The sequence below is a fragment of the Chlorocebus sabaeus genome, chromosome 28, assembly GCF_047675955.1.
Source record: "Chlorocebus sabaeus isolate Y175 chromosome 28, mChlSab1.0.hap1, whole genome shotgun sequence".
NCBI classification, from domain to species: domain Eukaryota; kingdom Metazoa; phylum Chordata; class Mammalia; order Primates; family Cercopithecidae; genus Chlorocebus; species Chlorocebus sabaeus.
In genome coordinates this window covers 7049565-7121653 of record NC_132931.1, presented here as the reverse complement: position 1 = coordinate 7121653, position 72089 = coordinate 7049565, and positions in this window count along the sequence as shown.

Here is a 72089-nt window from a genome sequence, read left to right as displayed (position 1 = left end):
CTGCCTAATCTTGCCTAGAACTGGCTGCACCTGCCATTCTTTTGCTTATACCTTTACCCTTGGTTACTGTAATTCCTTATTTTCCTATCTATCATCTATCTATCTATCTATCTATCTATCTATCTATCTATCTATCTATCTATCTAATCTTTCTTTCTTCTATCTATCATCTGTCTATGTATCTATCATCTGTCATCTATCTATCATCTATCTAATAATCTATCTATCTTATCTATCTATTATCTATCTATATCTCCTATTAATTGTGGGTTTTTTGTTGAGGACTCTAACAAAAAGATAAACTTTTACATGACAGTTTATCTGATTTTGAGTATTTTTTTCCCAAAGGTATTCAACCTGAAGATTCAACCAGAGGAGACCTCAGAGGTTCTTTTCTCGTCCTTCCTCTTCCCTCTCCCAGGGCTCCAATGTTCTCTCTTTATCAAGCAGAACAAAAATGATGACATCCATGAAAGAAAAAAAAAAAGGAAAATGTCAGGGGAGAGGAGGGACAGGAGGGAAAGCAGGAGGGCTCTGGAGCACAGAGGGTCGACTCTGCCGGTCTGCGTGGCCATTGGAGGCACCCTGAGAGTCTGCAGACGAGGGGCCCTGGGAACAGGTTAACTGGAGTGGTGACTCCCTTACATGTTTGATTCCTCATTGCACAAAGACTTGGTGTGAATTGGAGTTCATTGCTTGAAACTCCAGTGGAGAAGAGCTGAACCTGATTTATCTTTCTTTCATATCCATACCCATTTATTTGCCAGCGAGGGAGGATCCCTTCCCTCCTCCACATCCTCAACGCTGCCCTTCAGTCCAGATCATGAACAGATGCTGGGAACCAGACACCTGATTCTTCCAGTGTCAAACATAAGCGAGTGGACAGAGCCACCACAAAGCCAGTGGCCAGCTGACAGGCATCCCGTGTTCCAGTGTTCCATCCACATGCTCACCAATGGAGTCGCCTGTGGTTTAGGGGTGACATTTGCTGTGTGTGAGCACTGTCTTAAGTTCCTTATATATTTAGTACAGCTCTGGACCTAGAATAAATATTTGATAAATGGCGAGAACCTGCGACCACTTGTATTAGCCAGGGTTCTCTAGAGGGACGGATAGATGTACATATGAAGGGGAGTGTATTAAGGAGTATTGCCTCACATGATCCCAAGGAGAAGTCCCACAATAGGCCATCTGCAAGCTGAGGAGCAAGGAAGCAATTCCGAGTACAGTCCCAAAACCTCACAAACAGGGGAGCTGACAGCGCAGCCTTCAGTCTGTGGCCAAAGACCCGAGAGTCCCTGGTGAACCACTGGTGTAAGTCCAAGAGTCCAAAAGAGGAAGAACTTGGAGTCTGATGTTCGAAGGTAGGAAGCATCCAGCATGGGAGAAAGATGAAGGCTGGAAGACTCAGCAACTCTGGTCCTTCCATGTTCCTCTGCCTGCTTTTATTCTAGCCACACTGGCAGCTGATTGGATGGTGCTCACACAGATTGAGGGTGGGTCTGCCTCTCCCAGTCCACTGACTCAAATGTTCATCTCATTTGGCATCACCCTCACAGACACACCCAGGAACCATCCCTTGCATCCTTCAATCCAATCAAGTTGACATTCAGTATTAACCATCACACCAGCCTATCAGCCTTTTTGCTGAGGTTATGAAAAAGCATTATCGGACAGATTCAGTATGGGATGTTGTTGCAAGCTCTGGGCCAAGGAAATATATTTGAATGAATACAGTAGAAGCTACTGGCATATTTTCATTGTCATATTCTCATAGCGTCTACCAGTCATTGGGGGTTACCCTAGCTCCAAAGGCAACGTGTAATACTCCTTCTTGGAACGTCAAAGGCCTTTAAGATGTAGTTAGTGCTGCACTCAACACAGGTAATAGCTATTAGCCTGAAGTATTTCAAGGGTTTAGAGTCATCTTAGAGAAAACCTCAAAGATGAGTTGCACAAAGGAAATCTTTCATGAGGCCTGATGGATCCTCAGGGCTTTCAATGGGATTCAAGAGGCTGAGTGATGGACTGTGTGTGTGTGTGTGTGCGTGCGCGCATGTGTGTGTATGTGTGCATGTGCCTGTGTGTGTATGAGAAAGAGAGAGAGAGAGACAGAGAGAGAGACAGACAGAGCCATGCTGGCTGCTCTTGATATTGTTGGTGTTGTTAATTGAAGCATTTAAAAAAAAAAAGCAAAAGCAAAACAAAACAAATCTAGAACTCTTCTTCCCTTTTTAGACAAATCCAGATCCAAATGAAGACTTTAATGAATGCACAGTAGAGGTCTCTAGCAAAGATCTCTTTTAAATACCATAGTTTTTGAAAATGACAGATGCAGATGAAACGCTTCAATGTTTAATGTCAAAGTTAATGAAAAATATAATTTGAGGGCAAGAGTGCTACTGGATAATTTCTGCAGTAGTGAGGAGTTTTAATTCTAGATGAATTCCAACATTTCAGGGGCTAAGGTGAAAGGGTCAGTTGAGTCCAGGAGTTGAAGACCAGCCCAGGCAATATAGTGAGACCCCATCTGCACACACACACACATACACACACACACACACGTACATGCACACACACACACACAATTCTAAGTGACTGTTCTTCCACTTTGCTGAATTTACTCATTCATCGATTTATTTATTTCACTGAGAGGTATTGAGTGGCTTTTGTCTGTTAGCATCTATTGGTCTCTAATGGCTTGAGAATGTGTAAAAATCAAGCGCTGCCCTCCAGGAAAAATGAGTCCAGTAGACAATTCAAATAAATAAATGCTGTATTAACTTGAGGCTAATATTCAACTTCTTTTTTGGTAGCCCAAGGGCCTTGGGGTCAGAAAGCAAGTATATAGAGAGCATCTTCTCTGTGTGGTCCTAACCTGGGCACAGAGAGGGGATGCACGCATAAATAAGACTTAGGACATAGTGCTTGTCTTCTGAAAGGTAACTGGTTGGAAAGAGGAGTTGGATGAGGATATCATGTTGGCAGAGTCTGGTATGAAGGGACCATTTGAGAAATGGCACCAGAGGAGGATAAGCGTTGGGATATGGAACTTCAGTGGGACCTGGCAGTTGAACACATAACCATAGGTGAAAAGTCACCCTAAACCAGTTTGTCAGGAGAAAGATGGTGGATCGGAGACTTCTGGAAGAGAAGGTGTTAATACACCACCTGGAAATAAATATATTAAGTTGGTACAAAAGTAATTGCAATTTCTGCCATTAAAAAGTAATAACAAGACCAGGTGCAGTAGCTCACGCCTGTAATCCCAGCACTTTGGGAGGCCAGGCAGGTGGATCATGAGGTCAGGAGTTCAAGACCAGTCTGGCCAACATGGTGAAACCCGGTCTCTATTAAAAATACAAAAATTAGCCAGACGGACGTGTTGGTGCACACTGGTAGTCCCAGCTACTCGGTAGGCTGAGGCGGGAGAATCGCTTGAACCTGGGAGGTGGAGGCTGCAGTGAGCTGAGATCAAGCCACCCACTCCAGCCTGGGCGACAGAGTGAGACTCCGTCTTAAAAAAAAAAAAAAAAAAAAAGGCAAAAACCACAATTTTGCACCAACCACCAACCTAATATGATTTTACTTTTATTATAAAAGTAATACAGTTTTTAAAAAAGTGTTTCCAGAGGATATAAAAGGAAGAGTGCTCAGAAATGAAAAATGAAAGTTTTTCCCACCTTCATCCTTAGGCTCACAGTGTAGACTCAACTGAATTTCACTTTTTAGCTCTTCTCTCAGTTACCACCATAAACCTGAATGAAAAACTCTACAACTAACTTTTGATCCATAAATTTTGATGATTAATATTGCTGCCTCCCCTCCCATCTCTGTTGTATATGTGGATTTATAATACTTACGTTCTCTTCTTAAACCATAAAAATAGGTCTTCTAGGCTTTGATTATTGGTTGGTGGAAAAAGACTTAGAACTAACAGACAGCATTTACAATTGTATGATTATGTAAATATTATTCATTATAAAACTTTGAGTAGTGTGATTAGACCCAAAGAAGCATACGTAACCCTGTCATTAGGGTTGGTAGTTGCTATGCTAAAAAGCAAAAATCAATGTGAAACAGGACATGAGGATGGCAGGGTCCAATCTGATTCCAAGGTTTGAGCGTCCAACAGGGCACACATCTCACTAGCAAGAAACTGTGTTACTCAAGAATAATACAAAAATATTTTTTCTTCCAATGTATGCATATTATTTTTTCAAATGGCTGCTAAATCGTTAAGACAAAAATACATATTAAGCTGTGTAGACCTGAGCAAAAAGGACTGTTAGATATTCCTTTTGAATGCTGTAAAAAAAAAAATTGCAGGCTGGGTGTGGTGGCTCAAGCCTGTAATCCCAGCACTTTGGGAGGCAGAGGCAGGCTGATCATGAGGTCAGGAGTTTAAGACCAGCCTGGTCAACATGGTGAAACCCCATCTCTACCAATAATACAAAAATTAGCTGGGGCGTGGTGGCACGTGCCTGTAGTCCCAGCTACTCAGGAGGCTGAGGCAGGAGAATCACTTGAACCTGGGAGGTAGAGGTTGTAGTGAGCTGAGATCGCACCACTGCATTCTGGCCTGGGCAACAGAGTGAGACTCCATCTCAAAAAAAAAAAAAAAAAAAAAAAAAAAAAATTGCTAAGTTACTAAAAATGACGTGAACTGAGAAAGTCTGGGAACTTCTGACATAACTTTTATTCCAGAAAATTCCTTCTGACCCCTGTGTGGACAATGGCTAGGAGGGATATAAGAGCAGAAGCAGGGAGATGAGTCAGGAGATTATTGAAGTACACTTTTTCTTTTTCTTTTTCTTTTTTGTGGAGGAGGACAGAGTCTTGCTTTATCTCCCAGGCTGGAGTTCAGTGGTGTGATCTTGGCTCACTGCAATCGCCGCCTCCTGGGTTCAAGCCATTCTCCCACTTCGGCCTCCCAAGTGGCTGGGACTACAGATGCATACCACCATGGTCAGCTAATTTTTTAAAATTTTCTGTAGAGACAGAGTCTTGCTATGTTGCCCAGACTGGATTTGAACTCCCGGCCTCAGGTGATCCTCCCTCCTTGGCCTCCCAAAGTACTGGAATTACAGGCATGAACCATTGTGCCCAGCCTGGACCTCAAGTTTATATGCTGTGTTAGCTTTGTCTTTCTTGGTAACAAATTACCCTGATACTTAGCGGCTTAAAATAACAAACATTTATTGTCTCTTGGTTTCTGTGGGCCAGAAATTCAGCAGCAGCTTAGCTGAGTAATCTGGCTCAGCATCCCCCGTGCGGTTGCAGTCAAGGTATAGAATGGGGCTATGCTCATCTGAAGGCTTAACTGAAGGGTCATGTTTAAACATGGACATCTGAAGGGTCCATGTTTAAACAAACTCACATGGCTATTAGCAGGAGGCCGAGCCCCTGGCTGTTTGTCGGATTGAGGTCTTGGTTCCTAGCCACATGTACCTCTGCATAGGGCTGCTTGAGTCTCTTTGTGACGTGCAGTTGGCTTCTTCCAGAGCAACTGATTCAAGAGAGAGCAATGCACGAGAAGCCAGCATGTCTTTTAGCACCTGGCCTTGGTAGTGAAATACCATCAGGTCTGCCTTATGCTATTGGTCACACAGATCAGCCTGATACAGTGTCAGAAGAGACTACACAAGGGTATGAACATCAGGAAGGAAGAATTGTCTTGAGCTACCTTGGAAGTTGCATTCCACACAGCAAAATAATAATAATCATCATCATATTTATTATGATTATAATATAATGATTATAAATGAATGTAATACATGATTATAAAAATAATCATTATTATTATTATTTTCAGACAGGGTCTTGTTACCTAGGCTGGAATGCAGTGGTGCCATTATGGCTTACTCCAGCCTCCGGCTCCTGGGCTCAAGCGATCCTCCCACCTCAGCATCTTGAGTAGCTGGGACTACAGGCACGTGACCAAGTCCAGCTAATTATTTAAGTTTTTGTAGAGATGGGGCCTTTCTAGGTTGCCCAGGCTGGTTTTGAACTCCTGGCCTCAAGTAATCCTCCTGCTTCAGCCAACAAATAAGCAATGCATTTCACGCATTGCTAGTTATGTCACTGGTTCTGGGGAGGGTTGCAGTTTCTAGGGAGGTAAGTACTTGGGGGTAGCAGCTGTCAGGAGCACACATACCAAAGTGAATTTTGCTCTCAGCACAAGGGCTGTTCACCTCTCATGCTACAATTTTCTTGCTGGATGTATTCCTCCAGGGTCGTCTGGGGTGTCAGTGCAAATGTAAAGACAACCTACCCACTGATTTTGTTTTTCAGGGCATTGAGGCTGAAAACTGGAAGAGTTGTGTTCTTAATGTTCTTAAGCAATTTTTTCACTACCTGACTGGAGCTTATAGATGTCTCAGGGATCACCCCTAACAGTGGCTCTCAACTTTGGGTGCACAGAGGAATCTCTTGGGGGACTTTAAAAAATATGGAAGCTAGTGTTCCAGAACCAGTAATTCTGAACTGATTGGTCTGGGGAGTAGTTTGGGCAATGAAATTTAAAAAGCTTCCAAAAAGCTTGAGAATCACTGAACTGAGAGAGAACGACTTAGAACCTCTTGCTTCTGCGGGCAAGAGGCTGTGAAGATGGAGCATTTCCCATCTCCCAGGTACACAAAAGTGCAGAGGGCTACCGCTCTCTGAAGGATGGGGTCTGTGCGTCTCAGCTCTCAGCAGTGGCTCATTCAACGGTTTCCGTCTTTTAGCTGTTGAATTGCATTTTGGAAATCCAGCCAGTCGAGTCAAAAACATCAATTAGAATCTGTTCTTCCTTGTATTAAAGTTTTATTTTTTTTTTTTCTCTTTGTGGCTAAAGAAATTGGTTCCACATCGCTTTTAGATGATACTGACTCAGTTAAATGCAATTTCAGTGAATGCTATATTGCTTAATTAGACAATAATATCAAAGAAATTGACCATTATATCTGGTTATTGACTTTTCAGATGGCCTGTATTACCATTTATATTCTTTCCAGTTGGGTTTTTAAGCATGAAAATAATTTATTGAGGGATTGTTCTTAGAAGCCATTTTTAATAGCCTAATGGCTTTTTAATTTTCAAATCATTTATATTCATCAGCTGCAGCCAAGTAAGGGCTCAGATTGCCTCTCCCTGCATGGCCGTTCCTTCCTCTTCAGTTATTAATTGGTTTTACTTGGATGTAAAGCTGTGGGAAGCAGGATTTCCACCCTATTTATGATGTCAGAAGGGGCACACCATCAAGGAAATGAACTTTGGGCTGGAAGCCACAAAAATAACTAAGAAAACCCAATGTTTATTGAATAACTGCTCTATGCCAGGCAATTTATGTAGATTGGATTGCTTTTAATCCTTTCAGTCATTCTATAACGTCAGCGGTATTATCTTTTCTTAGTAGAATGGGAAATGAAGACTCAGGTAAGTAGAATGTCATCGTAATCATCATTACTGTCATCGTCATCATCATTATCATCATAATAATTATCTTCCTCCTCCTCATCATCATCAAGGCTGACGCACATTGACAGAAGGCCATGCATCCTAGTTTACGTTGTGTCTCTGTGTAATTTTTAGTAGTGTTTCTTTTTGCTTTTGAAATTACCCCAATTAGGACAAGAGAGTAAATGATCACTCTGCTTCTTGGACCCTTGACAGCTGCCAGGCCCTGTGTCAAGCACTTCATGTGGATGACCATGCTCAAACCTCCCAACAGTCAATGGGTACTTTTATTACCCTTTCTTTATAGATGGCGAAACTGAGGCACTGTAAGTCAAGGTCAAGGTGAAGACACTTGCAAAAGTCACAGAGCTGATTCATGATGGAGCCCAGCTCTAAGCCTAGACAGCCTCATTTACTCTCCATTCTCTTTCTGGTACACCAAGCTGAATATCAATCAATATTACAGTTTCAAAAATCTGGACCAGGGTGAAAGTTCCATGAGAGTACTTATTGGGCGAAAATAGCAAAAACACTATTATAACCACAGGAACATTGAGTTGTTTTGATGTGGTGGAACTCTATTATGAATAAGCGGCAGGAAATCACATTTTCTGGTGTTAGGCTCTGTAGAGGAAACACAGACTCTTTATATCAAATTAACTAGAAGAACTTGTGCTTTGAAAGCCGTGGGGCAGCTGGACAGGATGCACACAATCCTCTCAATTCCTACGAGCTTAATTAGACAAACTCATTGACTGTCAACAACCATGATTATTTTCCTGGGACCTCAGACTGCCTTAAGACAAATATAGCATCCAAAAAAGGGTGGCTGAGGCTCCTGGGTCCTGTATGTAGCCACTTATAACTGGAGTGCTATGTCCAATTCAGAGTATCATGCTGCAGAGGAACCAGGAATGAAGTGGGGTGTTTTTGGATGAGGGTGACTAGCTGGTGAGGGGGAATGAAAGCCAAATCCTCAGAAAAGCTTGGGAATGATTTGCTGCTATTTGGTCAGGGGAGAAGAAGGCTCAGAACAGGGAACCGAGAATAGGCACTTAGAATTCAGAGGGGATATCCTATCAGACATATTTTGTACCATCTCAGAGCTATCACTGATGGGGAGATGGTAGCTGCAGGAAATGGCATCATCTCCCTCTCTGCATTTGTTTCTAGCTCCCGGGAGAGAAGATAGTGGTATAACTGGCTGGACTGGGTGACATGTCAGTCTGTCTTTGTAACCTAATTGTGACACTCTTCACCATAAGGCAGTGTGAACATTTACAGAAGACGGTGATGTTGGCTGGGGTCTCCAATCCCTTGAGACCTAGAGAAGATGGACTTGAATCCCCATCTGCCCCTCTGACCATACGAAGTCCTTGCTGAGACTTTTGCAAATTCCTAGAGGCTTTCTGTGTTTTGCTCTCTACTGGCTGTGAGGCCCTCTTCCTTCACAAAGTGGTTGGACCATCTTCTAGGCTGTCTTGCTGTCTTCATTCCACACATAATTTAGCTTGAATCTATGGTAATGTTGCTTGAACAGACAAATTACATTCTTTGCAGAATGAGTTTATGCTGTGTGTTTTGGTCAAGGAAGGGCAGAGTTTTTGTTAGTAGACTATAGCGGTCTTTCTTGTCTCTGCAAAACTGCCTTTAATTAAACATTAAGTATCTTACAATTCTTAAAATGACTTTGGCGATCCATCACTAGGGGACTTTTGCTAACCTTTGATTATAGATTACTTGCTATTTTAATTTTTTTTGCCCCTTTCTTTTTCATTCTTTTCAGGATCAAAATGCTTATATAAGGTATTTTGGCTATTTCTCTTATTGCCCATTCCCTACTGACTTCCAAGTTCTAACACAGTAGTTTTGGCCATGACCTATGGTAAGAATCACAGCATACCATGATTCAAAACATTTATACAATACTTACTCTTGCTACCTCTGATGCACTAGGCCTATTTTCTATTCTATGCAATGCAATGCAATGCTATGTTAGCCTATCTTGTCCTATCCCATCACATTTCCATTCCATTTCGTTTAAAAATTTTAGTCATGATTCACCAAACTGATTGCAACCCACTGATGTAATAGGACTTGAAATTTTCAAACCACTGCTCCTAGTTTTCTTTTTTTTAAAACTCAAGTGATTTTCCAAGTACTTTTCTGTCACTGTTTTGCTTATGTGAGTCCTAGAATGCAAATCTTTCAAAGACAAGGCCTTGCTTTTGAATTCCCCACACTAACTAACTAGTCTGATTCTAAGCACATAGCAGGGTAAAGTAGATATGGCGCTTATTGATCAGTGGAATGATGTGGGTCCTCTAAACTTCACTGAAACCAGAAAGGGATGCTTAGGACTGGAAACACAAGGATAGGTGCCCTCTGCAACTATAATACATTAGAGATTGGGTGGAGAAGCCCTTTGTAAGTCATAAGGTGCTCCTCAAAGCACAGTTTACTTAAAGGTATTTGTTCAGTGGATTTACATTGAACCTCATTCCTGCAGGATTTCCTGCAGAAATTAGAAACACAAGACATACTCCTGACCTTGAGGAGTTCAGGAACTGACAAAGAATTAATTCATAACACAGTAGAATGAATTTACAACAGCATTGCCTTAGTCTGTGTTCTATTGCTATAAAGCATCCCTCTATAGCAACACAACACAGACTAAGGCAACACTTAGTTGTCTTAGTGACAACTGGGTAACTTATAAAGAAAAGAGGTTTATTTAGCTCATGGTAACTCAGACTATACAAGAGGTATGGCACTAGCATCTGCATCTGAGGGCCTCAGGCTGCTTCCACTATGGTGGAAGGCAAATGGGAGCCAGTACGTCCAGAGATCACATGGCTAGAGAGAAAGCAAGGTGGGAAGAGGTGCCAGGGTCTATTAAACAACCAGCTCTTAAGGGAGCTAACAGAGTAAGAACTCACTCATTCCCCCAATTCAGGGCAGTAATGTATTCATGAGGAATCTGCCTTCATGACCCAAACATCTCTCATTAGGCCCCACTTCCAACATGGGGGATCAAATTTCAATATAAGGTTTGGAGGGGACAAATATCTAAACCATAGCAAGTGAGATTAGTGTTGCACTAGAAGCGTGTATGTTGTGAAGTTGGAACCCAGACAGGGTTAGCATGGAGGAGGTGCTATTTGGACAAGGTCTTATAGGTTGGATTGGTATTAGTCAAAGGGAAAAAAACATTTTAGTCAGAAGAGACAGTATGTACAAAGGTCACCAGACTTAAGAGCGGGTTGCATTTTGGGAAATGGATGTTGGTCGCAGATGGTTGGCGTAAAGGGTATAATGTGCGGGGTGGTCAGAGATAAAAGGCTGGGGTTAGGTTGTAAAAGATTTTGACCTTGTATGGAAAGCTATCTGATGATTATCAGAGGGAAGGGTAGAGAATAGACCCAAGGCAGAGAGGCTTGGGGAGGGCAGCTCGTTAGGAGATGAAGGAACTCTGCTTTCAGCATCTGCACCAGCTAGGCAGTGACACCAGGGCATGGCTCTCTTGCTGTGGAATCATTAGACAGTTTCTGCTGTGGCAGTCAGGGATGTGCCCTCTACCCAATCCGACTTTGATCTGGCAGTTCCCTTGGAGAGTGTCAGCCAAGAGTGGAGGAGTCCTGCATGGCATCTGCCAATCATCCTAAGAGGAGGGAGAGGAGAATAAAGTGATATCCGCAAGGTGCTTTTGCTGAAATGATGTAAATATCCAATGGCAGTCTCATGTTGAATGGGTGGCCAATGATTCCATTCATGGTGTAAGCTCTCTTGATGATTAGGCAGTTACTATAAACAGCCTGCCCAAATTGGCTTAATCAGATGCAGCCTTGATTTTGCCAAGGGAGGGATGTGTATGATCACACTGTGAGATAGGGAGAGAAGAAGAGGAATTATTAGTTTGATGTCCTAAATGTCCATCACTGGGCACTGAAAAAAAAAAACAAAAAACAGTTAGCCAGGTGTGGTGGCTCACGTCTGTAATCCCAAAACTTTGGGAGGCTGAGGTGGGCGCATCACGAGGTCAGGAGATGGAGACCATCCTGGCTAACATGGTGAAATCCCGTCTCTACTAAAAACACAAAAAATTAGCCGGGTGTGGTGGTGGGCGCCTGTAGTCCCAGCTACTCGGGAGGCTGAGGCAGGAGAATGGCATGAACCTGGGAGGTGGAGGTTGCAGCGAGCTGAGATCACGCCACTGCACTGCAGCCTGGGCGACAGAGTGAGACTCCGTCTCAAAAACAAAAACAAAAAAGCCATGCTAAAAGAAATAAAACCTTAATGCATATTAGCCATAATATTACATGGTATTATAGAATATACTACATATTACATCCATCCTGTCTCTCAGTGAACTTTAATTGTGAGAAACTTATAGAGGTCCACAGCAAGACACATAATCAAACTGTGGAAGGAAAAGAGAATCATGACAGTAGCAAAACAGAAATGATTTGTCAGGTACAGTGAACCTCAAAAAGATTTCCTGTTTCACATTGATTTTTGCTTTTTAGCCCAGCAACTACCAACCCTAATAATAGGGTTACATATGCTTCTTTGGTTCTAGTATGTCTCAGATCGTCCCAAGAGTTTGGAGGTCAGGCTTCTACTTTCTGCTTTCTATAGAAACCAGAGAGAGCAGTAAGGGGTGTATCAGGCTGCAGCAGAACCCCTGCCTGGGCATGCCTCCTTATTTGGGAATGTGGTGCTGGGTTCCCTATTTTAGCTTCTGCCCTGGGCACCGATATAGTGCTTGTTTGCAGCAGTTCTGTATCTGTTCACTTGCATCACTACCTTCCATGGTCCAAGCTGAGCCAAGAAATAGGGAGAAGATGGGATGGGGAGCGGGGGCTCCACTATCTCATGATCCAGAGCCTTGACCATTTTCCCCACACACCATCTACGTGGGATCTGGGAATTATTTCAGACCTTCACCAAACAGGCCCATTGCATACCTCTTCTGTGGCAAGGTAGAACTGGTGTCTATCCCTAGGAGGTCCCATATCTTGAAGGAGGCGGGAATGTGGTAAAGGAAAAAGGGGATGAAATGAGGATGGGAGGACTCAGCTTTTAAAGGGCACAGATAACCTCTTTTGGTGACTGGGACTTGTTTGGCTTTCCTCTGGTAACCAAGGTAACTTCTGAGTACCCTTTTAACTGGGAAAGAAGTCTCTCCATCAGCCCCTCAGCCACCACCACCCTGCTCCTGCCACCTGCCTCTTGTAGACCTAAACTAACAAATGCCACAAACTTCCCCTCCATCACCGAGCCCTTCTACAACATCTGTTTGCCTGACCTGGTACATTTGTTGGGGGTTCGTGTTTGGGAAGGGCTCTTTTATTCAGAGACTTTATCTTTCCCACAATTTAAGGGCTAAAAAGCTTTACTTTTATGCAATGGTGGTGATATTGCCTGTTACTTGGCCCAAGAAAGAGTTGGCAGCAATATGCAGGCTTCAGAAAACATTGCAGATTTTATCTGAGTATGAAAAATGAAGTTCTAGAACATTCTGCTGTCTGCTCATTTAGGGAAGAGGGGGCTGAGACCTAAAGGTATGTTATTGATCAACCACCTGAGAAAGGCAGATTTCTGACCTTGCCAGGAATTTAATAAATGACAAATGAAAAGATCAGAGGCTTGACTTCATTTGGATCTTAAACTATCCCTACTTGGGTCCTTTCTAGGTGTCACAAAGATGGTGATGCTGACAAGAATTCCCAAACAATCATTCTCTGTCGTCACCCACCCCCATGCAGGAAATTTATAGCCACTCTTAAGTTGCTCCTGAATAGAAGCGTGAAAATGCAGAGGTTGTCTTGGGTCTATGAGTAACACAAGCTACCTGCTAGTTTCCTTCTTCCTGCTTCAGTGGGCTGTGCACACATCTCTAGGACTTATTCATGTCTATTTTGGCACATCTAAGGCTGATGTTGGCCAAAGGCTTCTCTCTGGCCACTGTCTAGTGGTGGGTATGTCCACATCAAAGTTTAGGGTATAAATGCTTGTTGTTACCCGTTGTGGTCAGCTGAACAATGATCCCCCAAATAAACCAGGTCTCAATCTCTGGAACCTGTAAACTTAAAGTTTACCTTATTCAGAGAAAGAGTCTTTGCAGATGTAATCAAGTTAAGGATTTTGAAATGGGGAGGTGATTATGTAGGTGGACCCTATATTATGCAATCATATGGTTGTTTTTTTTTTTGAGACAGAGTTTCGCTCTGTCAACCAGGCTGGAGTGCAGTGGCATGATCTCCGCTTACTGCAAGCACCACCTTCTGGGTTGAAGCGATTCTTGTGCCTCAGCCTCCTGAGTAGCTGGGATTACAGGCTTGCGCCACATGCCCAGCTAACTTTTGTATTTTTAGTAGAGATGGGGTTTCACCATGATGGCAAGGCTGGTCTTGAACTCCTGAACTCAGGTGATCCATCCACCTCAGCCTTCCAAAGTGCTACAATTACAGATGCGAACCACTGCACCTGGCCACAAGTATCCTTATAAGAGGGAGGGAGAGGGAAATTTAACACATGCAGAGGAGAAGGCTCCAAGAAGATGGAGCAGAGACAGAGATTTGAAGATGCTGTTCTTAAAGATGGAAGTGATGTGGGCACAAGCCAAGGAATGCCGGCAGCCACCAGAAGTTGGAAAAGGTGAGAAACGGATTCTTTCTTAGAACCTTTAGAGGTTGTGTGTCTCTGCCAACACCTTGATTTTGGTCAAGTGACATAGATTTTTGACTTCTGACCTCCAGAGCTGGAGTCCAGAAGGGTGTTATTTTAAGCCACCTAATTTGTGGTCATTGGAAACAAATGGCTGCTGACATCTGTACAGGGACTTCCAAGGCCAAAGTTGAAGGTCTGATATTTCAATACCCATGCTAGGATCTGTTTGCAGGCATTCATGGCTCATTGTCATCCTACATGAACTTCACAGGAGATCCAGACAATTCTAACTCACAGATACTAGCAGATTTGGCTACTCTAGAAAGCCAGGCCAAACATCAAGACAGGCAGGGCCTGAGGAAGGTTGCATTCTCAACAGAGGTCATGAAAGAAAGACGACAACTCTGCCTTCTGTCAGCAGCTGCTCCCTACTTTTAGCTGCTTGCCACACTCTGACAACCCATATCCTATTGCAGGGAATGCAACATAATCAGGAAAGAAAGGATACATTAGCCTTCCATTGAGATACTGACTTCGAACTCAGACATGCCTTTTGTGGGAAGGCTCTCTTTCTTCTCCTTAAAAGTCATTGGATCACAAGACCCTCAGCCTGACAGCTGAATATTTGTGTCTCTATGGCCAGCAGCTATAATCAGAAAAGACCTTGAATTATGCATACCTTGCATGCTAATTTGGGGAAAGGTGGAATGGCTTTGTTGGATACAGGACGGCAAGTAGGTAGAGAGGGTACTGTGACCTGGTCAGGGGCAAGTGGTCATTCCTGTGCCAAACAAAGCCAGGCTGGCTAATGTTTATTGACCTTTTGACTACAATATCCCCTCCTTAGGACAGAGGCAAGAGGTCCCTGTGGAGACGTGGGCCAAGGGCCCATCATCATGACGGGCAGCTGTCTCTGCTAAGAATATTTCCTCTTCTGAGTTGATCGTTGCCCTGGAATCAGATTTTGCAGTTCTTTCCCTGGTAGCTTTTCTATTCAGTTGACCATTAGAAGGTGAATCCACCAATCTTCTACATATCAGATGTCTAGATGCTGAGGCTCAAGCTGGAATCCTTCTTTTATATTTTAGAGACAATGTAAAATCCTGCCTCTACAAATGAATGCCTCTTCTGCCTCACCGATCAAGGAAGAACAGGCTGTGGTGATAGACAAGTCATAGTGACAGTGTGGAGAGCTTCAGAATTGGGTATCTAATGCTGGACATTGGAATAGTTTGGGTAGCCATTTGCTACTTTGTCTGTTGTTAACTTTGCCTAAATTCCTAAGGTCTGGGGGTAAAATGCTCCTTACTTTGCAGTCACTGACCCACTTTAAATTTGTTAAGCCCAAGATTTGTTATCGAAATGGAAAATAGCACTGGCTTCCTGCCTTCGTCCTCCTTTAGATGATTAAAACCAGTTTCCGTGAGCAGAATTTCTCCTTCAATGTTCCCCATCATTCTCCTCCATCACCTGCACTAACTGTCAAATGATATTTTCTCTTGGCCATGTCTGTACAAGGTCGAGTTTATTCATACCATGAAAGTTTTATGAGTTGAATTTTTAAAATTTATTTTAAAATTTTGAAACAATCGAACTTAAAGAACTGGTGAAGGTTCAACTAAAATGATTTTTTTTTTGTTCTAAAACAATGGAGAATAAATTGCCTACCTGATGCTCTCTTATTCCTGAATATTTTTGTGTGTCATTCCTAAAAACAAGCGTGTTCTCCTACAGAATCACAACACAAGGGTCACAATCAGAAAGTTAACATTGATGTATGTCTATCATCTAGTCCTCAGACCATGCTCAGTTTTGCTGATTGTCTCAATCATGGTTTTCTTCCCAGCCAGAATCCGGTGTTGCATTGAAATGTGAGGTCTCTTTAGTCACCTTTGGTTTGGAATGGTTCTTCCTCAGTCTTTCCTTGACTTTCACAGCTTTGACGTCTGGGCTGAATTCTGTTTGTTTGTTTGCTTGCTTGTTTGTTTGAGATGGAGTCTCTCTCTGTCGCCCAGACTGGAGTGCAGAGGCACGATCTCGGCTCACTGCACCCTCTGCCTCTTGGGTTCAAGCAATTCTCCTGCCTCAGCCTCCCAAGTAGCTGGGATTACAGGTGTGTGCCACCATGCCCGGCTAAGTTTTGTATTTTTAGTAGAGATGGGGTTTCACCATGTTGGCCAGGTTGGTCTTGAATTCCTGATCTCAGGTGATCTGTCTGGGGTGAATTTTTAACCACCCTCCACCTCCCTCATCCTCAGACTTTGGCTGGTCATTGTGAGAAAGTCATTATCCTTAAAGAAATATTTTCTTTGTCTTGCTTCATCTCATCCTAGCCTTGAGAGCAACTTGGGAAGAACACTGGACTGGGAAGTCAGAAACTTCTCTTCCTACTTTGACTTCCCCCTCACCATATTGGCCCCTGTGTTGCCCCCCATGAACTGAATTTACCCTTAGTGAGATCCCAAGGACCTCTGCGCATTGTCAGGAGAATAAAGTACCCATAGATCTTAAGAGTGTCCACTAGAGAGAAACTGTTGCTATTTCATTACATAACATAGTGTCCCCCTCACTGTAGTATTAAGAAACATATCCTTTCCTCCAGTAATTTTTTTTTTTTCATTTTATGGACATTGTTACCTGCTAAGGTGTCTTCTTTCACAATATTTATGACAGTTGGCTTATGGCAGTAAATGTGTGAACTCTTTTGATGTTTTCAACCTTATATTCACTGTATCCTTTATATTTATTCCTTTTATCTGTTTGGCATTATTTTTACACTCTTTTAAGATGTCTTATATAAATAAGCAAATCCCAGTATACAATATTTTATACATCAAGTTCTGACTCTGTAAAATCAACAGACTCTGGTTTGTTCCTCACAAGATGGCTGCCCCCATGCATGCTCAAGATGGCTGCTACTTGCACATACTCAAGATGGCTGCCACCCATAAGTGCTCCTTGCATGTTGAGAGAATAGATCTGTGTCATTTGAAGGCTGGGCCTCCCACCCTGTTTGCCAGATATCTGAAATAGACTTCAGTTTGGGATTCAGTAAGCTGTTTTGTAGCCATGGCTAGCATTTGATTAAAGTCACTGTAATGTGGGGTCTATGGACAAGCACCTTTTCCTTGCAGACATCCATTCTCAGGGAATGCTGTTACCACGCTGTTCTGCTTGGAGCATTTGTGTTTTAGTCTTGTGGGAGTCCTGAGCTTTACACTCCACTCAAGAAAGAAAGGGCTGATATGATAGACAGACAGACAACACTGTCACCCCAGCAGAGCCAATATTTCCTCCCACAGAACTCCAAATGATAGGAGTCCCGGTACCTGGAGTTCCTGCTACAGCAGTAGAGACCTGACACATAGGCACCACCCATTCAGAGTTTTAGCTTTACTTGTCTTTTTGACTTGAAAGCATCTGGAGGCAACAGATGCGTGCATCTGAAGATGCTTGGGGACAAGATGTGTTAAGGAGTGTGCAAGGGTTTGCTAGGTCGACAAATCAAAGCAGCATGCTATAACCTGCCCATGGATTGTGTGTGCAGGGACTACTGTCCCTGACCTGCAGACAAGACAGGACTTTGCAGTCAAGCTACTGGACACAGGTGGGGGGAAAGCAGGTTAGTGAAAGGGGAGTATAGAAATTTCCTGTGGCTGCTGTGACACATTACCACAAACGAGGAACTTAAATACTGTAAGAATTAAAGAAAGAGGAAAGAAACATGAAAGGTGGCTTGATGGTTAAGACAGGCTTATTTTAGAGGAAACAATCCTGAGAGGGGCATCTGGATGCATTAAGTCAGAGGCACACTTTCTTACAGACTAACAGTTTTTAAGGATTTAGGGTGGAAGAGTTTATCAGAGGCTTGGACTGCTTCTGTGTCTCTTTGTTGTGCTTATATGGGAGGGAGAGTTGTGTGTCTGTTCCCACACATCTTTCTGCAGCTGCAGGCACATCCCCTGAGTCTGCTTTTTGCTTTTCTACCTTAGTGGATTTGAAGGGAAAGGAATGTGCTTATTAAGGCCCACTGTTTTACCGGGGCCCAGTGTATGAGGGTGAAGTTTGGCAGTTACCCAAGAGACGTTCCCCCCACCTCCCTCTGTGCCCAAGCTGTCTTATCTGTGTTTTACTATCTGCTCTTTCTGGCTGCTTGTAGTTAGAAAAGAAGTGATTTCCTTGAAATGCATGAGGCTAGAAAGGGAGCTGGAACTTAAAGTGGCAGTGTTTGTCTGAGATGACGGTGTTCCCGCTCTGTCAAACATCAGGAGTTTCTTCTCTCATGGTTCTGGAGGTTAGAAGTCTGATAAATCAAGGTGTCAGCAGGACCACACTCCTCCAAAGGCTCTAGAAGATAATCCTTTCTTGTCTCTGTCAGATTCTGGTTGCTCCAGTTGTTCCTTGGCTTGTGGCCCCATCACTCCAATCCCTGCCTCTGCAGTCACATGGCCTCCTGTTACATGTCTCTCTCAAAATTAATCCCTTTGCCTCTTTCCTTTAAATTTTTTTTGTGGTTACATAGTAGGTGTCTATATTTATAGGGTACATGAGATATTTTACAACGTGAAATAATCACATCAGTGTAAATGTGTGCAATGTGAAATAATCACATCAAGGTAAATGGGGAATGCATCACCTCAAGCGTTTATCCTTTGTATTACAAACAATCCAATCATACCCTTGTAGTTATTCCAAAATGTACAATTAAATTATTGTTGACTGTAGTCACTCTGTTGTGCTATCACAAACTAGATCTTATTTATTCTATCTAACTATATATTTGTACCCATTAACTATATTTTGTACCCATCTCCTCACCCTTCCTAACTCCATAACTACCCTTCTCAGACTCAGGTAACCGTCATTCTCCTATCTCTGGGAGTTTGATTATTTTAATTTTCAGCTCCTACAAAAGAATGAGAACAGGCAAAGTTTGTTAGTTACATGCAAAGTTGATTATTCCACTCGATAATCCAGGATAAACTTCTCTAGAGATCCTTCATTACATCTTTTGCCACAGAAGATAATATTCACTCTTTTGCCATATGAGGTAATATTCATAGGTTCTGGGGAATAAGATATGGATGTATCTTTTTGGGGGCATGCTATAGAGAGGAAATCTCTAATCTTATTGACCAAATACAAACATGAAGTTAGAGGAGGCTGGAGATGGGGGCAAAATTGATTTAACATATTCCTGTTTTGAGTGTATATTTTGTGTAGTGCCTTCTAATCTCAAGTATAAATTAATATTCAGGAAATAATCACTACGTTAGATTTGGTAAGGACCATAGTCAGGTAGGAAAAAAAAGTATCCTAGTGTTTCACTGAAGCTTCTGACATCCCTGACCATTTTGAGTTCATTATCTACATCAATGTGCATTCCTAAATGGTAAAATTCATTAATTTGGCCAGTATTGAAGCATCTTTACAACAGTTCAACCAGTTATATATTTAAGCAATTCCATTTTTCTATAGTGAGTTTAAAATGGTTGTCAGTGTTTCAGTTTTGTTCTTAGTTGTAACAGCTCAGACTTTTAAAAAGTTATCCAGTAATGATCACCACTTGTCAAAAACCAGTTTTAAGAAGATGTCATTTGATTTTGTGCAAACCTCACTTCTCAAGTCACACCAATTTCTTGTTTGAGAAAAGCGTTTGGTCATAGATCTGTGACTTGGCTAGTCAGGTGGCTTATACTTAAAAGCATTATTTTTTTGAGAAAACGTTTTGTGTCTATGTTTTTGCTTCAACCCTCCAGACTTTTAAAGCAAAAAAAACATGTTTCATTGGTACTTTTAGTTTCTAGAAAAATGTACTTGTTGCACTGTATTTGCTTCAGATTATTTAAAAGCCCTTTAAACATTAATATATTGAGTAAATGGTTCCGCAACTACACTAGTCTGAGTGGGTATTATTATCCCATTCCACTCGCGGGAAAACTGAGTCCCAGAGGTCTCAGCTGAGGGAATATTCCCTTATTAGTATCAGAGCTGGAACTGAAATTCAGATCTCCTAACTCTTAGGCCAGCGACACAGATGGCACAGGGCTTCTGACACGTCATCTCAATTTTACAAGATTCTCAAGGTTTGGAAATGCCTTAGAGACCTCGCTATTAGCGATTTGCAGGGATAGACAAACTGCAGATAAATCTTCCTGTGCATCGACTTAAAAAACAAAAAACAAAAAAAACCCACTAGATTTTCTGTTCGGTGCCGACATTCACAGTTTCTTTCCTCTACAGACCTACGTGAATTGATGACATCAGCTCAGCCCCAGATCAGTGTCTTCTTGGGCTGTTTGGGACGGTTGTCTCTTCCACTGTCCCCTTCAGTGTGCATCACGTGTGAGAGGGGACACCTAAGTTGTTGGACTGATGTCCCCTGCGGGGCTGGTGAGAAGTCTGGGGCATGCTTCACTCCGAACAGGTCGATCTGGGGTGAATTATTAGCTGCATGCTGACTTCTAAGTGGAAATCTATATCTTGCCTAGTTCTGCTCTGTGCAAACCTTGTTGTCTTACCTTGTGAATATTGATTGCATTTAAACAGGCTTTTTGCCCCAGGCCTGGTCAAGGCACCAATTAGATGTTGACTCTCATGCCGCTTGCATAAGGCTGTCTATGATTATGGATATGGGACTGGTTCCAACATGCAGCCCTTTCTGACAGGAAAGATGTTTTAGCCTGAATAATTTATTGGAAACTCCTTTCTAGCACAAAAACAAGAGTAGAGTGAGCTCACCGAGACGAAACGGCAATTCATCAGTATGTTGCAACTTCTCCTTTCCCTGGTCCCATTCTGTCTCGTCTCATATGCTCGGTTTTTACTTAATAAAATAAATCGTTTGTTTGCAGGTTGGGGAGAGATTTCTCAGGCAACATTCTGAATTCCTGACAAGAAAGGTTGAACCACATGATTTATTTTGATATAGCAAATGACGGAACACATATTTGGTGATTACAGGAGGATTTTGCTTCTTTGGCATCTTTGTACTTAATTCTTTGTTTGTGAACCTTCAAAAGCAAAATCTTTTAAAAAGCACATTAAAAAAAATAGCCTGCCAGGTGCAGTGGCTCAGGCCTGTAATCCTGGCATTTTGGGAGGCCAAGGTAACCAGATTGCTTGATTCCAGGAGTTTGAGACTAGCCTGGGCAACTTAGCAAGATCTGCATCTCTACAAAAAATAAAAATAAATAGGCAAATGTGTTTATACAACTTTCCCACTATTTTTTAAAATCTAGAAAGATTGAAAATTGAGAAAACATAGAGAATAATTTAACAAATTATAATGTTCCTAGCACCCACAATCAAAAACTAGAAGTCTTAGCATAATGGTTTTAGATATTTTAAAAAATGAAAGGTAAATTTGAAGTTCCATATTTATCCCTTCTCAGTATCATTACCCTTTTCTCCAGGAGTAAACACTATCTCATTCATATATATATATATATATATATGTATTTTCTTTTTTCTTTTTTTTTTTTTTGAGACGGAGTCTTACTCTGTTGCCCAGGCTGGAGTGTAGCGGTGCTATCTCGACTCACTGCAACCTCTGCCTCCTAGGTTCAAGCAATTCTCCTGACTCAGCCTCCCAAGCAGCTGGAATTACAGGTGTGTGCCATCACACCTGGCTAATTTTTGTATTTTCAGTAGAGACAGGCTTCACCACGTAGGCCAGGCTGTTCTCAAACTCCTGACCTCAAGTGATCTGCCCGCCTCGACCTTCCAAAGTCCCAAAGTGCTGGGATTACAGGCATGTGCTACCACGCCTGGCTAATTTTTGTATTTTCAGTAGAGATGAGGCTTCTCCATGTTGCCCAGGCTGGTCTCAAACTCCTGGGCTCAAGTGATCCTCCCACCTCGGCCTCCCAAAGTGCTGGGATTTACAGGTGTGAGCTACTATGCTCGGCCCTGCAACTCTTTTTCATTCATGCTTTGGTTTATGGTAGCTATCCACTTGATGCACCTCAATTTAATTAATTTAACAATGAGCAATTTTATGTTGGGAGATACTGAAATGTATTTAAACTTTTATTTTTGATAAAAATTATTCTTTCTAATTTATTGCTACAATTAACAAGGTTGCTAAAAAATTTCTTAGAAATGTATAACCTTTGAGTGCTCATGAGAAAATCTTTTTAGCATAAGCGTACAAGTAATTATTAAGTTTAAGTTTTAGCAGACTTTGCCAGATTGCTCTCCCAAGGGGATGTATTCTGTTACAACCCCTCTGCTCTAGTGAGGCTTAAAGTTTCCACTTCACATTTCATCACATTCTCATTAACATTTGATATTGTGTGATTTTATCTCATAGTTTTAATTTGCGCTTCCCTGACCACCAGTGACATGAGGATGAATACTGCTTGATTTGTTATTACCCACTCAGGACCATCCCTCCTTTCTGGATTGTATTTTCCTATCCTTTGTTCCCATTTGTAGTTGCTTTGTTTATCTTTACCTTTATAATCTACAGAAACTCTCGATACTAATTTTTGTTGGTTATGTGGACTGTGAACATTTCCCCCAAATCTGTTGCTTTTAATTTTGCCTGAAGTAGGATTCAAAAACAATTAATTTTTGATCTATTTAAGCTATGATTTTTTTTTCTGTTTCAAAACTATGTAGAAATCTCTACTGTAGGTCAAAAAATTATTTTCTAATATTTTCTTGTAATGACTTTCAGGTTTATCTCTCATGTTTGTATCTTTAATCTACCTAGAATTTATTTGCTTATTTATTTGTTTGTTTATATTTGGCATGGGGTGAGCTGCTGCTCTAGATCTGGACAGCCTCTTCCCCAAGACTTCTTGCTGTGGGTCAGAAATAATCCTCTTCTGTAAGTCACTGTTGGTTGAACTTTCTATTACTTGTAGCCTAACACCTTCTAATTGCTACACTTATTCTCTCTCCCCACTCCTTTTAGAATTCTCCTTTTATGTATCTTGGAGCTTATAGTTATTTTTTCCATTTTTCTTTTCTATTTGTGTGTGTATGCATATATACTGCACAATGCATATGGTTTTTACAAAATTCAAATTGCATAGCTAAGGTCAAAACACCTTGTATATGTGTATATATATATATGTGTGCCTTATTTTGGGAGATTGCCCAGCTGTGTATTTCAGTTCACCAATTCTCTCTTTGGCTAGCTCTAGTCATCTGTTTAAACTCTCCATTGCATATTTTTCTCAAATCACTGTATTTTTTTTTACTTCTACAATTTCCAGTAGTTCCTTTTTCAAATCTACCTTTTTTTGTTTTCATTATGTCTTTTTCATGCCTCATAGACTCTATTTCTTTCTCCACATATGTATATTTCAAGTAAACTTATTTTAAAGTTCCACTCACATTGATTTATTATTTATGGTTTCTTTATGGCCTTTTATTGTTTGCTGATGATGTCCTATAGCATTTGATGTCTTCAAATGCTGTCTGGACTGTATCTTCAGCATGAACCATTTTTTACACCTGTGGCACATACTCTGGCTTGCAGAGACTCTTCCATGAGAATTTTCATAATTCCTTCTATTGGGGCTATGAAGAAAATCTCAGGGCCAAAGTTTTACATTTGCATCTAGCTTCATTTTTGTGTGTGTGTGCCTTGTAGGCAGTCAGGTTAAGAATTCTGATCTCACAGTCTCAGGCAGGGCTAGTTGAGAGGTTGAGGGGTTCTATTTCTTAAAGGCTATTGGTTTGAGTCAGTGATAAAGTTCTTCTAATTCCATTTCAAGGACAGGAAAGACATTTACTGGTGACTGGCTTCTGCTAAGGGGTTCAGTTTCTGCTCCTGTGCCAAATGTGGAGACTTGGCTTCAACTCCTTCCTCCATGGAGGCTTTAAAACCTCTACCCACACAGGCATATATCTGGTTTAGCTACTCCCATGGCCAAACAGTTTCAACTCCTACTCATTGCAATGTTTCTGGTACCCACAGGTACTCATTCTTGCTTTTGGGCTTAGCTATGCATTTCGAATTTTGTAAAAACCATGTACGTTATGGAGTATTCCTATGTGGTTTCAGAGGGAGAAGGGCTTCATGCATTCATGCAGTCTGCCATCTTGACCTGGAATCTCGTCCATTTCTTTATCAGTAGTTTCCAAGTTGCACAAGGGGTTGTGCCCTAAATATTCCTTTGTACATTACCAATTTTGAAGTTAGCATATATTTTCCCATTTAAAGAAAGGGATATGGTGATTAATGAATAACAGTGTAAGCTTCACTGCTTGGACAGGTGAGCTTCGAGGTTTGAGTTTCATTAGGAGAAATCCAGGTAGCTTCAGGATGCATTCTACACCATTCAAAATCTAGCTTTCAGTCTTTCAGGTCCAGAAATGCAATTTATTTGCACACCAATTGCAGATCCATCTCTTAGAAAGTGACTCACTGAGACAGCAGAGCCTGAAATGTAAAACCAGAATGCCAGTTTTAAAGGTCACCATGGGAACTACAACTGCTGAGAAATTGGACACTTAAGAGACTTCCTGCATCACATTCTCTCCCTGGAGGCAAGCTCGGTGAGGAGCCATATAACCATTGGGAGGTCTCCCGTGGAGCATGGAACCTAAAAAAAGAGGTTTTTAATTATGTGATCTTGAAAGTTTAATGGCTTCAGGGTCTGACAGCTTGCTGAGTCATGTCTGTAAGGGGGCACTTTTGCCAGTGGGACCATCACATTCAAAACCCGTGTGATAAGACATTCCTTCCTCTGGACAGAACTTAGGCAGTCACTGCCAACATTTATTTCCCTGAAAGTCTTGGATCAAGACTGGGATATTGCAGAGTGCCCTAGGTCACCACTTGTCTTCAGGATGTCAGACCTGTCTCTCAGGCAACCAAAAGGATGTTCTTTTTTTTTTTTTTTTTTTTTTTTTTCCTGAGAGAGCTTACTGTACTCTCTGTACATATTTAGGGCTGCTTTGTTCAAAGCCTGGTGACTGGTGAATATGAAGGACTCTCAACCAGTTGTGTTCTCAGGACGCAGGTAGGCCTCTAGTCACCCTTGGGGCAGGGCTATATTCTGGTTGAGTGTTGATAATTGAGACCACCTGCATACACAAAGCTCAACTATCTGTACTGAGAACTGAGACTATCTGTGTGTTAACATGACTTTATTAAACTGGTCCAGGAAATTCTTGCTAAGAAAGATAAGACCACAAACCAATAAATATCTTCACTGCTCATATCAGAAAATTTCTGAAAACCAATTTATTGAAGAAATAGTTTTCCCCTTGGGGCAAAACAGCTCTAATATGGTTTGGCTTTGTGTCCCCACCCGAATCTCATCTCGAATGGTAATTCCCGGGTGTTGAGGGAGAGATCTAGTGGGAGGTGATTGGATCATGGGGGCAGTTTCCCCCATGCAGTTCTTGTGATAATGAGAGAATTCTCATAAGATCTGATGGCTTTATAAATGTTTGACATTTCCTCCTGTACATGCTCTCTCTTCTCTCTCCTGCTGCCTTGTGAAGAAGTGCCTGCTTCCCCTTCCACCATAATTGTAAGTTTCCTGAAGCTTCACCAGTCATGCAGAACTGTGAGTCAATTAAATCTCTTTCCTTTATAAACTACCCAGTCTCAGAGAGTATCTTCATAGCAGTGTGAAAATGACTAATACAAGCTTGATGATCAAATAACTGTATTCTTATCCAGACTCTCTGTGCCCATCAATTCTAAATTATTACAACATGAATTTTTTGCAATGCCAGTAAGATTGCCACATTGAAAGGCCCACCTGAAGTCTCTTAAGCCCAGACTCCTGAGTCTTATAAATATCTGCTTCTGACTTTTGTGTTGCTTCTGAGACTCTCTGCTAAGATGATGCTTCTCTCTGACTGCAACAGATCAATAAACCTAGTTTTGCTTCATCAACAGGTAATGCTGGTGGTATTTTAAGGAGGGTCTACAGTCAGGAGTGTGGTTGCTGGAAGCCAGAGTGCTGTATGTCTATCACTATCTTCCTGTTTTCTATTGATCAGTTGGTACCTTTGGATTTGCAGACAACTGTTACCTGGGACCCAGGAGATGCTGCATTTGCTCACCGTCCTGCCCTGCCAGTTACTTTGGACCATCTTTGGCGACTCATATTTTCACTCCCCTACAATATGTTTGGTTGATTTTTAGCCCTTGCTTTTCTAATCAACTGGTTCACAGAGGCTGCAGAGTAAGCACCTATAGATCACACACATGTCCATGACGCCTGGCTTGTGACAGGGCACGGTGAAAACTACTGGGTGGGAGTCATAGGTTCTAAAGCATGAAATCATGAGGCTCTGGACTTCGGTGTATTGGGTGACTGGAAGCAGAGTATGAGAATTGGGTAAGGGAGCATGAGATAAGGGGGTAAAGAATGGGTAAGATTGGAGCACCCCTAAGGCATTTTGAACCTTAATGAAGATAATTTGAATAGGAAGTAGACTGAGCCTGCTGTAGCTACCTGTTGCTCTCCAAACTTAGAACAAATGACTCAACTTTTGGAAATTGAACTGATATAGCACTGGGGTGTGATTTTTCTCACGAGGGCCTTAGGGGCAGACCATCCGCTAGTGGATAGGAGTTGAATTTCCTTTGAAGTGAGCAGAGGGTTCCACCTTCAGTCATCCTGGGAAGAGATCAGCTATATGGCAAGAAGGGAGGAATCAGAAAACAGACCCCTGATTTGAGGGAGAAAGTGTCAGTCTGCCTTGCTCTAGAGATAGAAATGAACCTGGGGTCTGGGCATAGTGGCTCATGCCTGTAATTCTAGCACTCTGGGGGGTCAAGGCAGCCAGATCAATTGAGGCCAGGAGTTCAAGACAAGCCTGGCAGACCTGGTGAAACCCCACTTCTACAAAAAAAAAAAAAAGAAAATTAGTCAGGTATGGCTAATTTTAGCACGCACCTGTAATCCCAGTTATTTGGGAGGCTGAGGCAGAAGAATTACTTGAACCTGCGGGGTGGAGGTTGCAATGAGCCTGGGCAACAGAGCAAGACTCTATCTCCAAACAAACAAACAAACAGGCAAACAAACAAACAAAAAACAAAACAAAACAAAAAAGAAAGAAAGAAAGAAAAGGAAAGAGAAGAAATGAGCTTGGCCTGAGCTTCAGGGCTTGGGGACTCTGGACGCATTTCCACTGGTGGGGCCGAGTGCTCTGGTCACAGGATAGCAAGCTACGGGCAAGTCAGGATGGTTTTGGATACTCACAGTAAGCTTTTATCTGTGTTGCTCTCTCTGTATATTTTCCCCAAACCTTTCCCAGAGTCTCAGACAGACCTAGTCTCAGCTTTACTATGGAGAATTCTGTAAAAGCTCTCCTACATGCTGGAGGAAGTGTCAAACGGAAGAGGCAATCTCCCCACTCCTGAAGCCACAGTGCTGGGGAGGTCAACTGTGTTCATCCATCTCAGAAAGGTCACCGGCAGCACAGGAGCAACGTAGGGGATTCGATGTCACTGTTGGGTGGAACATACTTACATTACACCTCTTCATTTACAAATATGCAAATGATGATGTCTAGCGCTGCTTTACAAGCATCGACTAAAATATCGACTATCTGCTCTCCTAGCCCTTATAGGGTAGACCTCCACTGTGGTTTGCCCCAGTCCCTATCCTTGCCTGCAGGCAAGGCTGGTGCTCAGTCAGACACACACCTATAGCTCCACTGCCACTCTCTGATGAGCTTGGTTGGGAATCCCTCCTGATCAGTGGTTAATATTTTGAGCATTAACCCTGTCTGAAGTGTTAGCTTGGAAGAAAGTGGAGTGAGGGGTAAACTTGGGGATACATTTTCTTTCCCAGGAGATTTCTTTTTTATTTATTTATTTATTTTGAGACAGGGTCTTGCTCTGTTACCTGGGCTGGAGTGCAGTGGTGTGGTCTCAGCTCATTGTAGCCTCGACTTCCTGGGCTCAAGCCATCCTCCCACCTCAGCCTCTCAAGTAGCTAGAATTACAGGCATGCACCACCTCACCTGGTTTTTTTTTTTTTTTTTTTTTTTTTTTTTTTTTTTTTTAGAGATGAGGGTCTCACTATGTTTCCCAGCCTGGTCTCTAACTCCTGGGTTCAAATGATCCTCCTGCCTCAGCCTCCCCAACAGCTGAGATTACAGGCATGAGTCACCATGCCCGGCTCCAAGAGATTTCTTAAAGGAATAAATGGTCAGGCTGGAGGGACCTTTCTGGAGCAGTGGGAGCCCCCAGTAGGACCCTTTGAGTTTCCCTCCCTCACTGCACCTACTCCTCCTCTTTTTATTTTTATGATTTATTTATTTGTTTATTTATTTTGAGATGGAATCTCACTCTGTCACCTAGGTTGGAGTGCAGTGGTGCGATCTCAGCTCACTACAACCTCCACCTCCTGGGTTCAAGCAATTCTCGTGCCTCAGTCTCCTGAGTAGCTGGGATTACAGGTGTGCACCACCACACTAGGCTAATTTTTGTATTTTTAGTTAGACATGGGGTTTCGTCAGGTTGCCCAGGCTGGTCTCAAACTCCTGACCTCAAGTGATCTGCCTGCCTTGGCTTCCCAAAGTGCTGAGATTACAGGCGTGAGCCACCGTGCCTGGCCTCCTCCCCCTCTTTAGCCATGGCCAGTTTTGGTCAAGTCAGAGGGCAGGGCTCCTTCCTGATCATGCAGGAAAAAGAAAATGCATGCTAATCCTCAGGGAGATTGACTGGCCCAGGAATATCACTGGCCAGAACAAGATGGTAACTCCCGGTGCCCTCGCCATCGCCATCTACCTAGACTAGGTGATATGGTTTGGCTCTGAGTCCCCACCCAAATGTCACCTCGAATTGTAATAATCCCCACATGTCATGGGAGGGATCTGTGGGAGGTGATTGAATCATGGGTGCAGGTTTTTCCCCAGCTATTCTCGTGACAGTGTATAAGTCTCAGGAGAGCTGATGGTTTTATAAAAGGGCAGTTCTTCTGCACACGCCCTCTTGCCTGCCACCATGTAAGATGTGTCTTGCTTCCCCTTCGCCTTCCACCATGATTGTGAGGCTTCCTCAGCCATGTGGAACTGTGAGTCCATTAAAGCTCTTTCCTTTATAAATTACCCAGCCTCGGGAATGCCTTTATCAGCAGTGTGAAAAATAGACTAATACACCAGGTGAACTAAAGGCCTGGATGTACAGATGCCACTGGACATATCACCTCCCCAGGGGGCTGCCATGGAAACTTTGGGCATCCCAGGCTATCAGCCAGGCTATAAGTTTATTCACAATAACCTGAACTCCTCAGCAGCTTCCCTGTATCACTGCCCACCACTTCCAAAAGTCCTCATCGAGCCATATAAACAGATTAAACTGATTAAACATACTTCCCCAAGAGTCCACTCGGTGTGATTTTTCTGTGGCCTCTCTGGCAAGCACCAGCATCTGTGGTAGGCTGTGTAGGCACCATGCCAACACAGACACGTGACTGTAAGAATTGAGCGTGTTCTTAGTCTTTGATAATGAAAATCTTAGCATTTTCACAAAGTATGAAATTAAAAGGTGTTATCTCTTTGGAAGTTGACATGAGACACAAAAGTGTTTATAAGAATTGCGCAAACAGGGACAGGCTTTGACAAAATCTGCTTAATTCTTCCAAAATTGGTGTTTAGTAGGGACAACAACATGTTTTTTCCCCACAAAGCTCTATTATTACTCTCATTATGTGTTTTATCTTAGAATAAAGAGAATGCATTTGCAAAGAAAGATGTGTGTATAAGTAAATAAAATATTTTAAATTAAGATTTTTGTTATTACTAGTTTATTTCTGTGGAACAAAGTAGGCTACATCAGGTATAGCTGGTTATGATGTAAATTTCTTCAAGATAGTGCGGTAGATTGCACAAATGGCTACAAATTCTTCTCATCCCTGCATCCATGCCATCCTCATATTGACACTGTGATTGGCTTTGGCCAATGGGATGTTGGCTAATGAGATGCAGGCAGAAGCTTGAATAATGCTTGCACATTGGAGATTGTCCTGTCTTGGGAAAACGTGACCACTAACATGTGAAATAGCCCAGGTTAGCTTGTTGGATCATGAGAGATATATAGCGCTCTAACCCTGGTCACTTTGGCTGATACCCAGTCAACTGTCAGGCATGGGAGTGAGACCATCATCAGCCAGTTGAACTCAGAGCTCATTCAAGACCAGCAGAACTTCGTTATGCCTTCCTGAAACTTAGACGTGATGTAGGAGGTACAGCAACCATATTGTGTCCATGAGGCAAGAAGCACTCACTAAGGCATGACTGAGCAGAAAGGTAAGCAGAAACTAGGGCCTCTGATGGCATCACGGAGCTATAGCACCAGCCTTAGAAAAGCCTACCTCTTCACTCCTAGTTGTATGAGAAAAAGAAAATGTAATTTTGTTCTGCCTGTATAGGTTGGGTCTCTGTTTCATGCAACCAGTATTATTCCTAACTGAAAGACTGGTTAATTAAAAAAATAGTTTTACCTGGAGAAGCTTCTGTAGGAGCACTGTCTCCCATCTCTCCACTAATTAGGACAAACAAAAGGAGACTGGGAGCTCTGAGGACCCAAAAAAGACTGAGAGGCTTTCTGGGTTGATCAATAAAATCTAAAAAGGGTGGCCAGACGTGGTGGCTCACGCCTGTAATCCCAGCACTTTGGGAGGCCGAGGAGGGCTGATCACCTGAGGTCAGGAGTTTGAAACCAGCTTGGCCAACATGGTGAAACCCTATCTCTACTAAAAATACAAAAGTTTGTTGGACGTGGTGGCGCATGCCTGTAGTCCCAGCTACTCAGGGGGCTGAGGCAAGAGAATTGCTTGAACCTGGGAGGTGGAGGTTGCCTGAGCCAAGATTGTACCACTACACTCCAGCCTGGGCAACAGAGGGAGACTGTGTTTCAAAAAAAAAAATCTAAAGGGCTTTTAGGGTTAAGCAGAAAGACAATGATCAGAAAGTGAGTTACTTAATTCTAGTAACCAAGAAGGGGAAAGAAAAGGCAGAAGCAATTAATGATGAGGAGTCAGGAGGCAGACTAAGCTACCTTAGGGGATACCCAAAATCTACAATTTTACCTATATTTTCTTCATGCCCTTCTTATGATTCCGTGGTCCATGCCACTGTTTGATAAAGGAAGCATCTTAGCAATCGATAACCCAAGCCCCGTGTAGGGAGGGATAAGTTCATCTAAAATTACCTACATTGGCCATGTGTAGTGTCTCATGCCTGTCAGCCCAGCATGTTGGGAGGCTGAGGTGGGAAGATGGCTTGAGTCCAGGAGTTCAAGACCAGCCTGGGCAACATAGCAAGACTCCCATCTCTACCAAAAAAAAAAAATACAAAATATTAGCCAGGAATGGTGGTGTGTGTCTATGGCTCCAGCTACTCGAGAGGCTGAGGTGGGAGGATTGCTTGACTCCAGGAGGTGGAGGTTACAGTCAGCCATCATGGCACCACTGCACTCCAGCCTGGGCAACAGAGTAACACCCTGTCTCAAGAAAATTAAGATTAAAAAAAAAAAAAACCTACATCAAGGTAATCTTAAATGTATGAATGTTACCATAATAAATGGGCTTAGCAGACTGAAATGGGCAGGGGTTAGCTAGATTCTTGCCTCTGGTTTGTGGAGTTGAGGCTTCTCTTCTCTAACTAGAGAGTTCCTGGCCTGTTAAAGCTGCACTCATTTGCCCCAGGACTGTCAGTGAGTAAACATCGAGGGTGAAATACCTCTTTCCTTGGTGTCAGGCTGGATTCCAGCAGCACATTTTGCAAACACCTGAGCTTCCAGCCTTTGCCTTCTGTTCTCTCTTCTCTCCCTGCCTGCAATACGCCAGGTCCTTCCCTTTGCCTTTCATTTCCTAAAACACAGTCTCCTTTCACTGCCATGCCCCTGTGATTTACCATGTGGGAGCGTCCCAGTGAAGCAAGTAACACATCCTTCATTTTCATACCTGACATACAAAGAGCCATAAAATAAGTCTCTGAAGTCAGACTGAAGGGCCTCTTGATTAAGAGTTAAATTGCAGACATGATTTACTCAATTGGAGCTTGAGGAAACAGGGGATGTTGAAGATCATGCGATTGGCACATTCACATTTCTGCCTTTCTCGTGTGTCCAGATACCTGAGGAACTGGTGTGGAGAAGAGGAAACCTCTGAACTTGGGCGTGGACTGGGGAGGAGCTGAAGATGGCAGGCATTGGCTCATCTGGGATTTACTTTAGGGAAATATGAGTTGGGAAGCTCTTCTAAGGTCAGTTTTGATGAAGTGAGCTCAGCAGGATGGGGTGAGATAAAAGATGTTGGAGGCGGGTGGAGAACAACTTGAAAGAAATAGGAATTCAGTTTCCAGAGTTCTGGGCTTCACTTTGCCACAGATGAGCTGTGGGAATCCTCATCTCAGCACAAGGATTACTGAATGGATCTCAGTCTCTTGACCTACAAAACAACATGGGGCTGAATTACATGAAGATCATTTTGACTGACTTAGGAAAGAATGAGAGGTGAGGAGGAAGAGGCAGCCAGTATAAAGGTTTTTTGTTTTGTTTCGTTTTTTGTTTTTTTGAGATAGGTTCTCACTCTGTTGCTCAGGCTGGAATACAGTGGTGCCATCTCTGCTCTCTGCAGTCTCCCAAGTTCAAGCGATTCTCCTGCTTCAGCCTCCCCAGTAGCTGAGACTACAGGCGCACACCATCACGCCAAGCTAATTTTTGTATTTTTAGTAGAGATGGGTTTTCGCCACGTTGGCCATGCTGGTCTTGAACTCCTGACCTCAGGTGATCTATCTGCCTCTACCTCCCAAACCGCTGGGATTACAGACATAAGCCACCGCACCCAGTCAAATTTTATCATGAAGAGTAGCTGAGAATGGGCCAAGAGTTGGTGGGAAATGTGGAATCAGGATATGGTATCTTGAAATTGAAGATAATGAAATATGTTTCTATGATTTAGGACAGAGGTATCAACTGAAGCTACAGAAAGATAGTGGGTAACTGTATTAGGCTGTTCTCGCATTGGTATAAAGAAATACCTGAGACTGGGTAACTTATAAAGAAAAGAGGTTTCATTGGCTCATGGTTCCGCAGGCTGTACAGGAAACATGGAAGCATCTGTGTCTGGGAGACCTCCAGAAGTTTCCAGTTATTGCGGAAGGCAAAGGGGGAGCAGGTACATCACATGGTGAAGGCAGAAGAGATAGAGAGAGACAGAGAGGGAGAGAGACAGAGAGGTGGGGGTGCCCCACACTTTTATTATTATTTTTTATTTGTTTTGAGATGGAGTCTTGCTCTGTCACTCAGGCTGGAGTGCAATGGCATTATCTTGGCTCAGCCTCCTGCCTCAGCCCCCAAAGTAGCTGGGATTACAGGTGCCAGCCACCATGCCCAACTAATTTTTGTATTTTTAGTAGAGATGGGGTTTCGCCATGCTGGCCAGGCTGGTCTTGAACTCCTGACCTCAGGTGCTTCACCCGCCTTGGCCCCCTCTGAAGGGGTGGCCTGCCCCTCCACACCTGTGGGCGTTTCTCATTAGGTGGAATGAGAGACTTGAGAAAAGAAATGAGACACAGAAAGACAAAGTATAGAGAAAGAAAAAGGGGGCCCAGGGGACCTGTGCTCAGCATACAGAGGACCCGCGCCGGCACCGGGTCTCTGAGTTCCCTCAGTATTTATTGATCATTATCTTTACCATCTTAGAAATAAGGGAAGTGGCAGGATAATAGGATCATAGTAGGGAGAAGGTCAGCAGTAAGACATATGAATAAAGATCTCTGTGACATGAATAAGTTTAAGGAAAAGTGCTGTGCCTTCATATGCATATGCAAACATCTCCATAAACCTTTTTAGTGCACAAAGAGCAGCATTGCCGCTAGCACGTCCCACCTTCAGCCCTAAGGCGGTTTTCTCCTATCTCAGTAAATAGAACATACAATCGGGTTTTACACCGAGATGTTCCATTGCCCAGGAACGGGCAGGAGACAGATGCTTTTCTCTGTCTCAACTGCCAAGAGGCCTTCTTTCCTCTTATACTAATCCTCCTCAGCACAGACCCTTCATGGGTGTCAGGCTGGGGGATGATTAGGTCTTTCCCTTCAGACTATCACATGGGGAGAAACCTTGGACAATACCTAGCTTTCCTAGGCAGAGGTCCCTGCGACCTTCTGCAGTGTATGTGTCCCTGGGTACTTGACATTAAGAGAATGGAGATGACTTTTAACCAGCAAGCTGCCTTCAGGCACTTGTTTAACAAAGCACACCCTGCACAGCCCAAATCCGTTAAACCCTGAGTCACCACAGCGCATGTCTCTTGCAAGGACAGGATTAGGGTAGGGTCACAGATTAACAGCATCTCAAATACAGAACAAAATGAAGTCTCTTAAGTCTACTTCTTTCTATATAGACACAGTAACAGTCTGATCGCTCTTTCTTTTCCCCACACCCCTCTAAGTGCTGGGATTACAGGTGTGAGCCACTGTGCCCGGCCAGAACTTACTTATCACCAAGCGGACAGCCCAAGCCATTCATGAGCAATCTGACCTCTTGATCTAACACCTCCCACCAGGCCCCACCTCCAACATTGGGGATTACAATTCAACATGAGATTTGGGTGGGGACAAGCGTCCAAACTATATCAGTGACTATAGTAATAAAGTCATTGAGTGGGTGAAAGGGAAGGAAATGTAGGGCTCAAGTGGCTTTTGATAGCATCAGCGACAATTCATCCCCACCGAATGAGTGGCAGAATATGCGGGCATGAGTGTCAGAAGACAGCTGGATTTGATCATGGAAGAGGGAAGTTGTTCTTATCTGATAATTTCTGTTTAGCAAAAACCACAAGGTGATGCAGCCCAGGTGGTAGGAGGTATTTTGGAGGTTTGACAAGGAAGGAGTCGTGATGGCATCTCAGAAAGTGAGAAGGGGAAATTGATAGGATAGGGGAATTGATAGGATATAGGCAGGGTCGTGATGGCATCTCAGAAAGTGAGAAGGGGAAATTGATAGGATATAGGCAGGGTCTTTGGTCTGTGTTGAGCACTGATTTGAAATACATGGTCACATTTTCTTAATCCAGTCTATCATTGATGAACATTTGGGTTGGTTCCAAGTCTTTGCTATTGTGAATGGTGCCACAATAAACATGTGTGACAAGTTGATGGGTGCAGCAAACCAACATGGCACATGTATACCTATGTAACACACCTGTACGTTGTGCATATGTACCCTAGAACTTAAAGTATAACAATAATTAAAAAAAAGAAATACATGGTCACTAATTTAAAGTGAGATCACTTAGCATAATTGTGGCATTTCTTTTCTAGCAGTGCTCAGCTGCCTAAGGACAGGCACAAGAGAGGTGAATGGTTGAATTCAATGAGAAATGGCATATCCCAGTTGAGTAGCTTTGCCATGGGAGATGGGCAGAAGAGGTGTTTGCAAAGGAACCACTATATTGAGGAATAAGTGGATCTAAACTGTGTGGAGGGAAGTGAGGACCTGAGAAAGGTGACAGACGATGGTAGTAGAATGAATGGATCGCCAGTCTCCAAAGATATCAAAGTGTTGGTATTCTGGGATTTTAAAGTAAATGGGCTGGGAAGTGGTGGTCAGGGAAGTGCACCTTGATGGGAATTTGAACTTCTTCCTTCATGGTTCATTTTGCAGGTGGAAGATGGGTGCTCGTGAGTCTAAGGAAGGGGGTTCAGTCCTGTTGAGGTACAGTCAGCCATGCCCTTTCCTTCTCCTTGGTTTTTACAATATTTACATACCTTAGGTGAATAAATGGACAACAGGATGGGTCAGTGTAGCCCATTCTTACTATTGCAAAGTGAGGTCAAATCATATATACCATTCACCAAGTCCAGCAATAGTATATGCTGTCACGTAGATGTGTTTTTAAAAGGTTTATTTTGTTGGGTTAAGTGCAGAATCATTGGTTTTCTCCATGCTCTTCTTATGATTCCCTGGTCCATACTACTGATTGATAAAGGAAGCTATTGATAACCCAAGCCCACACTTTAGACTCATCTAAAGTATGGCAAGTGTTGGCGCCTCATCAGCATAGGAAGATCTTAAGATCTAAACAGCAACCCCGAGGGGAAGGTTGGTAGGGCACATAGACCCGCGTGCACGTACACACACACACACACACACACACACAATTCTCTCTCTCTCTCTCTCAAAGATCCTTTCATAAAATTGTTGGGTTGGTGGGGAACGTGTAGATCACCATTCTGTGTATCTGGGCATTTTCCAAAAATGCACCCTGCAATATTTCTTGTACCTGCACTTTGCAACTGCCTTGACTGATAGAACGTGGGAGAAATGATGTTACGGGACTTCCAAGATTGGCTCAGAAAAGGTGGTGTGAGCCTGGCTCTTTGTCTCAGGATTATTGCCCCTAGAACCCCAACAGAATGTGCTTCCATTATACAGACAGTGAGGTCACACTCCTGGAGAGGTTAATATCTAACCCTCCTCCTGCATTCTCCATCTTAGAAAAAACACCACTAGTGACTCAGTCGCCCAAGTCTGAAACCTTGAGGTCATCGTTGGTTCCCTCCTCTCTTTCACCTTCCTCAACAATTCAGTCAGTGTATTGGGTGAATACAGGAGTTAATAAATGAATGAATGAATGAGTTTTCAATTTTGGTTCAGTTTAGCAGAGTTTATTAAGCAACTGGGGCCCCTTGGGTAGAATAACATTATCTCAGTTCCTCTCATTCCTGTTTCAAGTAAGAAAATAATTCACTCTAACAATTATTCGAAAAGCTAAATAAATACATGAATGTATACATTTGCTTTATAAAATGTCTTATAAACTTAAACGTACTTTCATTACACTTACCTTGGTAAAGGATTGAAAGTTACTTAAATAGCATGAATTTGGCTGGGCATGGTGGCTCATGTGTGTAATCCCAGCACTTTGGGAGGCCGAGGCACATAGATCAACTAAGATCAAGAGTTCAAGACCAGCCTGGCCAACATGGTGAAACCCCGTCTCTGCTAAAAATACAAAAATTAGCTGGGCACAGTGGTACACGCTTGTACTTCCAGCTACTCGGGAGTCTGAGGTAGGAGAATCTCTTGAACCCAGGAGGGGGAGGTTGTGGTGAGCGGAGATTGCACCACTACACTCTAGTCTGGGTGACAAAGAAAGACTCCGTCTCAAAAAAAAAAAAAAAAAAAAAAAGAGCATGAATTCGTTGACAGCACATCAGTCATTGTTTGAGTACACTCATTCAGGGTGATGATTATCCACACATCTATTGACGCTTTATATTCAAAATACCTTGTAGACACATCTGAATTTCCAATTATTATAAATTTATATACCAAATATTATTAATATAAATATGCATGATTAAGCAGCATGGGCTTAAGAGTTAACCTTCAGCAAACTAAACTGATAACTATGGACCCACACTAATGTGAGTAATGTATAAAATTATGATTTAGAATTTAAAAAATAGCAGCAACCGAAAACTATAATTAACTCAAAACAGGAGTATGGTCACACACAAACACACACGCACACACACACGCGCACACACTCAAAGGTCCTTTCCTAAAATTGTTGGGTTGGAGGAGAATGGATGGATGGCTCACCACCACTCTGCCTGTCTGACGATGTTGTATTTTCCAAAAACGCACACCGCAATATTTCTGGTCCCTGAACTTTGCAACTGCTTGACCAACAGAATGTGGGAGAAATTATGTTATGGAACTTCCAAGATTAGGTCGTAAAAGGTGATGTGAGCCTGGCTCTCTCTCTCAGGATTCTTGCCCAGGAAACCCCAATAGAATGTGGGAGAAATGGGCTGGGTACAGTGGCTCACGCCTGTAATCCCAGCACCTTGGGAGGTGGAGGCGGGCGAATCACCTGAAGTCAGGAGTTCAAGACCAACCTGGCCAACACGGTGAAATCCCATCTCTATTAAAATATAAAAATTAGCTGAGCATGGTGGCAGGCACCTATAATCCCAGCTACTTGGAGGGCTGAGGCAGGAGAATCGCTTGAACCCAGGAGGCAGAGGTTGCAGTGAGCTGAGATGGTGCCACTGCACTCAAGCCTAGATGACAGAGTGAGACTCCATCTCAAAAAAAAAAAAAAAAAAAAAAAAAAAAGAGAATGTGGGAGAAACAATGTTATGTGACCTCCAAGATTAGGTCATAAAAGATGATGTGAGCCTGGCTCTGTCTCTCAGAATTCTTGCCCCTGGAACCCAGCCACCATGCTATGAGGAAGCCCAGGCAACAAGCAGATGCCATGTGGAGATGTTCCAGCCAGAAGCTCCAGCTGAGGTCTCAGCCAGGAGCCAGCATCAGCTACTAGACATATGAGTGAACAAGTCTTTGGATAATTCCAGCCACCAGTCTCCAAGCCACCCCTGCTGATTCCGAGTGGAGCAGAGACAAGCTAATCCCACTTAGTCCTGCCTAAATTATAGAGTTGTGAGCAAAATAAGGGTTGTCATTTGCTTTAAGCCACTAAATTTGGGGGTAATTTGGAACACATTTATATTAGAAGCTTTGCAGTGTTGTACTGGTTTGAATGGCAAACACATTTTCTAATAGAGTACTGAATTAGAATCCTCAGAAAATGTCAATATTATGAACTAATTTTAGTTTACAACTTATTTGTGACAAACATCAAAATTATCTTCAGAGATAAGTATCTGGAAAGTAGACTTCCCATGTATATAAAAATGAGTATCTGTGAAATTGAAAGCCATTTTTCCATTAAAAGCCACAGAAAGAACTCCAGCAGTGAGGACCCCAGCTCCGGAAGCCACCATGTAAAACCTATAGTGGGAAGCTTCTGTGGGAGATTGAAAAGGATGTAGTGATTATGGTGGGTTTTTTTTTTTTCTTTTTTTTGAGACGGAGTCTCCCTCTGTCACTCAGGCTAGAGTGCAGTGGCATGACCTCTGCTCACTGCAGCCTCTGCCTCTTGGGTTCAAGCAGTTCTCCTGCCTCAGCCTCCTGAGTAGCTGGGATTACAGGTGCACACCACCACACCCAGTTAATTTTTGTATTTTTAGTAGACAGCATGTTGGCCAGGCTGGTCTTGAACTCCTGACCTCAAGTGATCCACCCGCCTCAGCCTCCCAAACTGCTAGGATTATACTTGTGAGCCACCGTGCCCGGCCCATCCAATGTTATGTTTTGAGATTTTTCCACGTTGGTTTGTGTAGTTGTAGCTTATGTGTTAATCTCTGCATGATATTCTATTCTACAACAAATTTTAGCTAGTTCACCTATTCTCTTATCGCTAAAATACATTTTAGTTCACCATTACGCTATTGGTGAGTGTTTATTTCAAAAGGCTTATTTTCGTATAAGTTGATGTATGAACATACTTCTGTTTTTTTATGCCTGTGTGTGAGAATTCTTCTGAAAAATGCACTTACAGATGGTGGTATGGTATTGTACGGATCACCAATCTTCAACTTCAGTGGGTACCACCAAAGTGGCTGTGCCAGTTAGCACTCCACTAGTGGTTTTGGGAACACATTTTGCTCAGTTTTCCTACTTTCATATTTGTCAGATCACTAGGTGTGAAGTTGTATCCTTTCTTTCTTTCTTTCTCTCTCTCCTTCCTTCCTTCCTTCCTTCCCTCCTTCCCTCCCTCCTCCTGCTTTTCTTTTCTTCCTTCCTTCCTTCCTTCCTTCCTTTCCTTCCTTCCTTCCTTCCTTCCTTCCTTCCTTCCTTTCTTTCTTTCTTTCTTTCTTTCTTTCTTTCTTTCTTTCTTTCTTTTCTTTTCTTTCCTTCTTCTTTCCTTCTTTCTTTCTCTCTCTCTTTCTTTCTCTCTTTCTTTCTTTCTCTCTTTCCTTCTTTCTTTCTTTCTTTCTTTCTTTCTTTCTTTCTTTCTTTCTTTCTTTCTTTCTTTCTTTCTTCTTTCCTTCCTTCCTTCCTTCCTTCCTTCCTTCCTCCTTCCTTCCTTCCTTCCTTCCTTCCTTCCTTCCTTCCTTCTCTCCTCTCTCTCTCTCTCTTCTTTCTTTCTTTCTTTCTTTCTTTCTTTCTTCTTTCTTTCTTCTTTCTCTTTTTTCTTTCTTCTTCTTTCCTTGCTTTCCTTGCTTTCTTTCCTTTCTTCCTTCCTTCCTTCCTCCCTCCCTCCCTCCCTCCTCCCTCCCTCCCTCCCTCCCTCTCTCTCTCTCTCTCTCTCTCTCTCTCTCTCTCTCTTTCTTTCTTTCTTTCTTTCTTTCTTTCTTCTTTCTTTCTTTCTTTCTTTGTTTCTTTCTTGGCAGAGTTTTGCTCTCCTTTCCAAGGCTGGAGTGCAATGGCGTGATCTCGGCTCACTGTAACCTCTGCCTCCCAGGTTCAAAGCGATTCTCCTGCTTCAGCCTCCGCCGAGTAGCTGGAATTACAGGCGCCCGTTACTATGCCTGGCTACATTTTTGTATTTTTAGTAGAGACAGGGTTTCACCATATTGGCCAGGCTGGTCTCAAACTTCTGACCTCAGGTGATCCACCCGCCTTGGCCTCCCAAAGTGCTGGGATTACAGGCGTGAGCCCCCGCACCAGTGTTTTTTTTTTTGAGACAGAGTCTTGCTCTGTCACCCAGGCTGGAGTTCAGTGGCACAATCTTGGCTCACTGCAACCTCTACCTCCCGGGTTCAAGCAACTCTCCTGCCTCAGCCTCCTGAGTAGCTGGGATTAGAGGTACGCACCACTATGCCCAGCTAATTTTTGTATTTTTAGTAGAGAGAGGGTTTCACCATGTTGGCCAGGCTGGTCTCAAACCTCTGACCTCGGGTGATCAGCCAGCCTTGGCCACCCCAAGGCTGCTAGGATTACAGGTGTGAGCCACTGCGTCCGGCCTCCTATTATTATTTTCATTTGCAATTCCCTGATTGACCAGCGGGTCCTAAGCACTTACTTTTTTTCATATTTATGGGCCGTGTGGCTTTTCTTCTTTGGGAACTATCCATCCATATTGGGTTAATTATGTTTTTCTATTGATTTTTGGCACTCGTTTACATAATCTTGGCAATCGTTTGTATCTTTGTTGCTAAGATCTTCTGCTTTGCTGGTGACATTCCTGTTTTGCTTTTCGTGTCTTAGAAGGGATTTTGAAGCATTAATGAGATCAAATCTATCAAAGATTTAGGTTGTGATTTTTGCCTTCTGGGACTAATGAAGAAATCCTTTCCTACCCTTAAGACATAGCATTTTGAAAAAGATTATTTTTATTTTCCTTTTATAGGAGTAACAATAGTATTTCTTTCCCTTGTTGTTTTATGATGCGAACTGTGCCCTATGTCAGGCTCTCCTTGAAGCAGGGCTGTGTTTATGAGTGATTTGCCTATTTACGTATCAATATTTTATATCCCAATATATACTTTTTTTGTGACAGTATGTTGCTCTGTCACGCAGGCTGGAGTGCAGTGGTGCAGTCATAGCTCACTGTAGCCTCAAACTCCTAACCTCAAGCAATCCTCCCACCTCAGCCTCCCGAGTAGCTGGGACCAGAGGTACATGCTACCATGCCCTGCTAATTTTTGTAATTTTTGTAGAGATGAGGTCTCGTCAAATTGCCCAAAGTGCTTTCGAACTCTTGAGCTCTGGTGATCCACCTGCCTCGGCCTCCCAAAGGGCTGGGATTACAGGCACGAGCTACCTTGCCCAGTCCTAATAAGTAGTTTTTAAAAACATTTCAGGGCCAGGTGTGGTGGCTCATGCCTATAATCCCAGCACTTTGGGAGGCGGAGGCAGATGGATCACCTGAGGTCAGGGGTTCAGGACTAGCCTGGCCAACATGGTGAAACCCTATCTCTACTAAAAATACAAAAAATGAGCCATGCGTGACTGTGGGTGCCTGTAATCCCAGCTCCTTCAGAGGCGGAGTGAGGCAGGGGAATCACTTGAACCCAGGAGACAGAGGTTGCAGTAAGCCAAGGTCGTGTCACTGCACTCCAGCCTGGGCAAAAAGAGTGAAACTTGATCTTAAAAAAAAAAAAAAAAAAAATTCAGGCCAGGTGTGGTGGCTCATGCCTGCAATCCCAGAACTTTGGGAGGCTGAGGCAGGCAGATCATGAGGTCAGGAGATGGAGAGCAGCGTGGCAGATATGGTGGAACCCCGTCTCTACTAAAAATACAAAAAAATTAGCCAGGTGTGGTGGTGCAGGCCTGTAATCCTAGCTACTCGGGAGGCTGAGGCAGGAGAATTGCTTGAATCCAGGAGGCAGAGGTTGCAGTGAGCTGAGATCACACCACTGCACTCCATCCTGGGCAACAGAGTGAGACTTCGTCTCAAAACAAAAAACAAAAAACATTTCAATATCTTGACTAGAACCTCTGCATTTACCAAATCTACGTGCCAATTCCCATTGTGTCCCCTTCTTAAAGTATCAAGAACAAGTGACGCAGTTGATCCCTGCCTCCTTCTTGGGAGTCCTTTTCTCATTTGGATTCCATAATCCAGAAATCTCCTATTTTTCTCTGTCTCACCTGTCTCCTCCTCCCCCATCTCCACTGCAGGACTGGATTCCTTTGGCCAATCTCTCGCTGTTTCAGAGCCCCAGGCTTCCCTCTTCAGATGTCTTCCCTTTTCTATCTACACTTACTTACAACTTGCCTGTTCACGTTCTGTCCAATGGCTCAGAAATCATACATCAGTTAATAACTTCACATTTATTTTCTTGGATCTGACCTCAGTTGGACATCGAATAGTCACCTCCTTTCCTGCTATTGCTATGGAAATTGTATATATATATATTCTGAACTGGAATAAGTGACTTCAAAAGTTTTTTTTTTTTTTTTTTCTTTTTTTGAGACGGAGTCTTGCTCTGTCACCCAGGCTGGAGGGCAATGGCATGATCTTGGCACACTGCAACCTCCGCCACCCGGGTTCGAGCAATTCTCTTGCCTCAGCCTCCCAAGTAGCTGGAATTGCAGGCACCCACCACCATGCCAGGCTAATTTTTGTATTTTTAGTAGAGATGGGGTTTCACCATGTTAGCCAGGCTGGTCTCGAACTCCTGACCTCAGGTGATCTGCCCACCTTGGCCTCCCAAAGTGCTGAGATTATGGGTGTGAGCCACCGCATCCGGCCTCCAAAAGTTTTTAACAGGCATATCTGATAGAGTGTAAATTTAATCATTATTTTTGTTCTGCTTCCAAAAAGTACAAGATATTTAAAACTTTTTGTTGATACCATTTGGGGGATCCACTGACCTGCAAAGCTTTTTTTAACTTGAACTCCATTCTCCCTCATTTTTACTTTTACTTAATAATCAAATGTTTTAGTTCCACATTGCTTTAACCTCACCCCCATTTTAAACGTTATTATTTTTTATTATATAAATACTTAGACACCAACATATCTATCTTCCTGTGTGTGTATAGGGGAAAACTTATTCTTTCTTCTTTCATGTCATACCTTCCTTCTGAGTTCAATTTCATTTTTACTAAAGTAGTTTTTTTTTTGTAATTCTTTCAACAAGTGTATGGGATCTAGGCTGGGCGCGGTGGCTCATGCCTGTAATCGCAACATTTTGGGAGGCCGAGGTGGGTGGATCACCTGAGGTCAGGAGTTCAATATCAGCCTGGCCAACATGGTGAAACCCTGTCTCTACTAAAAATACAAAAATTAGCTGGGCATGGTGGTGGGCACCTGTAGTCCCACCTACTTGAGCGACTGAGGCACAAGAATCACTTGAACCCAGGAGGCAGAGGTTGCAGTGAGCTGAGACTGTGCCATTGCACTCCAACCTGAGCAACAAGAGTGAAACTCTGTCTCAAAATATATATATACAAAACTGATTGTATTGGTAAATGTCTTTCTGTTCTCTTCATTCTTAAAGATAGTTCACCTGGATGCAGACTTCTAGGCCAACAGTTATTTTTCCCTCTGCATTCTCTTTTTCTTTTTCTTTCTTCCTTTGTTTTTTCTCTTTTTTTGAGACAGAGTCTCACTCTTGTCGCCCAGGCTGGAGTGCAATGGCATAATCTTGGCACATTGCAACCTCTGCTTCCTGAGTTCAAGCAATTCTCCTGCCTCAGCCTCCTGAATAGCTGGGATTACAGGCGCACACCATCATGCCCGGCTAATTTTTGTAAGGGTTTCACCATGTTGGCCAGGATGGTCTCGAATCCCTCAGCATTTTCAAACTACTATTCCATGGTTTTCTAGTATGTGTTAATGAGAAAACTGAACTATTTATAATTCAGTATAGTTTTCCTTTTTAATCACTTTTAGGATTTTTTCTTTTTTAGAAACTCTGAAAAAAACCGATAATAGCGCTTTCTCAAAAAATCCCCTTCTTGCCTGGGGACCAGTCTGCCTTTGTAGGACTAACAAATCTATTGTTTAAATCTATCTGGATGTTGGGATTTGTGATTTTTCTTTTGTAAAAAATTGTTTTAACCTAATGACAATGTGCCTAGGTGAAGATCTTTTTGAGATGAATTTCCCAGGTGTTCTTTGTGCTTCTTGCGTTTGGATGTCTAGGCGTCTAGCAAGACCGGGGAAATTTTCCTTGATTATTTCCCAAATATGTTTTCCAAGCTTTTAGAATTGTCTTCCTCAGGAACGCCAATTATTCTTAGGTTTGGTCGTTTAACATAATCCCAAAGTTCTTGGAAGCTTGGTTCCTATTTTCTTATTCTTTTTTCTTTGTCTGTATCGGATTGGGTTAATTCGAAGACCTTGTCTTTGAGCTCTGAATTTCTCTCTTCTACTTGTTCAATTCTATTGCTGAGACTTTCCAGGGCATTTCACATTTCTAAAATTGTGTACGAAGTTGCCTGAATTTTTGATTGTCTTTATCTTTAAGCTATCTATATCCTTGAATATTTCGCCCTTCACTTCTTGTATCATTTTTTTTGGATTTCCTTGCATTGGGCTTTGCCTTTCTCTGGTCCCTCCCTGATTAGCTTAATAACTAACCTCCTGAATTCTTTTCAGGTAAATTGGGAATTTCTTCTTGGTTTGGATCCATAGCTGGTGAACTAGTGTGATTTTTGGGGGGTGTTGACTAGCCTTGTTTTGTCATATGTTCTCACTGATATGTGGGAGATAAGCTCTGAGGACGCAAAGGCATAAGAATGATACAATGGACTTTGGAGACTTGGAGGGAAGAGTGGGAGGGGGCAAGGGATGAAAGACAACAAATATGGTGCAGTGTATGCTGCTCGGGTGATGGGTGGACTAAAGTCTCACAAATCACCATTAAAAAACTTGCTCATGTAACCAAATACCAACTGTACCCCCAATAACTTGTGGAAAAATAAATTTTTTATTTCCATAGGTTATTGGGGAACAGGTGGTATTTGGTTACCTGAGTAAGTTCTTTAGTGGTGATTTGTGAGGTTTTGGTGCACCCATCACCTGAGCAGCATACACTGAATCCCCTCATGTCTTGGTTCAATTCTAGAACATTTTCAACTGTAAATCTGTTTAACGTTGCCTTTCCTCTTCTCATTTCTGCCTTCTAGAACTCCAAATGTGAAATCGCCTTTGCAAAAATCATAACTGAGGAAATTATGACAGTGAAAGAGATCAGACCTAACTGACCCCATCTTGCTTCTAACCTCTAAACTTTCTTTCTTCATTCCTGGGCATAGGCTGAACTAGCCTTGGGAAGAAATTTATAGTTTAAACTCTGAAAAAAATTGATAATAGCCCTTTCTCGAAAAATCCCCTTCTTAACTGGGGACCAGTCTGCGTTGGCAGGACTAATAAATTAGCTACAAGATTAGAAATTATAGTTCAGGGGCCATGCAGCCCCCCTAGTTCCAAGAGTCTGAACCTCCCCAAATTGTTCCTGAGAATAACATCACTATTGTAAAACCTAAGACCAGTGCTCGAGATATTGTACAGACCCTGCACTGGATGGATCAGCTGACACTACCCAGACTGGTAATCTGGTTCAACCAGTTCTGCCATCTTACCCAGGAACAGAAGACAGCAAGAAAAACTCACTTTGACCCCCTATGATTCCATCTCCAAACTGAAAAATCAGCACTCCCCACTTCCCAAGCCCCTACCTGCCAAATTATCTTTAAAAACTTTGATCCTTGAATGCTCGAGGAGAATGATTTGGTAATAATAAAATTCTGGTCTCCTGCACGGCCGGCTCTGCATGAATTACCCTTTCTCCATTGCAATTCCCCTGTCTTGATAAATTGGCTCTGTCTAGGCATCAGGCAAGGTGCCTAGAATTTGTAACCCACTGGGCAGTTACAAATGTTTGTTAATATTTGTTAGCTGTCAGTTCTTTCATGCCATCCTCCATCACTCTTCATCTGTCTTTCATATTTTTCATCTATCTGTTTTATAGGTACATTCCAATGATTTCCCCAAATCTATCTTCTGGTTCACCAATTCTTGCGACAGTTAAATTTTCTTTTTCTGATCCCATGTTTGAGCTAACCACTGAGTTTTAAATACTTATTTTTTTTTCTTGCATTTCTAAGAAGTCCTATTAGCTCCTTTACAAATCTGCCTCTTCCTTTTTCATATAGATCTGTTCTTCTTTAAGCTTTCTTTGTAAACTGTTAACATTTCAGTAATTTTACATCTACCTTTCTCACGTTTTCTTTCTTATCATTCCTTTATATGCAGTTTTTAGGAGCCAAATGTGTTTGTAGTATCTGCTCATTCTCCTTCACCGTGGTTCATTTTTCTTATATTTTGGCAGTTTTGTATCATACATTCATATTATTCAGGAATTACTTGTTTTTCGGGGGAGCCTTTGTGCTCTGGCTTGTACACTTTTATTTGGAGTGGTTATATATTCTTTTTGTTGATGCCATTTGGGGGTTTCGCTAACCTGCAAAGGTGTTCTTAATGTGAAACCTTTGGTGTGTAGTTCCTTCATTTATCAAATAATGTAATTTGGACTCCATACCTTTATGGAACTTGCCTGAAACTTGGATATTTTGTAGGTAACTCTCTTTCTAAAAGCTTTGATAGACAGTAAACTTCCTTCAGCCTCCTTTAGGAAGGTAGATGTGTTACAGGAAAGCTCCTTCCCAAGAGAGCCTTCTTGGATCTCCTGCAAGAAACAATTTAAGGCAAGTTCATAGAGTAAAGTGAGAGCAAGTTTATTACAAAACTAAAGGAATAAAACAACGGCTATTCCATAGACAGAGCAGCAACCATAAAATAGTTGCCCATTTTTATGGTTAGTTCTTGATTACATGCTAAACAAGGGGTGGATTATTCATGCATCCCCTTATTTTAGGCCATATAGGGTGACTTCCCGACGTTGCCATGGCATTTGTAAACTGTCATGGCGCTGGTGGGAGTGTAGCAGTGAGGACGCGCCATCTTGGTTTTGGTGGGTTTGGGCCAGTTTCTTTACTGCAAACTGTTTTATCAGCAAGGTCTTTATGACCCGTATCTTGTGCTCACCTCCCATCTCATCCTGTGACTTAGAACGCGTTAACCATCTGGGAACACAGCTCAGTAGGTCTAAGCCTCATTTTACCTAGTTTCTATTCAGGATGGAGTTGCTCTGGTTCAAATGCCTCTGACAGATGGAAATTATTGATTTTCTATTTAAGGATGAAACAGTCCTTGAAATTGCTGAATGTCATGCAAATAATTTAGTTTCAATCCCCTACTTTTCTCAGCCCCAAGCCCACATTTCCTTACCCCTTGGATGATTTAGAAGCCAAGCCACTGAGACTTATAATCTGGGAAAGAAGCCAAGTGGCTCCCCATGAAGTCAGCTTGGTTTTCCATTCCGTTATTAATTTTTCTCATTGCATTTGGCGATTGAGGATTTTGGCTTCTTGGTTTTGAACTCACCTCTGCATTACACTTTTTTGCTGTTAGATTGCATCCAAAATGTCTATTTGTTTTGGCAAGGGTGGGGCTGGCCTGTGTCAGCTCCATGTGCCTATTGCCAAAGAGCCATCCTAGCCATGTTTACATTTTCATTTGCAGATTGCCAACACAGCATTAATCACCAGCTACTTGGAAAGAGAGCCTGAAGCTTTCACAAAAGTTAAAATAAAACCAACCAAGCAAGCAAACAAACAAGAAAAAATGTTCAAGCCAGTTTTTTGGTTAAAGTAATGAAATTGATAGATTTTTATAAAAGTTAAAATCCTGGGCTGGGCATGGTGGGTCATGTCTGTAATCCCAGAGCTTTGGGAAGCTGAAACAGGCATGGTGGCTCATGTCTGTAATCCCAGAGCTTTGGGAAGCTGAAACAGGAGGATCCCTTGGGGCCAGGAGTTCAAGACCATTCTAGCCAACATAGTGAGACTCTATCTCTACAAAAAATTCTTTTATAAAAAGCTGGGCACGGTGGTGCCTGCCTGTAGTCCCAGCTACTGGGGTGGCTGAGGTGGGAGGATCCCTTTAGCCCAGGAATTTGAGATGCAGTGAGTTATGATTGCACTACTGCACTCCAGCCTGAGCACAGGGTGAAACCTTGTCTTTCTTTCTTTTCCTTTCTTTCCTTTTTTTTTTTTTTTTTTTGTGGAGTCTCACTCTGTCGCCCAGGAGTACAGTGGCACGATCTCAGCTCATTGCAACCTCTGCCTCCCGGGTTCAATTGATTCTCTTGCCTCAGCCTCCCGATTAGCTGGGATTACAGGCATGCACCACTATGTCTGGCTTATTTTTGTATTTTTAGTAGAGACGGGGTCTTGAACTCTTGACCTCATGATCTGTCTGCCTTGGTCTCCCAAAGTGCTGGTATTACAGGCATGAGCCACCGTGCCTGGCCAAGACCTTGTCTCTTAAAAGATTTAAAAAAAAAAAAATACAAGTTAAAATCCAAAATATTGAGCATTTTGAGAACTATGTGATACAGTTGTTTTTGTGTCAGTCTTGAATCCAAACCTTGGTGTGGGTACTCACTAGTGGTGTAATGTTGGGCCATTACTTCTCTGAAACTCACCTTTCTAACTTATGGAATAAAAATAATCTTTGGGAGGCTGAGGCGGGCTGATCACCTGAGGTAAGGATTTGGAGACCAGCCTGACCAACATGGAGAAACCCTGTCTCTACTAAAAATACAAAATTAGCCAGGCGTGGTGGCACACACCTGTAATCCCAACCACTTGGGAGGCTGAAGCAGGAGAATCTCTTGGACCCAGGAGGCAGAGGTTGTGGTGAGCCAAGATCATGCCATTTCACTCCAGCCTGGGCAACAAGAGCAAAATTCCATCTCCAAAAAAAAAAGGAAAAAAAATGATAATGCCTACTTCTCATGTTTTCGGTGAGAGCTGAAAGAGTTTGTGGGTGTACAAGTGCCCAGCAACATACTTTTATATTTATATTAAATTTATGTTTATTTTGAAAATGTTCCATTTATTTAATTTTGTTAACTAGAGGGCCTCATACTCTGTCTCTTTCTCTGACTGTCTATCTCTATCATCTCTATCTCTGTCATCTCTGTCAAATTCCTGTTTTTCTGTCTGGCTCCCTGGCACTCTCTCTCTCTCTCCCCTCCATCTCTTCTCAGGTACACAGAGTGGTGTGTTCTCCTTGGTAGCCTGTGAACACAGAACACTGACTCTGCCAGTTACAACAGTAAACATTGAAAAGACACACAGAAAACCCACTCCTTGCAAATGCCCAGTGCAGAGGACACATCCTCTACTTTGCATTCTCTCAGCCTACCTTATGGTCTGGCTGTTGCTGTGGTAACCAGCTGTCTGCTGGTGGAACTTGGCACCTGTCTGCAGGTGTAACCTTTCCTCAGCTGTACCAGGCTTTTCTCGCCTTCTGTCTGAAGTTTCTCTCTTTTGGAATGTCTGCAGGAACCACGCTGCCATTCTAACATGTGCCCTTCGGGATTCTTGCAGAAGTAGGAGGGAATTGACTCCAGAGAGGCAAATGACCTTTCCATCACTAGGACAAGCAATTCGGAAGTGCATTCTATACAGCTGTGTTCTGGGGGTCACTAGTGGTGACCAGCTTAACATTGCAGCTATAGATTGGGCTTTGCACCCCTCAATTTCATTCGCCCCAGACTATATTCTTATTCCTTGAAGATGATTTCTGCATATAAAACACGTGCATATAAGCCCTTGCCTGTAGCTCTTCCTTTTGGGAGAGCACAGGCTAAACACCTGGCTAAGTTCATCGAGAGACTTGATTTTCCACATGAGTGGGTGAGAGCTTAACTCAATACAGCAAGATTTAAGTCCTGAGATAAGTGTTGACATTAACGTGAGGACAATTGTATTGACAGGCTTGTGAAACCAAGGCCATTTCGGTTACAGGGATCTTTATAATTTATACTATATCCTTTCCCAAAAAGGCTATGAGATGCCTTTTTAGATGAAGAGGGCAGTTAATAATCATTTAAATTGGCCAGGTGCGGTGGCTCACGCCTGTAATCCCAGCACTTTGGGAGGCCAGGGCGGGCAGATCACTAGGTCAGGAGATTGAGACCATCCTGGCCAACATGGTGAAACCCTATCTCTACTAAAAATAAAAAATTAGGCCGGACACGGTGGCTCACGCCTGTAATCCCAGCACTTTGGGAGGCTGAGGTGGGCAGATCACGAGGTCAGAGATCGAGACCATCCTGGCTAACATGTGTGAAACCCCGTCTCTACTAAAAATACAAAAAATTAGCCTGGCGTGGTGGCACACACCTGTAGTCTCAGCTATTCAGGAGACTGAGGCAGGAGAAATGTTGTGAACTCGGTAGGCCAAGATTGCAGTGAGCCAAGATTGCACCACTGGACTCCAGCCTCTAGGTGACAGAGTGAGATTCTGCCTCAAAAAAAAAAAAAAACAAAAAAAAAAAAAAAATTAAATTTCCAAAACTTAAGACTAACACCACACTTTACAACTCTGGCATTAGCCATGTTCAGTTGCATTGGGTGATGACCCTACCAATGACTGCAGATCTGTAACCAGGGAACTCTTACAAAGGAAAGCATTAAAGACACAACTGTGCAGGGGGTCTCAGCAAATGACATAAGTTAGGAACACATTTGCCCCCAAACCTTTCCTGTACCTGGGATGACAGATGTAATTTCAGCTCCTTGGAATCACTCTCATGTGATTCTGATTAGGAGGTTAGGCTAAAATCCAGCAGAGCTGACCATCACTCATCTCCTGTTTGCAAGTAATAGGAAGGACAATTGTATCACTTGCTTGGATGACCAATGGGAAAGCGGTCAGGACCTTACTCATTGTGGCTCCCACAAAGAAACTGGTTGTAATTCTAATATTAGAAATGGCATCTTGATGATCTCCCTTTCCTTTCCTTTCCTTTCCTTTCCTTTCCTTTCCTTTCCTTTCCTTTCCTTTCCTTTCCTTTCCCTTTCTTTTCTTTCCTTTCCTTTCCCTTCCTTCCTTCCTTCCTTCCTTTCCTTCCTTCCTTCCTTCCTTCCTTCCTTCCTTCTTTCTTCTCTTTCTTTCTTTCTTTCTTTCTTTCTTTCTTTCTTTCTTTCTTTCTTTCTTTCTTTCTTTCTTTCTTTCTTTCTTTCTTCTTATTTTGACAAGGTTTTGCTCTGTCACCCAGGCTAGAGTGCAGTGGCACGATCATGGCTCACTGCAGCCTCAACTGCTGGGGTCAAGCAATCCTCTTGACTCAGACTCCAAAGTAGCTGGGACCACAGGCACAAGGCATCATGCTTGGCTAATTTTTTGATTTCTTTTTTTTTGTAGAAATGGGGGGTTGGGGTCTCACTTTGTTGTCTGGGCTGATCTCCACATCCAGAGCTTAAGTGATCTTCTCACCTCAGCCTCCCAAAGTGTTGGGATTATGGGCATGAATCACTGCACCCAGTTGATATCCCTTCAGCAGAAAACCAGCTTCTGATTTTGTTTCCTTGGCTGTGCTTGGCAGGTGAGATGCCAAACCTACCATGAACATGCAAAAATCCCAGGATGTGGACTGTTCTAGGAGCCTCTGACAGTCTGCCCGGCATTGGATGATCACGTATTGCTCGTATACTTGAGGCCAAAAGTAAAAACACCTCTGCTGTTGTTTCAGGGCCAGGTGGGTGGAAGTTACCTTGGACAAAAATTATATAGAAGAAAGTCAATCTACATGAACCAGCAGAGAGGAGATAGATCCAATAGTGACCTATTTGAATAAACACGCCATTTACAGGCCCCTGAATGGATGGAAACTTGAGCAGTCTGCTGAGGAAAGGACAAAGTGATCAGAGGTGAGCACTCAGAGAGGCGAGGACAGCTCTTGGGGACAGATAATGGAGCCTCCGCGCGCTGAAAATCCATGTCACTGAGCAAGAGATCAGAGCATAGAGAACAGGAGCAGCATTCAAAGAAAGCAGTTCTGAGCTGGAGCAGAACCTACACCTGCAGATCAAATGTGCGCCCCAGGTGCCAGTCAAAAAGAAGAAAAACAGATGAACACCTAGAAAGGCTCCAGCGGAATTCTTAAACTTCAGGGGCAAAGAAATAATCACCCAGTACATACCCCAGAAAGAACAGACTCATGACAAAAGAATACAAGTCAGGCGTGCCTTGACTTGTCTTTCACAGCATTTAATAGGGCAGAATATGGACAAGTGATGACAGTTTTGAAGGTAAAAGGAGTCATCGTACATGATCCTGCTCCTGTGTGAAAGAACAAGGAAGCTATCCTCCGAGAGGCAACGGCTCAGCTTCAATCCCACCCACCAACCTACACTCAGGAAGTTAGCAAAAAAACATGCCAGCCACCCGAAGGATGAATCGTGATAAAGAATCCACGAATAACCAACCTGGGCAGCATGAAAATGACAGCAAGCACCGAAGTCATTAAAAACGCAGGATTCAGTTTAAATAACTGTTGTAAATATGTTTTGAAAGTAGAATATGCAGTAAGCGTTAGTTCTGGGACGAGAAGGAGATGTTAAAAATAAGTTAGGTACTTGGGAGGCTGAGGCAGGAGAATCGCTTGAATCCGGGAGGTAGAGACTGCAGTGAGCTGAGATCGTGCCACTGCACTCCAGCCTGGGAGAGAGAGTGAGACTCTGTCTCAAAACAAAACAAAACAGGCAAACAAACAAAAGAATCGGGCTGTAACACCAGGCAAGCAGGAAGAGAGGGAGGGCCAAGATCAGGCCAAGCTGCTGACCAGGGCAGCGAGCAGGGATTAGGTTCCCAGCCTACAAGCTTGCAAAATGGTAGAGCAATCCGGCACCATTCAGGCAAGGATAAATCCCAGGAAATCCAGTCCAGTGAGTCGAGCCTGAAGTGCAGGGAGGACTTAGGGAGCTCTATCTGTTCTCCAGGTGCACATGCTCCGGGAGTGGCTCTTACTGAGGAAGAAAGAATGAGGTAACGAGTCTTGGGATGGAAGCAGAGAAATGCCACGGTCCTGGGACCTAGGATGACATAAGCATAGAAGTTCTCTGCAGACACTTGTACGACACAAATTACGGAGCAATTTGAATTACGGAGACAGCCGTAAGTGGTGGCTCACACCTGTAATCCCAGCATTTTGGGAGGCCGAGGCAGGAGGATCAAAGTCAGGAGTTTGAGAGCAGCCTGGCCAACATGGTGAAACCCCGTTTCTACTAAAAATATAAAAATTAGCTGGGCATGGTGGTGGGCACCTGTAATCCCAGCTACTTGGGAGGCTGAGGCAGGAGAATCCCTTGAACCTGGGAGGTGGAGGTTGCAGTGAGCCGAGATCATGCCACTGCACTCCAGCCTGGGCAACAGAGCAAGACTCTGTCTTCAAACAAACAAACAAACAACAAACAAATAAAAAACTAGGTTGGAAGTTTCCAATTGTGCCTATGGAAGCTATGGGGAGGGGAATACAGTACTCCTCTCCCCGGCTTATAGCAATGTCATTCTTGACCTTCATGGGGCAAAAATTCTGTAATAGTGATGGAAATCCCCTGCCGTTTCTGTTTAGGTTTGCCTTGATCCATGGCCAAGGGTCTCTCTTTCTGCCCTGCCCTTCAAAAGACTACCACGAGGGCTAAAAAGTAGAAAGAAGAGTTTTATTGGTGATATCAGTTCCCAACCCGGGAAGAGGCAGTCTCTGGCCTGAACCGAAGGTGCTCTCTCTCCAAAGAGGGAAGAGACAAGTTGGCTTTTATGCCTCATAGGGTCTGGGTTACACAACAGAGTCATACATATTCAGCAGGTTTGGGGGAAACTATACATATTTATGAGGGGAGTAGAGTGCTTGTACAATGGGTAAACATATATGTAACATACATCCCGTGTTCACTGTGGGACGGGGTTTTAGCATTAAAATGAGGTGGAATTGGGCTCTTTACATCAAAAAGTGAATGACAGGACACGAAGGCAGTTTGTGTGCAGTCTCTATATGCTGGCTGAAAGCGGCTTGGGGTTTACAGTTGTTTATCAGGAAAGAATGTTTGCAAGGCCAGTCCTCTGTCCCATCACAGTGGCAGTGGTCTGGGTCTTAAATCAGAGTTAGGGAGGGTCTGACATTTATTTGGTCTGATAAGTCCGATTGTTAGGGAAATGCTCAAGACGGTAGTTTTTCTTGTAGTTGTAGGAATTTTAGGGAGTTGCTATGTCAATCAAACCCTGAGCCCTGGGCCTTTAGGTAACTTTTGTTTCCTTAACTTTAGGGTCCATAAAGGAGAATCTGTTTTGATCTCTCAGATCACAGCCCTCATGTCCACAGATTGATTCCAGGTGTCCTCCCCTCCATTGGGGGAAGTGGGGTGGGATGGACAAGAATCACTGACTGTTGGCTGGGCGCAGTGGCTCACACCTGAAATTCTAGCACTTTGGGAGGCCGAGGCAGGTGGGTCACTTGAGGTCACGAGTTCGAGACCAGCCTGGGCAAGATGGTGAAACCCTGTCTGTACTAAAAATACAAAAAATTAGCCAGGCATGGTGGCACATGCCTGTAGTCCCAGCTCCTCGGGAGGCTGAGGCAGGAGAATCATTTGAACCTGGAAGGTGGAGGTTGAAATGAGCTAAGATCACGCTGTTGTGCTCCAGCCTGGGCAACAGAGCGAGACTTCGTCTCAAAAAAAAAAAAAAAAAAAAAAAAAAAAAAAAAAAAAAAAAAAAGAAGAAGAAAAAGAAAAAGAAAAAGAAAAAAACACAAACATTAGTCAGGCGCGGTGGTACATGCCTGTAATCCCAGCTAGTCAGTGGCAAGGTCAGGGAGGCCGGGCCGTGGCTGAGGCAGGAGAATTGCTTGAACTGGGGAGGCGGAGGTTGCAGTGAGCTGAGATCATGCCGTTGCACTCCAGCCTGGGTGACAGAGGGAGACTCTGTCTCATTAAAAACAACAACAAAGAACAAAATTGTGGACTGTTTCAGGCAGGGTGTTTATGGGGGCGAGTCTGTTGGTGTGAGTTGTGTGCACAGGGAGGGCTACTCCAAGAACAGACCGGGTCTCTGTTTTGTGTCTGGTTCTTTGTTGAAGAGTGTCCTATCTTCATCTCCTCCTGCCATCTTCCTCCTATTCCCACATACTTCTTCCTCTCCTCCCCCAAGTCCAGCTTTATTTGATCTCTGCAAGGGGAAACACTGGTCTTAATAAAGCTCCATATCTTCCTCTAGCACTTTGAGAATCTGTGCTCTGACTTCATGACAGGCTGCAGGAGGTAGGATGACCCTGAGGGTAAAAGCAAGAGTAGGGATGAAAGGAGAACAAGACTCACAATTCAAGATCATGCAAATTGTCACACTGGATTCTATAACCCCTGTCACACTGCACCTATTTATTTATTTATTTTTTGAGATGGAGTCTCGCTCTGTCACCCAGACTAGAGTGCAGCAGTGCGATCTTGGCTCATTGCAACCTCCACCTCCCCAGATAAAATGATCCTCCCACCTCAGCCTCCTGAGTAGCTGGGATTACAGGCAAGTGCCACCAAACCCAGCTAATTTTTGTATTTTTAGTAGTGATGAGATTTCACCATATTGGCCAGGCTGGTGTGGAATTCCTGACCTCAAATGATCCACCTGCCTCAGCCTCCCAAAGTGTTGGGATTACACGCATGAGCCACTGTGCCTGGCCTCTATAGCCTTTATACTGTGGAATATAATACTCATGAAACAAGTGCACAAAACAAAGATACACAACTTAATGATTTATCACAAAGCAAACACCTGTATAACCACTGCCCAGCCAAGAGACAGAACTTGGTCAGTGCTGAGTTCCCCACGGGCCCCCTCCCAAACACCACACCTTTTTCCACCCTGACTTTTATTGGGAATTGCTTATTTGCTTTTCTTCATCATTCACTACCTAAACATGCATTCTCAAACTTGAGTTCAAGTGTGTCTTGGTTCTTGCACCAAAGTCCTAAAGGATGTATTATTTGTGGGCCCAGCTTCTTTTGCTCAAAGTTGTGTCTGTACATTGATCCATCCATACAATTCAAGCATGTATCTTGAGCCCATTTGCTTGTGTTGCTGCATGGTGCTTTGTCGTGGATGCCGTAATGTAGTTATCCATTCGACTGTTGATGGACGCTTGGGCTGAGTCCATTGTTTGGCTATGACAGACAATCCTGTTATGAGCTCTCTGGTTTCCATCTCACAGTACACACATGCCGGCACCTCTGCTGAGTGCATCTCCTAAACCATTCATGCAGCATGCCTCGTGGCTTTATTACCCTCTAACTTCTGCCACTGAGTTCTTGATGTGGGGATGTGTTTTTTAGCCCTGGCATTTACATCCTGACTTATGAATGCTTGAGTGACATTGTTACAGGACATAAAAAGTCATTGTAAATGACAATACTTGTAAACGTTGAAATAGTGGTATCACAGCTGTCAAACTCACACGTGGAAGTTCTCATGGACACATATTGTGGTTTGGGTTATGTGGCACTCCCCACGGATGGGTGAGTGTGACTTTTCCTACCTGAAGTCTTTGCTCTTGAAGCAACAGTGTAAACATAATGATTGCCTTCTTGGCTTACCAGCTTTGAACTTACACAATTCTTTTTTTTTTTTTCTTTTTTTTGAGACAGAGTCTCACTCTGTCACCCAGGCTGGAGTGCAGTGGCACTGTCTTGGCTCACTGCAACCTCAGCTTCCAGGTGAACTTATGTAATTCTTGATGACACTATTTTTCAGCTTTGGCAGGCTGGTATTAATTGTAGTATTGTATATAAAGTGAGGCTTTATTAATATTGTAAAAATACTACTTTAAGACTGAATAATTCAAAAGCACATAAAAAGCATCTTCAATGTACCACTGAGTGGCTACTTCCCCGGCCATGGAAATATCCAATAAAAGACCAAGATTGGGTTGTGAAGGAATAGATATGAATGGATCAATAACAAGGAAGGCGAGAGAAACAGTAATTGAAAACCTCCCAGGAAAGAAAAGCCCAGGACTGATGGCTTCATGGGTGAATTCCACCAAACGTTTAAAGAAGAATTAATGCTAAACTTTCTCAAACTCTTCCAAAAAAATTGAAGAGGTGGGAACACTTTCAAAAGCATTTTACAAGGCCAGCATTATCTACATATCAAAGCCAGATAAAGACACTACAAGAAAAGAAAATTACAGGACTGGACGGGTGCAGTGGCTCACATTTGTAATCCCAGCACTTTAGGAGGCCAAGGCGGGTAGATCACAAGATTGAGACCATCCTGGCCAACATGGTGAAACTCCATCTCTATTAAAAATACAAAAATTAGGTAGGCATGGTGGCACATGCTTGTAGTCCCAGCTACTTGGGAGGCTGAGGCAGGAGAATTGTTTGAACTCGGGAGGTGGAGGTTGCAGTGAGCTGAGATCATGCCACTGCACCCCTGCCTGGTGACATAGCAAGACTCAAAAAAAAAAAAAAAAAAAAAAAGAAAAAAGAAAAAAAAAGAAAGAAAATTACAGGACCGTATCCCAGATGAACTTAGATGCAGAAATTGTCAACAAAATACTAGCCAACCAAATCCGACAAGTAAGTATAAATAATATAAATATATCATATATATTTTAATGTAAATAGATACAAATATAATATTGGAAGGAATATACAAAAATGTTATCAGGGCTGATTTTTGGGGTGGAGGAGAGGTGGCGTTATGGATAACTTTTTCTTCTGTTTGCTTTCTGTTGTTTTCCTAAATTTCTGTGTTAAGTATGTTTACTTTTCCAACTAGAAAAAAATTACGAATTATTATTTTAAAAAATGAAATCATAAAGAGCAAAAAAGAAGCCATATAGAAAATGGCATACATGCGGCTAACAAGCATATGAAAAAAGCTCAACATCACTGGTTGTTAAGGAAATGCAAATGAAAACCACAGTGAGACACCATGTTATAGCAATGTCAGAATGGTTATAATTAGAAAATCAAAAATAACAGATGCTGGCAAGGTTTCAGAGAAAAGAAACATTGACATACTGTTAATGGGAGTGTAAATTATTGTGGAAAGTAGTGTGATGATTCCTCAATGAGCCAAAAACAGAACTACCATTGGACCCAGCAATCCCGTTACTGGGTATATACTCGAAGGAATATAAATCATTCTATCATAAAGACACGTGCATGCATATGTTCCCTGCAGCATTATTAACAATGGCAAAGACATGGAATCAACCTAAATGTCCATAAATGGTAGACTGGATAAAGAAAATGTGGTATATATACAGCATGGAATACTATGCAGCCATAAAAAAGAACAAGATCATGTCCAATGCAGGAACATGGATAGAGTTGAAGGCCATTATTCTTAGCAAACTAATGCAGGAACAGAAAACCAAATACTGCATGTTCTCATTTATAAGTGGGAGCTAAATGATGGGAACTCATGGACACATAGAGGGGAACAACACACAATGGGGCCTATTGGAGAGTGGAGGGTGGGAGAAAGAAGAGGATCAGAAAAAATGACTATTGAGTACTAGGTTTAATACCTGGGTGATGAAATAATCTGTATAACAAACCCCTATGACATGGGCTTACCGATGTAGCAAACCGGCACATGCAACCCTGAACTTAAAAGTTAAAAAGAAAAAAAGAAACTGGGAAGCTATAATTTAATCTGAAATATAAGACTACATGTTTATTGTTCTTGTGTATGAAATTTAACTCCAAAGTTTTTGGTAACTGAGGTCAGATAAAAATCTTAAGTAATGTGTCAGCCTCATCATGTGATAGAAAGAAGCAAATCAGCTCTCTAAGAAGCCCCAACTTTTATTCCAGTCATAAACTGTAAGAGGAATTTTTCAGGCCAATAGATCACTTTCTCAGGGACATTAAATGGCTAATAGACAAGGTCTTCAATAGTCAGGTTTCCTTCTCTCCCAGACATTCAGCTCCAGTCTCAAGGGCCATGACATAAAATCCCCTTTCAAGGAAAGTAATTTGACAGGTGTCAGTTATTGTAGTAGGAATTACTTGCTTTCTGTTCCCTCCTTTGATCAAGGTTGGAACTTGGGAATCTGTACGATGGATTGGCAGGCCCCTAAGTATGGTAGCTGTATCAGTTAGGGTTAGGGTTCTCTAGAGAGAAAGAACTAATAGGATAGATGTATATACAAAGGGGAGTTTACAAAGGAGTGTTGACTCACACAGTCATAAGGTCAGGTCCTACAATAGACTGTCTGCAAGCTGAGGAGCAAGGAAGCCAGTCTGAGTCCCAAAGCTGAAGAACTTGGAGTCCGATGTTTGAGGGCAGGAAACATCCAGCAGAGGAGAAAGATGTAGGCTGGGAGGCTAAGTCAGTCTAGTCTTTTCGTATTTTTCTGCCTGCTTTATGTTCTAGCTGCACTGGCAGCTAATTAGCTGGTGCCCACCCAGATTGAGGGTGGGTCTGCCTCTTCCAGTTCACTGAATCAAGTGTTAATCTCTTTTGGCAACACCCAGAACAATGCTTTGCATCCTTCAATCCAATCAAGTTGACACTCAGTATTAACCATCACAGTAGCCTGTACAATTCCTTCAAAGTATTTACTGTCCCTCTGTATCAGGCCCAACCTCACAAGGTTACATTCTATGGTTCTCCCGATCCCCATGCGCTGTGCGAGGAGCTAGTCCATATCTCACTGGCATGAGGCCTGGCCATGTTCCCTGTTATGGGCAATGGAATAAGAACAAGAGTGGAGAATGTTGCATCCATGCAGAAACGTTAAAGAACACTGCAAGATCTGGACAATGTCCTCTTACTTTTGCAATAAGATCTGAAGGGATGGCACCTTCAGTTTGAGCCCTGGGATGAACCAGATGAGGAGCAAAGGAGTAACTGCTCCATAAAGGACAAGTTAACACAAACGTGGGGGAATCTTGCATTGTCGAAAGCCGCTGAGCCATCCAGGGTTGCTAGTTACTACTGTGACATCTAGCAAAAGCTGAAGACTGCATTTCTCACCCGGGTCAACTCACTGACTCAATTCTCTAGTAAGTGCTTAGAGTGTAGGTGTTAATTCTGTTCATGAACACAAAATTCATATGCTTTATAATAGCAGAAGGTTTCCCTTTTCTCAGATAAGCCATTCCAGGGATTTATAGAAGAGGTTCAGGGAGTCCATCAATCTTTTGTAATGCAAAATTTTATGTTTGTATACTTATGTGCATTTGGGGAGATTGGGAAGGGTTGGATGGTCGTGGGTCCACGGAGTTTTCTGGATTCTCAAAGCAGTCCAAGACCTAAAATAGATCAAACGATGCTGTCGTAGATACTAGACATGCAGGCTGTAAAATTGATGTTTATTTATTTATTTAGTTTTGAGACAGAGTCATACTCTGTCACCCAGACTGGAGTGCAGTGGTGTGATCTCTGCTCCCTGCAACCTCTATCTGCCAGGCTCAAGCAATTCTTGTGCCTCAGCCTCCTGAGTAGCTGAGATTATAGGTGTGTGCCACCACACCTGGCTAATTTTTTTGTATTTGTTGGTAGAGACGGAGTTTTGCCATGTTGACCAGGCTGGTCTTGAACTCCTGACCTCAGATCCACCTTCCTCGGCCTCTCAAAGTGCTGGGATTAAAGGCTGATGTTTATTTATGAAAGCAGCCTAACTGTTCTCATCCTGAGAGCAGCCGTCTCTCTCTTCTTATAAGAAAAGTACATCTTTGTGCAGTTCACTTGCTTCTCCTCTCTTCCTAGGAATAGCAGTGGCGGTGAACTGCACAAATATTTACTTTTCTTCTCAAAGAAGTTTATGACTGTTGTAGGGCCAGAGTTAAGTGTCTGGATGATTTCGGAGAATCCTATGGAGTGATTTTGGCCTGGAACATTTCGGGGTAGATATTGCCAGTCACCTGTGTCAAAAAGGAACATGACTTCTGCCAAATGTGTAATTTTTTGCAAGCTGGTTTTTTGGTTGAGGCCCCAGAAGGAGTGAGTTGTTCATTGTAGTCCCAGATAACCAAGTGAATTGGTTTGTCGGATGGAATTGTTTAGGCCAACGCATTTTGCTTTGCAGAGTTGCTATGAACTATTCTTTGGATGTCAATTTTTGCAACCATTTCAGCTGCTTCTAGATGGCCTTTGTGGTCTGAAGTGATAAATCCATGCCCTTTGTGATGAAGAAGGATGGATATCCGTATTGCTTTGCTAGGAGAGCATGCATCATGATTACCTAATGTTGAAATAAGTATGTATTTAGGTCTGAGTCCAAGAGAGAGCTCAGCATTAATGCATATTCACCAAGCAGGTTCTGTTTCTCTCCACTGGAATCCAGCTGTGATGCTGGGGTTCACACCCAGCAGGGTAACAGTAATATTGGATTTTGGTAATGTCTGCATAGCTTGAGACAACTGTGGCTTTGGCTTATAAAATAAAATGCTGAAGATAGATTAATTTAGAATGTTTCAATTGAACAATCTTCCTAGTCAACTTATCAATAACGAGAAACAGCATAGAGCTAAAATCAGTCATGTAACCACTGGGCCTAAAATTTACTCTTCATGAAAAAGTTGGGCTGCGTGTCCCAGTCTAGTGAGGTTTTGGGAGGAGCATTGGTGGAAACTTTTAAAAGAGGGATGCTGTAAGCCTGTGGGCTGTTAATTTTGTGAAGGGGGTGCATTTCCTATATGAAAACTGGATACATTTCATTCAAGCTACAGGGTCTGTACCTGAGCAATAAATTAGACAGTTGAATATGACTTGCTTCAGGTGGTTGACTAAATGTTGCACAAGTTTCCAAATAACAAAGTCCGTAGTTTGTTAGGGCAACCCTGGTAGCTGCTATTCACCCTTTAAAGGATTGCCACTCCAGCTTTCCTTCCTGACAAAGGGTGGCCCTTGTCCAGCTACTCTCTGCACAGTTACTCTAGCTGAGCTAGAGTTCCTCAAACTCCTGACCTCAGGTGATATGCCCACCTCGGCCTCCTAAAGCGCAGGGGTTACAGGCATGAGGCACCATGCCTGGCCTTATCCTGTACTCTCTATAGCAAAAAATGGAAACACTAACCTTGTACTTCCCAACTGGATGCCAGAAACAAGCGTCCTCCTAGCCACTTATTTTCCCCTCACCCTACACCCAATCAATTACCAAATTTGTCTCTTTGGTCTCCTAATTATCTCTCAAATTTATTTGCTTTTCTCCATCTCAGCCGTTGCTGGTGCAAGGCACCACCCTCTTCTGCAGGTAAGACTGCAGCAGCCTCAACTGCTTGCGTCACCTCCTCTCTTGCTCTCTCCATTCCATTCCCCGTTCTAAGGCAAGGCTTTGCTATAATCTGTTGATGCCTAAGCAGAGCCTAAGATCTTTCATCCTGCCTTAGAATCCTAGCTGGAAGGAGATGCTTTGGTCACTTGGTAGGATTTATCCATCTCAACTGTCCAGTCTCAAATTTAGCCCAAGCAAAACTTTGCTGTGACAAGGGCAGATCCTTCTCAGCCCATTAGGGTCCCATCTTGGGATTCTGAGAAGAGTCCAACCCAGTGCAATGCTACATGCAATTTACAAACACTTGTTGAGCAACTATTCTGCCTCAACGTTGGGCTGGGCATGAAGGATATCATCCGTGTTCCCTAACTCCAAAAAGGGAAACACTCAGACATTCCTCAAACATACGTACCCATCACTTCCACCTTTCTGCTCAACAGGTGTTCTCATGTGACGTGTCAGAGAGAATAGAAATCATCAGATGCAACCTCCTTCAAATCCCCCTCCACAATCTTATGACATCATCTCCTTCTGAGCCATTATTTCCTCGTTTTCTCTTGTTCTGTGGTAAGGGTGTCCCTCTTCCAAGCTAACATCTCTGTCTCTAGAATTAACATCTCCAACTCTACCCTGGATCCTGTCTCTTCCACTTACTTGGGAACTTGCTCATGGGAAAGACTCTTTGTAAAAATATTTATTTATTTATTTATTTATTTTTTGAGATGGAGTCTCGATCTGTTACCCAGGTTGGAGTGCAGTGGTGTGATCTTGGCTCACTACAATCTCTGCCTTCTGAGTTCAAACGATTCTTCTGCCTCAGTCTCCAAAGCAGCTGGCACTACAGGCATGGGCCACCATGCCTGACCAATTTTTGTATTTTTAGTAGAGACATGGTTTCACTATATTGGCCAGGCTGGTCTCGAACTCCGGACCTCGTGATCTGCCTGCCTCGGCCTCCCAAAGTGCTGGGATTATAGGCGTGAGCCACCGCACCTGACTGGGAAAGCCTCTTTTGCTCTCTCCTGCTCTGCTTCTCCACGTCAACTCAACGTGCCCAAATTTCTCCCACTTTAAAAATCAGAATATTTCTTTGATCTCATTTCAGTTGTCTGCTCTGCTTCCTGTACTTTTTCTTTCTATTCATTGCCAAGATTCTTGAAAGAACTGTTTGGACTCATTATCTACTCTTTCTTACTTTTTTCTTTTAAAATTTTTATTTCTTTGAGTTGGAGTCTTGTTCTATGGCCCAGGATGTAGTGCAGTGGCGCAATCTAAGCTCACTGCAACCTGTGCCTCCCGGGTTCAAGGGACTCTCCTGCCTCAGCCTGGATTCTTGAACACAGGGAATCAGCTCTAAAGCCTGTGCTTGAGTAGCTGGGATTACAGGCATCCACCATCACACCCGGCTAATTTTTGTATTTTTAGTAGAAGCGGGGTTTCTCCATATTGGCCAGGCTGGTCTCAAACTTCTGACCTTGAGTGATCCACCCATCTCAGCCTCCCAAAGTGCTGGGATTACAGGTGTGAGCCACCATGTCTGGCCTCCTTTTCTTTGCAAGTCACTGCACTCTGGTTTGCAGCCCATCACCCAGGAGAAACTGCACTAGCCACCATCACAAATGGCTGGCTTCATGCTAAATCCAATGGGTCCTTCTCAGTCTTTCTTCATGGAACTTTCAGAAACATTTGACACTGTTGACTACTCCATCCTACTCCATCCTACCTGGAACAGCCTGTTCCTATGTTTCCCATTGACGGCTGTAGTTACATAGCACGTGAAGAGCATAGACTTTAGAGTCGACTGCTTGCGTTCAAATCCTGGTTCCAACACTTACTTACAAGCTGTGTGCCATTGGACAAGTTCCATAAGTTCTCTGTGCCTCTGACTCTTAGAAGTATTATGAGGATTAAATTAGTTAACACATATAAAACATTTGGATCCATGCCTGTTACAAAATATGTGCTAAGTAATTGTTTGCTGTAATTACCTCGTTTGTATTTTTCCCTTTGACTTCTCTCTCCTTAAATGTGGGTGTCTGGCCCTTCTATCCAGCATGATCTGATTTCCCTGGGTTATCTCATTTTCCCCTTTACACCATCTATACGTTGATCATTTCCACATCATTATCCCAGCACTCTCACCTAAGCTGCAAATCTATATATCTGATTGCCTGCGGCACACATCTGTGGTATAAATGTATCACATTTATATCCACTGTACCCAATGTTGAACTCACCATATTCTTTCTCAAAGCTGCTTCTGAGAGCCGAGAAAGGAAGAAACCAGTCAGGCAGTCAGTTAGGGTGGGTCCTTGGTTAAATTCTTTCAAACAAAAGAATAGCCTAAAAAAGTCAAGCTGCAGGCACAGATAAGGGAACTTGCCCAGAGGGGCTTACCTTAAACATGCCCACAGTCATGTAAGAAAGGCTACATAGGAGACTTGCCCCATCATATCTGCAATGCAAAATTCCATCCCCTGACACATGTGCAGTAAGGGGAACAAAGCAACAAGAAGTAACTCAAGCTAAGGACACACATGTGCACTAGGAGGATAGGGTGGAGTTACCAGAAATTTGTGCCTTATGCAAATGAGATGCCCAGCTGTCATCAGTTTCTTATAAAAGCATTTACATTCAACTGTGCCCTCTCCATGGCAGAGATCTTTCCTCTTTCACTCATTAAACTCTTGCTCCAACCTTACCCTTATTGTCCATGCTCCTTAATCTTCTTGGTCATGGGGCAAAGAATGCTGGGTGTACCTCAAACAATGAGAGATGGCTACATTGTGGTGCATTGGAGAGACTGTAACACTTATTTTGCACTCTCTCTTTTTTTTTTGAAATGGAGTTTTACTCTGGTTGCCCAGGCCGCAGTGCAATGGCACAGTCTCAGCTTACTGCAGCCTCCACCTCCTGGGTTCAAGCGAGTCTCCTGTTTCAGCCTCTTAAGTAGCTGGGATTACAGGCATCTGCCATCATGCCTAGCTAATTTTTGTATTTTTAGTAGAGATGGGGTTTTACCATGTTGGCCAGGCTGGTCTCAAACTCTTGACCTCAGGTGATCTGCCCATCTTGACGTCCTAAAGTGCTGGGGTTACAGGCATGAGCCACCGTGCTTGGCCTTACTCTAGATTCTCTATAGCAAAAAATAGAAACACTAACCTTGTACTTTCCAACTGGACGCCAGAAACAAGCGTCTTCCTAGCCACTGATTTCCCCCTCACCCTACACCCAATGAATTACCAAATTTGCCTCTTTGATCTCCTAATTATCCCTCAAATTTATTTGCTTTTCTCAATCTCCATTGTTTCTGGTGCAAGGCACCACCCTCTTCTGTAGGTGAGACTGCAGCAGCCTCAACTGATTGCATCACCTCCTCTCTTGCTCTCTCCAGTCCATTCCCTGCTCTAAGGCAAGGCTTTGCTATAATCTGTTGATGCCTCTACTGTTGTAAGGATGTCTCACAACATACCTGGAAGCCTCTGTCTTCACCTTCAAGGTCCTGCTCCCCTCGACCTCATCTCAACCTGTCCTTATTTTTTTTTTTTTTTTTGAGACAGCATCTCACTCCCGTCACCCAAGCTGGAGTGCAGTGGCACAATCATGGCTCACGGCAGCCTTGACTTCCTGTGTTCAAATGATTCTCTGACCTCAGCCTCCCAGGTAGCTGGGACTACAGGTGTGCACCACAACGCCTCACTAATTTTTTGTATTTTTAGTAGAGATGGGGTTTTGCCAAGTTGCCCAGGCTGGTCTTGAACTCCTGGGCTCAAGCAATCCACCCACCCAGACCTCCCAAAATGCTGAAATTGCAGGAGTGAGCCACTGCCCCTGGCCCTGCCTATACTTTTTGACCCAGCCACTCTAATCTCCTTTGGACTCATGCTTCTTGGGCTCTCTCTTCCTTCTAAGGTTTACCACACACAGCATAACAGAGAGGTTAAAAGGTTGGACTGAAAACTACTGGCTTCACATCCCAGCTCCACTTTTTTTTTTTTTTTTGAGACGGAGTCTTGCTCTGTCACCCAGGCTGGAGTGCAGTGGCCGGATCTCAGCTCACTGCAAGCTCCGCCTCCCGGGTTCACGCCATTCTCCTGCCTCAGCCTCCCGAGTAGCTGGGACTACAGGCGCCCGCCACCTCGCCCGGCTATTTTTTTTTTTGTATTTTTAGTAGAGACAGGGTTTCACCGTGTTAGCCAGGATGGTCTCGATCTCCTGACCTCGTGATCCGCCCGTCTCGGCCTCCCAAAGTGCTGGGATTACAGGCTTGAGCCACTGTGCCCGGCCGCTCCACTTTTTAGAATGATGTAACCCTGGGCAAGTTACCTAATCTCACTGGGCCTCAATTTTCCTATATATAAAACAAGCATGAATATAATATTGACCTCATAAAGTGTATTAGTTCATTCTCATGCTGCTAATAAAGACATACCTGAGACTGGGTAATTTATAAAGGAAAGAGGTTTAATGGACTGGCTGTTTCACATGGCTGGGGAGGCCTCACAATCATGGCGGAAGGTGAAGGAGGAGCAAAGTCATGTCTTACATGGTGACAGGCATGAGAGCATGTGTAGGGGATCTCCCCTTTATAAAACTATCCGATCTCGTGAGACTTATTCACTATCACGAGAACAGCATGGGAAAAACATGCCCCCATGATTCACTTACCTTCCACTGGGCCCCTCCCATGACACGCGGGGATCATGGGAGCTACAATTCAAGATGAGATTTGTGTGGGGACACAGCCAAACCATATCATAAAGTGTTTACAGAGATTCAATGGAAAAACGTAAGTAAAGATCTATATAGAGGTTAGTTAAATACATTGTCGTTCCTCTGTCTGGAATACTTTTCTTCCCCTCTTCTCCTGGCTCCTGTTCATATTTCAATTTCAGATATCCTATGTCTTTTGGGAAGTGTCCTCTGATTTCTCACGTCTGGGATAAGCACTCTTCTCATGTATCCTTGTGACATTGTTATTCAATGGCTTACTTGTCATATTTATCCCCTACTATTCTGTAATGTATTTGAGGGTAAGGACTGTGTCTACTTTATTTACATTTGATTCTAAGAGCTGAGCCCATTTTGGGCATGGCATAAATAGTCATGTATAATAGTGAATATGATAATAGTGGTAGCAGGAATACTAAATTATGCATAAAGAATTATGGATACACTAGGAAGGTAGTGGATACTAATCTCATGGGGTGTGTGGACTGAAAGAACCGTGAAGGCTTCACAGGGAAGGCAAGTGGGAGCGGGAGCTCCAGTGAAGTATAGGGTTTGCTCGAGTAGGGAGGCGGATCCAGAATAGAAAAAGCAACACGTGAAAGGCTGAGGAGTAGAAGCATGACTGTGTGGTGTTCAGATTCGGGAATTATGGGGAAGTGCCTTGGGTGTAGACGAGCTCAAAAGAGCAGGGTGAGGCCAGATGGGGAAGGGCCTTGAATACCATGCCAATGGCTTGGGCTTCAACCCAACACCTCAATCACATGTGGAGACTGACCTGGCGTGCTCTCTCTCACCCTGCCAAGGTGCACGTGTAATTTGCAGGTCCATTTTGCAGGCACACAAAGTCCTCATTGGGTCTTTGCCACAGCAATCGCTGAAACTTCATAGGGCTTTGATGGTTCTTTTATTGATACCTAAACTGAGGCTCAGCTCCCAACTTTGAAGTTTCTGCGGAGGCTGTGGTCACTACAGGATGAGAACCAAGGGCTGTGGACTGGACGTTGAGTATACACCTTGCCCTGTGTAGATAAGACAGAGAAATTGCCTTCACTGGGCAGGCTCAGGTTTCAGGAACTCCCATACTTTGCTGGACTGTGAATTCCTTAAGGAAGAAAGCATGTCTGTTTTATTCTCAGATGTACCAAGCACACAATAGGTACTCAATATGTATTTCCTGTGGCATGAGTCCGGGGAAAAGGGCTGAGGTCGGTGCACATTAGGAACCAGCTTAGTAGTCACTGCCTAGGTAAGGATGTCCCCCAAGTGAGGTCATGCACTCCACAGCATTTGAAGGGATATGATATCCCGTAGCTGACATCCTAGTACGGGGAACAGGCTCCAGGTACTTTAGGAAAACTGGCCTTGTAGGGTTAAATGAGGCAGAAACACAGTTCTTTGGAGAGGACCAAAAAAAGTGTGGGGGAAAATGTAAAGTGTCTTCACGGTCACTTTCTTGACCTTGTTGGGACTAACTCAAGGTCATGCCCCCAAGAATGTAACATCACTACCCTAGCACTGGTTGAGCTGGTTGGAACCAACTCAAGGTCAGGCCCTCACAGTTGCAACCAGGCTGAAGCAGGCAGGCAAAACTGATCAGAAGGAGCTTGTTGAAGTCTTAGCAGCACGTGACCCAAACGAAGAGGTTCTTGATTGATGTTGTTACGAAGGGTAACATTGGCATCACAATACTAGGGCTCAAACTCTGTCTGTGGGCCTCCCTGATCTCCCTCCACGTCCTGGCATGACTGCTTTGTGTACTTTGGTCTCATCCTCTTTTGCCACAGATGGGCTTATTTCATGCCATGGAGAAAGATGACTCCTGGCAGTTAAAGCATTACATCCTTCCAACCCTATAATCCCAAATCCCATGGGCAGGTCTCCCAGCTATCCCCAGCAGAAAAATCCTGGGAAAGGAATCTGAGTGGCTCAGCTGGAAATCTGTGTTCAAGCCTTAACTGATCCCCATGGCCAGAAAGATGGTGCCTTCTGAATGGCCAGACCCTAGTCGGGTACCCACTTCTCAGCCATGGGTGGAATCATGACTCTGCAATTGACAGCCTCACCAGAGCCATTCACAACTGGGGCAGAAGGTGAGTTTCCGGAAAGAAAGGAGATGCAAGGCAGCCCCAAACAACAGATATCTTTGACCAAACCCAGCTGCTCTTCCTAACCGCTCCCTTCCCCCCGTCCCTGCGTCAGCTCCCCTATTTTCCAGATGAATCATCTCCATCTTCTGCAGATTCTATCTGTTCAAAGTTTCAATCATGGGCCTGTTAATTAGGCCTGTTCCTCACTGTGCTTCGGTGCCTTTGGTTCTGTGACACGGGGCTGCAGGGAAAAGCAGCTAAAGAGGACTAATTAAGACTCAGAGTGCTTTCAATAACGTACATGGAAATGAACAAATTAACTGACGATGGCAAAAAGGCAATATTGCCCCAGTGGGGATTCCGCATATGGAGATAACATTAAGGAGTACGAGAGTCATTGAGAGGAAACGATGAATTATGAGTGATATTCAGTCCCATTACCTCTGAGGTGTCACATGTAATAGCAGGAAAATGTCAGAAGATGTTAAGAGACAAAACAAACCGAGGTTAAGGGAGCTCCACAGGGGGAAGTCGAGCGGGGAAACTGTGAGAGTCTGCTGCAGGGAGGTGCTGCTTGCAGTCAGGGGACAGGTCCCAGCAAAAAATGGCCTGTTGTTGCTGACCGTTCTTTGCAAGTATGTGACAATTTGCTTGATGAATGAAGACTCCTTTTCTGTTAGGCTTGGACAATGCTGAAAAGACAGCTCTGCGCACTCACTCGGGGAGGACCCTGTGAGTTTCCCTGGGGGTACATCGAAGGCAGTGGGTCTCAAAATGCGGGCCAGGGACTGTCACCATCTGGAATATCCTCTATTCCAGGATTGCTCAGCAAAGCAAATTCCCTTTTTTTTTTTTTTTTTTTTTTGTTTTTGAGACAGAGTCTCACTCTGTCACCCAGGCTGGAGTGCAGTGGCGTAATCTCGGCTCACTGCAACCTCCGCCTCCCGGGTTCACGCCATTCTCCTGCCCCAGCCTCCTGAGTAGCTGGGACTACAGGCGCCCACCACCTCACCTGGCTAGTTTTTTATATTTTTTAGTAGAGACAGGGTTTCACCACGTTAGCCAGGATGGTCTCGATCTCGTGACCTCGTGATCCGCCCATCTCGGCCTCCCAAAGTGCTGGGATTACAGGCTTGAGCCACCACGCCCGGCTGCCCCCCCCCCCTTTTTTTTTTTTTTGAGATGGAGCCTCACTTCACTGCCCAGGCTGGAGAACAGTGGGGCGATCGTGGCTCACTGCAGCTTCTGCCTCCTGGGCTCAAGTGACTCTTGTGCCTCAGCCTCCTGAGTAGCTGGGATTACAGGCACACACCACCACGCCCAGCTAACTTTTGTATTTTTAGTAGAGATGGGGTTTTGCCATGTTGGCCAGGCTGGTCTCGAACTCCTGACCTCAAGTGATCTGCCCGCCTCCCAAAGTGCTGGCATTACAGGCGTGAGACACTGTGCCTGGTCTCTCAGCAAAGCAAATTCTGAGGACTCCCTCAAGGCCTACTGTGGGGTGGGGGCCCCGCAATCTGTGTTTTAACCAGGCTTCCAGGCCAGGTGATTCGGATGCAGGCTCAGGTTTGAGACACGTGGTCTTGGAATTAGGAACCTTGTGTCTGGTCCCAAGTTATGCCAGTTCCAAGCTGATCTGGTCACTTAGCCCTATTTAATCCCCTCATTGCCAAAGATAATAGTCCTTGCCCTGCATCCATCATCAGGTTTCCATGAGAATCCAATGAGATAATTGGTATCATCAGGAACAGTGGATCGTGACACAAATGCAATGAATGAGGATTATTTCAGAGACAGATGATCTTGATAAACTGAGGATCCCAATTTGGAGGGAAAAGGAGATAGTGCCAAGGTAAGTAAAGGATCTGGGCTGGGCACGGAGGCACATACCTGTGACCCCAGTGCTTTGAGAGGCCGAGGTAAGAGGATTGCTTGAGGCCAGGAGTTCCAGACCAGCCTGGGCAACACAGCAAGACCCTGGATCTACAAAATACTAAAAAGTTGGAATGCACCTGTAGTCCCAGCTACACAGAGGACTGACGTGCGAAGACTGCTTGAGTCCAGGAGGTTGAGGCTGCAGTGAGCTGTGATTGCACTACTGCACTCCAGCCTGGGCAACAGACCAAGACCCTGTCTCCACAAAAAATTAAAAAATTAGCTGGGTGTGGTGGTGCATGCCTGCAATCCTAGCTACTCGGGAGGCTGAAGCAGGAGGATCACTTAAGCCCAGGAGTTTGAGGCTGTCGTGAGCTATGATTACACTGCTACACTCCAGCCTGGATGACAGAGCAAGACCCTATCTTCAAATAATAATAATAATAAAGAGGAAGTGAGGTACAGAAGTAGCTGATTGGTTACAGCTCAGCGTTTGCCTTACTTGAACACGATTTGAACAAATTTTGATTGACCAAGGAGAGAGATTTGTTTAAATGATTCCCTCCAAAGCCCTGTGGTTGACAAGTGATTCACCAAATCTAAATGTGCATAATAGACACTTTCTGGCTGCTTTTGCTTGAAGGAGGTGATTAGTTTTTTGTTTTTTTTGTTTTTTTTTGCTGTTGTTGGAGAGACAGCCTTGCTCTGTCACCCAGGCTGGATTGCAATGGTGCGATCTCAGCTCACTGCAACCTCCGCCTCCTGGGTTCAAGCAATTCTCCTGCCTCAGCCTCTTGAGTAGCTGGGACCACAGGCACCCACCACCACACCTGGCTAATTTCTTTTGTATTTTAGTAGAGACAGGATTTCACCGTGTTGCCCAGGCTG